The sequence below is a fragment of the Lytechinus pictus genome, chromosome 14, assembly GCF_037042905.1.
Source record: "Lytechinus pictus isolate F3 Inbred chromosome 14, Lp3.0, whole genome shotgun sequence".
NCBI classification, from domain to species: domain Eukaryota; kingdom Metazoa; phylum Echinodermata; class Echinoidea; order Temnopleuroida; family Toxopneustidae; genus Lytechinus; species Lytechinus pictus.
This window is the reverse complement of record NC_087258.1, coordinates 22,029,066-22,101,154: the sequence shown is the minus strand read 5'-3', so window position 1 is coordinate 22,101,154 and position 72,089 is coordinate 22,029,066. Positions and strand designations below refer to the sequence as shown.

Sequence of the window (72,089 nt, the reverse complement as noted above, 5' to 3'; positions counted from 1 at the left end):
AAAGTGTATGCTGAATGCAGCCTCCTTCGGCACAGCAAAACGTCCGTTGCATGTACGCCCGTATTACGCAGACATATGTATTATTTACAGTAAAACGACCCCTTGATCTAAGAAAACAGTGTAACTATAACCACTAAAACCATAATCTGACCGATCGAAGTCATGTCAAGAATAAATGTGACAAGACTCTATTTCGTGTTTTCTAAATTCGTTGGCATTTGATATTTAGAAAAGTCAATTGGCCATTGGCCATTGGCTTGTCTTACCGCAAGCTTTCGATGCGGTGGGACCCCCTCCCCCGGCAGTTTTTTTTTTGCAATTTGTTTAAACTAGAATCGCGTTCATTTTATTTGGTAACTTGCTTTCTCCCTCTAGCTATATATGTTGAATACATTCAGAAAAGGAGACGTACATCCACGAGTTCTCGGAATCTATTTCTATTCTGTTATTTTCCCCAATACTGCTTTTTATATTTCTTTTTAGTTTATTTCTGATTTCAAATTATTTTGATTCTTTCTCCACTTTCTTTCTCCTGTATTTCTTTCGCTCTTTCTTTATTATTTCTCGATTCTCTCTTTTCCCAGATGTTCCTTTAAAAGACGATTGCTATCTTTAACGGATATTAACTGAGCGTGCCCACTCTCTCCTCTCTTTCCCCTTCCCCCTCTTCATCCCACTCCCTTTACCTTGCACTTTCTCTTACTTTTCTCCTCTCTTCTCTTTATCTCCCTTTCTCTCTCACTTTACCACGTTCTCCTTCTAGGCGGCTGTTATCTTTGGTAGATATTAACTTAGCGTGACCCCCCTCTCTCTCTATCTATACCTCCTCCCCCTTCTCTCTAACTCTCTTTCTCTCTATTCTACAACCTTTACCTTGCACTTGCCCTTTCTCTTTCTCTTCCCCTCCCTTTCTATCCTATTTCTACCCCCTTCTCTTTCTCTCTCTTCCTTTTTTTAAAGTCGATTCTCCTTCATGATGGCTGTTATCTTCGGTAGATATAAACTCAACGGAAATCTAAAAAGACTGACTCATGTGGGGGGGGGGGGATTTCATGTAAAGACTATTTTTTTAATTGTTTTATTTGACAGATACCATTAGAACTGTGCTTCGGGGCCCGTCAAAGTCAAGGGAAGTTGCCAAATATGAACAACTTGTCGGATGAAAAATTATAATGCTCCAAAGGTTGAATTTACCCGCAATTCTCTCTTTCCCTTCCGACCTATATATGTATATATATCTTTCTCCCCCCCCCCTTTCTCTTTTACTTTCGTTCTTTTCTGTTCCTGTCTCTCTACCCCATTCTTTTAGAATGATTCTCGTCTTCATTAGATATTAACTTAGCGGGGCCAATTACCCTCTCCTATCGCCCATCTTCTCCAGTTTATCTCTCGTTCTTCCTTCCCCTCTTCTATCTGCATCCACCATTCTCTCTCTCTCCCTCTTCTTTATTCCGTTTAGTATTCCATGGTCCCTTGCATTGTCATTATCATCTTAAGTAGATATGAAGTAAGCGACCCTTGCTCTCTCTCTCTGTCTTTATCTCTATTTACTCTCCTCCTTATCTATCCCTTTCACTCTCTCTCTCTCTCCCTTTCCACAGCTCTTTCAAATTCGCATATCTTTCCCTCTTTTACCCGATTCCTACTCCTTACTCCCTGTACGACGATTGTTATCTTAAGTAGATATTAACTTACAGGAAATGTGAATGGACTGACTTTTGCACTAATGACATCCTTTCATTTGTATGTCCGAGTGTGTTCGTCTTTACAAAGTATAAGTCCCCGCCCCCTCCCCTCTCTCTCTCTCTCTCGGTCTCACTTTATCACACACGCACCCTCACATCTCAAACACACACACAGGCCTACCCCTTCTCACTCTATCTACACAGTAAAAAATAATTATACAACGCTGTTTACTATATGAACCTTACAGTAATTGTTTAAACAGTTTAAACAACTGTTTAAATCTTAAGCAACAAAGTTTAATTTCGATATCTAATTTTCAATAAATTAAACATGATTGTTTAAACGGTTAAACAAATACTGTAAGGTTCATATAGTAAACAGCGTTGTATAAAATCTTAAACAGCGTTTTTACTGTGTATACCAATATCTGACTTTGAGAGGATTTCAACTGTAGATATTTCCTCTCATATGCTTTTTGTTATTTATGTTATTATATTCCATTAAAATACATTGTGTAATCGTCTTATTATCATATTATAAACATAAATACATATGACCGTCTCTAAGCCTCGGAAAACCAAATGGAAACAACAAAGTATTAACCATAAACAGTCCCTCAAAATGGAGTTAGCAAACATCGGCTTACCCTTTAATCTTTCTCCACCTAGCGTACCATCGCGTCACCGAGTATTTCCTTTACTACTAATTTTCAAGCCTGTTTTTTCGTAAAACGTCCGAGTCCGGTATCTATCCCATCCATCTTTCATCATTCTTGATCTTTAAACATTGACATTCTGGTATCGTATCAAACCCATGGATCTCCGTTGTCCAGACGTCCTTGTCCTTGGAAGGCCATGTTACGTATGTTGTTGAACTCCCTAACGTGATGCAAATGCCACAGTCACATCAACGAAACTGATTTCAAACCGACCGATGATATGCCATTGGAAGTAATGTAAAAGCTTTGATCGGTCTGGGGTTGGCTTCACCGGTGTGACCTGTGCCATAATACGTTATGTTGAACAATCACTAGAGATGTTCATGCGGACTGAACATAATGCTTACAATTAGTCAACAGACTTGCAAAGAATATTACAGTTAGCTCGAGGGGGTAATGGCAGTTATACTTTTAGTTATTCGATTCTATCAAAATTAATATTTGCCTATTTGACCTATATGAATAGAATATTGTTATTTTGAAACTTAAACTCCGGCAAGTGTGTCCAAAGAGGGAAACGTCTTAACAATGGTTGCATATTAAAAACGTACTATAGATTCGAATACTGAGTAGTCTAATTCACACCAATAATCGAGTAATCATACCTAAGTAATTAATTACAACACAACCGTGACAACCTAAAGCAATATCAGCTCTTTTGTTTGAGTGTCCGCTGGTTTTGAGTTACATTTGTGCCGAATCAAAATTGCTGAATCTCTTAAAGTGACGTCTGTGACGCTGTCACTCTTCCCCGCCCATCGATATGTCCCTTCTTGCTGATATCCGCTGCACGCCTCATGAGTTCAGACGTCTTCAGAGTAAGTTGGGATTAATTGACCCTTTCCGGAAAACGGATCACAAACTGTCCATCCCAACATAATTATCCCTTGGTCCACTAACAAAGGTAAGTTTTTACGGACATATCAAGATCATTTGTCGGTATATTAGGACAAGCCAGATCTGGTGCCGGGTGAGTGATTCGGAGACGTCGTCATTTCCGTTTCATTAAGTCAGATTAAATTCTGGTTTGAGTTTGCACCGACCGAAGGAATGAAGCAAGACTTGAGGAAAGGAGCTACTAGGTTAGCTCGTGTGATTACTTAGAGCTATTTAGATTAAATCAGCGATGAAATTGATTGCTGACCAAAAAACACGTTTCAGCAGTCGGCATGAAAGGAATTTAAATACACACCAATTGATTAGAAACGCCCACTGGTATTATTGTGCTTAGCAAGCAACCGTCTCCAGGGCGTCAAGGTCAGAATTCATTCTCCAATCTGAGTACAGTTGTGATCCGTTAGAAATGTCTAAACTAAGGACCAGCTGTCACCACACAAGCCATGAGTGTTTATACCAAACAATACAACAAATGATGTATAAAGAATGTCTTACTCTGATGCTTAATTTAACTTTAAAAAGAGAAAAAAATAAGGTATAAAAACATGAGAGGTCACCGTAGATGTTGATCTTGTTTGAACCCAGTTTTACCATGGTCGATGGTTTTGCCACGGAGCATATAGATATTTATTTACATGTACTCGCAGATTAGAGGTGATAAACAGTGCCAATAACATAATATCATAATGGTACAAGTGAAGTAGCACTATTTTTGTTTCTTTTCTATCTTTGCTCAAAATTAAAGAATTTCAATACCATTAAATGCCATAGGAAAGAAACCTCTTTGAGTGCCTTTGGTAGAAATCAGATGAAACCGGTATCAAATATCGAGGTGTTCTCGAATCATTGCTTTTTTATTTTTATTTGAGAGAAATTCCTTTAAATTGTCAAACCAGGGGGAGAAAATAGATATTTGTCGCAGGAGAAAGCATCTTGCTTCGAGTAATGGCTGATTTGCTTTGTATAGTAACAAAACAAGAAAATCAATCAGGAAAATATCTCCCAGCGAGGAATTCATCTGATACGCGGATGAAACACGTTGGTTTGCTTTTGTATTATAGGACTGACGTGAACCGTTAAGGCGATAAAAAAGCTGTGTTAGATTTGCGTCAACAGTAAAACTCTTCATCGCCTTTTTGTAATAGAAGGTTGAGATAATATTATTAATGGTAGGTTAACTATCTTTGCATTCATCGTTTCTCAGAGGCTGATTATTAATTCTTGATTGCTCTTGTACGATTCTCGACGGTATCATTCTTTACAACATCATTCACGGATACCTTGGAATCTACAAATGAGATGTGATTTCCTCAATGATTGTTATCATCGCAACATCACTCGTCTACTTCTTCTATATAAAGTAATGGCCATACTAGATGAAATATCTTTCTCTCCCTCTCTCTCCCTTTCTCTCTCTCTCTCCCTGTCTGTCTGTCTTTCCCACTCCCTCCCTCAAGTTCCCTTGATTGAATCGTGCTTCTTCTTCTTGTTATGTCGTCCATCGCTCGTGTTCGCGTGATGATCAGACATTCACGCGCTCAATGTCAAATCATACTTCACAGCCTGTGTCTACTGCAGACAATTTTCTCAAGGAAAGAAAAATCATATTTTGTCATGATCATTCAATTCTGAAGATGAATCCAGGGTATTTTATATTCCAAGGTGCAGACACAGACTGAGCCTTGCGAAAGCAAAAAGAGAAATTGGAAAAAGGTTGTGGAATGGAAGACAGCTCTTGCTGTTGAAAAGATGTGAACGCTTTCAAGAATCGCTTCAAGAATTACCTCACCTGGAATGGAAACAAAAATACATACGTTAAATTTCCCCCTCCTGGCATTTTTTTTCAAGTAATTATACACCAACACGTGGAACATGGAACATGGAAGCATGCAAGCTCTGTATCATGTTTAAGTTGCCCAATGCGTAAATCTCTCTATAAAAAAAAATGTCCGTGTCTCGACTAAAAAACAAAACATTCCGCCTCCAGTATGTGTTAAAACATCATCGGTTTGATTCTTAATTGGTGTTAATTTAGCACTTCTGTTGCTTACAAGTCATCTGGCTTGTGTTATTATAGTAAACACCGGCGTTTTTCCAGTGTTGATGACATGGTGGGTATAAATTTTACAAAGGGCTAGCTATAAAGACCAATGATTTTTTTTTTCATTGTGAGGAGCTGGCAATTTCTGATCAGAATTAATGTCACGACTGGAGTGTATCAATTCACGAATAATTGATCTCCTTTACGGGGTATTGGGTGTCACGACCCCATCTGAGAATACGAGGATGAATCGTATACGTGGTAGGCCTATCATCGTTAAGTAAACAAACGTCATTATCTAACAGATCACGTTTCTGTCCCCTTGAACTGACCAGCGAAAGTTTATTTTCTGTAAACACTTCTTGTACTTCTTAAACGCAAGAGTATTTGATTTGCAACAATGTAATAAACAGCCAGCTCTGAATGGTTGATTTCCTTCGCAGGGGGTAAGCGCAAACTAAAGGAACGCATGCGTAGGCCCAAATCTCTCGGTATGCATGCGAAATACGCTCTTGGAACATCGAGTTGAACCGAAGTGAAGTTCATTGTGGGAAAGTTGGATGAACTATTGACGGGTGAAGGGTATAGCGTTAGCTGACATTCCAGACCATTTCAAAATGGCGAATAGATTATCTTACTCGATGATTACATATCGAAATGGCCATGAGAATTGCCACGCTCGTACGGTGCAAAAATAACCGGGCGATCCCAGGCAATGGAAGTTCAAGATAGCCTATGTATAAATTCGTCACTCTGGATAAATTGGAGGAAAGGATTGATAGTTTTGTGGTGTCTGTTTCTGCCATCATTACAATGAGCATACCATATAGATGTATTAGCTGTCCAATGAAGGCCGTCCCATGGTGCGAGGGTAACGTGTCAACCTCGCTCCCAGGAGAACGCGCGAGTTGCGTGATACGCACACCTCCGAACACCCGAGAGAATCGCCGCCATATAGACCGGCCATCGCAGTTCTATTGATTCCACACGGTCTTCCGGGGACGAGGTTGAAATTAAAAGAAATTAAAGTATTTAAATTGCTTTTCCTCCTCGCACCGGCAAGGGAATTTGATTGGGTCCTGGTGATATTATGTTTGGGAATGTCAAATTATATAGGAAGAATTTTCACACAGGGGGCTATAGGCGAGAGAAAAGTGAAAAAAGAGTGTAAATTGATGGAGGGATAGAGAGGCAGAGAGAGAGAGGGGGGGGGGGGGGAAGAGCGATGGAGAGATAGGCAGACAGGCAAACAAGCAGATAAATGAATGGGGTAAAAAATCATGTGGTTTTTTTTTTACCGCCAATGCACAAAATCAAAATCAACCAAAATGCATATCTTACTTTTACAATATTTACCATAATAACATACGAAGTTAACGGTTGATCTTTGAGGGTTGAAAAGCTTCTTTAAAAATACATGCAGCAATAATTATCAGAAATTGAACATAGCTTTTTAAAGTTTCAACAATTTTTTAAAAATCTAACAATACATGATGAATTCACTAAATTGCAAACCAATTTTTATAAAGCGTGTCTATCGTGCAGTGACTTAATAAATGGTTGTTAATTTGGGGGCAAACTCATTGTTTTTACCATTTACTTCGTGATAATCGAAATTTGTTTTTCGAAGTTAATTCCCAGTGTTGATTATTAACAGGCATGATTGTATGGGCCATTAGGAGGAATATTACCAACCGTATGTCTGTGTAGTTATAGAAAAATTAGTGAATAAATCACATGACATATGGTCAATAGTCGTATTCGAATGAGATTGCTATTGAATTACAGACTCAAGGATACAGCCGGGCGTCAGGAAGATTACTAAATTATTTTATGCTGCCTGATTGCTCAACTTGAAATGAATGCGAAAAATAAAATAATTATATTTTTCTGGTTATGTTTTGGAATGCAATTTTTTATTTCAAATATCTGACTTCATTTTGTTTATTATCGTTTTTGCTTATTTATGTTCCTATTTCCCCTTCTCTTTCTAATGTTTATTTACACATTTACTTTTCTTTTCTCCCCTATTTTAGTATCATCATTTAGCCTTCATCTTCTAGCATCTTCTCTTCATTTTCTTAATTCATATTTGCTTCTATGTTTGAACTTGGTTGCGCAACAACCTACAATCATCTTGAAACTGCGTGCAACGCCAGTCATGGTGTTCTATAAATATTGTCATCTCCAAATTGCTTTTTTAATTAAAACATATATATATATATTCTTTCCTCTTGTTTTCTTTCACACCTGCAGCAAAAACAAGACTTGGCCGCGATCCTAGACCAACTCCACAACACATACACAATGGCCAGGAAGCGAAACTTCTGCAACGATGCCTTCCTCGACAGCCTGGCCCAGGACTTCTGCATGAGGAAGAGGAGCAGCCTCCCCGACGACCTTGCCGAACTTGTCTCCCGAAACAGGAGGGAAACTGCTGAAGAAATGACCGACATGGAGTAGACTCATCTATGAACCACCACCCCCACCCAACACAAAAACTCACCAGTGTGACAATGGGATGACTTACCAATCAACGCCAAAACCAATACGTGGGACTGACGATTTTTCTAAAGTTTTTTAATCGTTAGAAGTAACATTCAAAATCTTTTTAAAAACGTAATCATAGCTGTTGGTAATGACATGATTATCATAAGGTGGTTATATGCAGACATTCTATTTTTTCTTCATAAAAATATGTTTGATTTCAAAGGTAATCAGAATTATTTGCCCTAAACGGAATACAATGGGGGGTTATGTTAACATTAGTATTTGAATCCATGAATTTTCAAACATATGGGTTGTATCCAAACCATTGATTAGCGATAACATTGTTATGATTTATTTCCTCCTTCAATTCAAATAGACATTATTCCCTTTTTCTTCTTCATGATCTTTAACCTTCCTACTTCTCTTATTAGATTATTGTGGTTACTTGCTGCCATGTTGTGTTCCTGTTTGTGAATAGCTGTAAATATGAAATACCAGTTAAACTGACTTGCAACAATTATTGAAGAAAACTTAAAAGGTGCAATATGTAAATACAAATGCAATGTTACGCATTGTAGGACATTTATTTAGTTTTAATGACAATCAAAATCATTCCTACTTCTTTTAATTCTGTTGTCCAGATAAAATACATTAGAGAGCTTGAATGGGAGTAAAATGCTTGCCCCATAGTAGAACTGAAGAAAGAGGACAAAATGATTAAAACTAGTCGTATCCATGTTATCGTATGGAAGAACTCGGATGAATAGGGGGCTTCGGTTCTGGGGAATGTGCCATAAAGATTTAAATGCGACTCTAAGTCACACCTAAATCTTTGTGAAACACCGCCATGATCTACTCAAGGATAGTAGTAAGTGTTGTTTAATCAATCAAATAAGTATCTTTGAGTTTACAATTGGGACCATATTTATAGCTTCTAGAAAGACACTTGGTAGCTTTCAACTGCAAACATTGTCAGTGTGATACAATGTTATAATGTTAACACGGAAAGAAGGTTTTTTTTTGGAAAAGATATAGATATGAATATATACTCATTAGCAGTAAATAACGCTATATGATGTTTTCTGGTTTCCAGTAGTTGTGTCTTTATTCACTTTCATTTGATTAAACTACTCACTCTGTTTCTCGTAATGTATCCCTATAGTAGTTGTATTCTTAAGAATCATTCATTCCATTCGGTATTGTAATTTCAGTATAATCATAACCATTTTAAACTTTGGAAACATGTTCTGTATCAATACAAATTATCAACATAGTTCTATTAATGTAATTTTTGACTGAGCATTTTGGATTTGATCATCATTCTAAAACGTATGTACCATTTTTGGACCCTTTTTTTCGGATTACAATATAAAACAACCATTATGCACTTGAAAACATGTATAGTTGATTTACGATATTTTCGGCGTGACTATTATAGACAAATTTCCTTTTGGTCTAAATTAAATATATTCCATTAAATCCATGCGTTTGGTTGTGTTTTATTGTGTGGCAACTGTGGATATTCTTACGAGTGCTTCTCGTGCATGTGGCGTGACGGAGTGACAGAAAGAGACGATCGAGGGGCTTGTTCATTTTTTTAATGGGATATACACCTTTTGAGAGTGCATTATATTCCCTTCTGATATGAAGAAGGAGCTATAATTCACTCTCAATAGATAAAAATCCTACTCCAAACCGACTGTTCCCTCATCTCACTCTGAGAGGAGTGTAGTTAGGGTGCTGGGCCCCATTTCATAAACAGTTACCAACTGTTGCTGGAGTGTCAACTACCATGGCAACAGTGAAAATTCTGCTTACCGATTGGCTATCCTAATGAAATTTGATATTCCAGCAAGAGTTGCTATCATTGCAACTGTTTAATTAAATTGGCCCCAGGTCAGCTCTTTTTGCATTCAGAGTGATAACAATCACTTCAATGAGTGTTCCTCTCAAGGGGAGGGGTGGCTCAGGGTGGTTGCATATTCAAATACCCGCGAAATATAAAAACTTAAACGAATGATTTTTGCAACCTGAACAATGAATAAGTGACGTGAGCATAGCCTAGTGCAAAATACACCTATGTCTATGAAAAAAAAAATGACCGAGGCAAAAAAGGGGGTTCATGGGCCTATAGACATGTGACGTCATGCTATTTAACAGGGGGGGGGGGTCGAAATCCCCCCCATTCGAATTGTCCGTTGCTCGAATGCACTGTCGATGAAGAGATACCCAACATGATAACATGATATATTAATTTGCAGGAAAAAATTACGATGGACATTTGAGTGGATATGTTAGGAGATGTTAATATTTGTATGCAAATACATGGGGAACTACTCATTTCGATGTCATAGTAACCTCCCATCAATGGAACGATTGATTGAATGATTGATTAATGTATTGACTGATTGGTTGTTTGATGGATGGATTGATTGATAGGTTGGTTGGTTGGTTAATTGACTTATTGATTGGGTATTTGCTGGTTTTTTTATTGATTGATTGATTGATGATTGATTAATTGATGAATTGATGAATTGATTGGTTGGTTGGTTTACATATTGATTGGGTGTTTGAATGTTTGATTAATTCATTGACTGATCGATTAATGTCTGTATTGATTGATTGATTGATTGGTTTAGTTGACTGACTGATTGATTACAGTATTAATTGATTGATTGGTTAATTGGATGAGTGATTGGTTGATTGATTGATCGATTAATGTCTGTATTGATTGATTGGTTAGTTGACTGACTGATTGATTACAATATTCATTGATTGATTGGTTGGTTAATTGGATGAGTGATTGGTTGATTGATTGATCGATTAATATCTGTATTGATTGGTTGATTGATTAATGTATTGTTGGCTGGTTGGATGTTTGATTGACTTGTTAGATAGTTTCTTAATACGCAAGTGTTTTTTCCGTATTCGTACCCTGGAGAAAGGGGGTTCTTGACGGATTTTTACGTATTCAAGAACCTTAAATGGATATATAGAGAACCAACAAAAAAAAGGTTCCAAAAAGGCTGTTTGAGGTAATCAAAAACCTTTTTGGGAACATTTAAATGTTCCAATTACCCGCCGGACAAATATTGAACAGTCAGAACCTTCTTTTTCCCCCAATATGTCTAGTGATTGGTTTTCCAACTTCTCTACAGTTGGTAGATTAATTAGTAAAATTATTGTTTGGTGGATTCAGGCACGCCGGAACACTTTCAGTTTTGGGGGGCAAAATCCCGAAGGGGGCACAATATTTTTGACAGCGTGAGATACAGAAGCGATCGAGCGGGAGAGGGTGTGGGACCTCCCACGGTAAGGACTTTATGTAAAAATGGAGTATAAAAGTTGCGTTTCTTAGAGCATTCAAAAATATATTTCTTGAGAATTATACATAGAATTCACTACGAAAGACTATACTCATAATTTATGAGAACCTATGAAATCTACGCGCAAAACGATCGCTTCGGAATGTGGTTTTCATGTCTGATCAATTAACTTACGTATTACGCTTATATTGACTCAAAATACCAGAAATTACATTTTTCATGCAATATCATTTCAGAAACATTTATTTATGTACATTTACATACACGGACGACGCGAGAGAGCACAATCATCATAAGTTTCAAGTAATTCTTGTCAGAACAAGGAGTAAGCAGAAGAAGCGTAACAGAAACAAAATAAATTCTAATGAATGTCTTTTCAAATTCAAAATGTCATACTGTTCTGACGTGGCAGACGTCGATAAGCACTTAAATCCCCATTCTATGCAAATCATTTCTGACATCAGCATTGGAGATAGTCCCTGATTATCCATGCATAGGCAATACGTTTCATATTTTGTAACTTGAGGAAAAAGAAATATGACAAGCTTAATTGTCTATTTAAAACTTTTCTGAAAATCATTAAAGTTTAAAACATTACTCGATTTATGTGTTTCCTTTTGCATGTTTTGTATGGTTGGGAAGCACTTTTGGATGACTCCTTCAAAATCTTCTTTTTTCTTTACATATTTTCTGGGGAAAATGTGACCATAACTAGTTTTGTTTCCTCCCTATTGACCCAGACTGGTGTTTCTTCATGATCAGGGTCGCAGTTCCAGCAAATGACGAGCCTGGCAAACAAAATTGTTTCAAACCAAAGTAATATAGGTCTTTTAAAGACTTTGAGATGGCAATCATGATCGTACGCAGCCGGGGGCCGCCGATCGAGAGAGCAAAAATTCACCAAAAGTGTGCACGAAATCCTTTAATTTTATTCTAGAAAATGCAAAAGCTCCCCCATCACAAACCCCTCGCTCTTAAGTATCTTTGAAAATTTAGGTCTTGCAGCCCCACCCCCGGATTTTTTTAGATTTTTGCATACATCCATGAATAACAAAAGATGGGATAAACCAGAGAACATAGCTGCCTCTCGATCTGATTAGTAACAGGTAATGGGAAGGAGTCTTGGAATCTAAAATACAAAAGTGCTATATCATATGAGCTGAAATAGTATCAGACAAAACGCCTGCCAATCATGCCAATGAAAAGGAATCGAGGAAAATACGGGGCTATGAAAATAGTAGAGCAGTACTGTAACGCTTATTTTTCTTTTATATTCTTTATTTACATTTTTATTCATATCTCGGATAATATGATTCGGATCAAGGAAACACTTTCACAGATGATTTTATTAAACATTATCTCTAAGTTGCTTTCGAGTGGCATTCACCATTTTCACAAATTATAAATTATAATCTTCTTCACATAATTATTCTGAGTGTAATTTTCTGATAACGTGTCTATATTGAGTTGAAATGACCTTGGTATTTTCTTTAGGGCACTAACTTGTTCTCATTGTATTAACTCAATTTATATTTAGTTGAAAATGAAATAAGTTTTCATAATTTAAATCTATATCTTTATTAATCTATACTTACAATTTCAGGGATGACTTACATAGGCAACAAGTATATGAGATATTGACGACCTCGAGATGTTATGCATGGTTTCTTGGCTTGACAGCTATGACATAGATTCCATAATAGTTGCTCGAGTGACTAGCGTTCGAGTAAACGCGCGTTAGTGATATCGGGTCCGGTCTGAGCGTTTCTGGGCGACCGCGCGTTTGTTAGCCGACACAGCCAGCATGCATTGGTGTACAACTTTCAATTTGCCATTCGGTTTTAGTCTGAAATGTATTCATTAAAAGGTTAAACGTTATCACGCTGTAATAAGATGGAAAAGGGGCTTATGAAAGGTATGTTTCACAGAGGGACATGTTCGTCAAAAGACGCGAGGCTTAGTACCATGATATGTAATTGCGAATTTTTTTCATTTTGACAATGGAAATGACAATTTTTAGGCAGAAATTAATTTTAATGTTGTCCTTAAATAATTTATCAGTTTTCTACTTTTGGGGGGCACATTGGGGGGGGGGGCAAAATCTCGTTTTGCCCCCCAAAAATTTTATTTGGGGGGGGGGCAAGTGCCCCCCTGCCCCCCGCTTCCGGCGCCCTTGCACTGGATTGGTCTTGTAATTGTACAATTGTACAAGCGATATGCTGATAATTTCATCAACAACCTAATGTGTATTTCTATTATCAATTGTAAATGTTTTTTTTTTTATAATGTTGACAATAAGGATTCCCTTTATAATTGGCATCAATATTTTTTAAACATTATAAAGAGGAAAACATACAATGTTTTATATTTCATATCATCAAACACAAAATAAATGCAAAATAGTAAGTTAGGTCTTCTGATCAGCCATCAGTGAAACTAAGCAAAATTTAAAAAAAGGAAATAAATAAGATAGATGTTACAAGGCCTTTCCGACTTCATGGTAGAAGTTTGAACGTCTTACGATGAAAAAAGAGAGTATACTCCTAAACGTATGTGTACATTAATGATGTAAACGATAAGTATATAGATAAAGCATGTAGAGAGATGTGGAGTCGGTGAAAGGAGGGAGGACGAGGACGCGATGTTGGAAATCGGCGTTTTTAAAACAAAATGTCAATCACTGGTCTGCTAAAATACATTCAAAGTAATGAGTCACCCAGCCGACGGTTTACGGCCAATTTAAACAGATGTTCACCGGAGATAAACATAGGGCCTGTCATCAGATACATTAGGAAGAGGGAGGGGGTATCTTTACCTTAAAAATCAAAGCATCGGCAGAGTCAATACGATGGTTGGTTGACTGCTTCTGGACGGACCATCCATTTTGTACGTAGACGATCATGTTGAAATCAAGCCTATATAGTTTACCTAACATCATTGGCGTTTTTTTTTTTTTTTTTTTTTTTGGGGGGGGCAGTGGATCCGTCAATAGTTCCACGAACGCCAGAAAAAAGGAGAAAGGGGAGGAAAATGCGATACAATATGATGGAACCCTTGATGTTATGTGCAAATCTGTCACAGCATTTGATTTCATTTTTGAAAGGTCATTTTTTTTTCGGTCGCTCGCGACTTCTTTGAAATGTTATCCCACACCTATGTTTGAATAACCCTTATTGTTAGGCCGGGGCCTATTTCGCCACTGACGTCCATATAAATAGTGGTGACTCAGTTTAAATGGCTTAGGGGCGCGGCAAAATCTTCCAATGCGAACAAAAAAATAGATTAGAGAAAAGGGAGATAATGGGCACAATGGGGGCCATGATTCACCCACACACCTTGGCATTTGTAGTCCAAAATCATAATCGTGTGGAAAAGGGGGGGTCTAGGTTTTTTATGTATAAGATCACCAACAATATCAACACGCGGAGTTCAAATTCATTTGGCTGCGTGCACGCATGTCCTCCACGAGAACATTTGATCAATTCTGTATTCGATATGGCGACTTTGTGGTTGACTGGTAAGATCTATTACAGTGTTTTCCCCTAATAATGGCGACAAAAAGTAGGAAGGACTATCCATCTGCTGAATAATATGGTTGTTAAAAAAAAATCAAATAAAAGTTGTTAATATATTGGGTTTTGATGAATTCTCATGAGATGAATCCGGATCGAATTAAAGGCTTAAGTCTGAAGACCGTTTAATGAACAGTAAGCGTAGAGGCGGTACATGATGATTATGATGACAATTACGACTATTGCTGCGATTATTATCATATACCTGTAGTCATATTAACATGCATCTATGGCTCCATCCCTCCTCATCCATCTCTGTCTCGATACAGGATATATACAGCCATGTGGTCACAGTCCCACCGGCAATGCCTACGTCAAACCGACCAAAGATATTGCATTATTTCCAATGACCACTGTAAAAAATGAAGTGCTAATTTAGCACTTAAGAGTGCTTGTATAGTGACTGCACTACGAGTCCTGATTCTCAAGTTCAAATTTAAACTAGAAAAGCAGCACTCGTAGTGCAGTCACTATACAAGCACTGTAAGTGCTAAATTAGCACATCATTTTTACAGTGTACAATCTGTCTGTTTGTCAAAGTCCGTTACGGCTGTTTGACTGTAAAGCATTGTGATACAGTTGCACCGACGAAACCGACTCCAAAACCGACCAAAGCTATTACGTTATTTGCACTGATATACTATCGGTCGGTTTGGAGTCGGTTTCGGTTTCAGTCACACCAAAGAAACGGACTCCAGACAGACCAAAGTTATTACGTTATTAACAATGACATATCGGTCGGTTTGGAATCGGTTTCGGTTGCAGTTACACCAAAGAAACAGACTCCAGACAAACCAAAGTTATTACGTTATTAACAATGACATATCGGTCGGTTTGGAATCGGTTTCGGTTGCAGTTACACCAAAGAAACAGACTCTAGACAAACCAAAGTTATTACGTTATTAACAATGACATATCGGTCGGTTTGGAATCGGTTTCGGCTGCAGTTACACCAAAGAAACCGACTCCAGACAAACCAAAGTTACTACGTTATTTACAATGACATATCGGCCGGTTTGGAATCGGTTTCGGTTGCAGTCACACCAAAGAAACGGACTCCAGACAGACCAAAGTTATTACGTTATTAACAATGACATATCGGTCGGTTTGGAATCGGTTTCGGTTGCAGTTACATCAAAGAAACCGACTCCAGACAAACCTAATGTTATTACATTATTACCAATGACATACTATCGGTCGGTTTAGAATCGGTTTCGTCGGTGTGACGGTAGCAAAAACAGGCAATGACGCGAATACCGATTCAATTATCGTTTCCTTTATTTTAGAAAGAAATGGAATCCACCATTAGTAGGATCTCTCCAGTGGCGGTTAGGACACAGACAGACAAGGCGGGCTGGTCCCTGTTTTGACCGGCAAATAAAGCGTTTTGATCCGCTCCAAATTAGAATCCTATCACTGCAAATTACAGGAGGTTGTTTAGCAACGATTCCAATCGAATAAGGTCAATGCTAACGACAGAAATCAAGATTAAAGGGACTGTTCTAATACCTTAAAATATTTACACAAGAATAGTTTGTTAAATATGTTTAAAAAAAACAGAATTTCCCTGAGTTTTCAGGGTTATATACAGAACGAGGGGCAAAAGTGGAACATTGGGGCTTCAATGAAAACAGTGTGTGCTATGAAAGGAAATGCAATTTTTGTCAGATGATACCACAGCTTTTCATCTTTATTTATGCTGGAAATGGTAACAGTTAGCAATAAATTGCGTTTATCTGGCCAAAAATAATGCTATGGGGCTGGGAAAAACCAGCTGGAATAATTTTTCTGCGCAAGCGCATTTTGCAAAATATTCAAGTTACAGCAGTTGTGAGGAGGAGGAGAACGACGAGGAGGGTTTGTTTTAACAACAATTTTATATCAGTTATTCTCATCGGGATATCTTGTTTACTTTTTTTCATTTTCAAGATTTCATGTCCTTACCCTTATGTGATTTAAAAAAAAGAATACACATTCCTCAGAATCATCGCAAAATAATAAGAATAAAACGGTTACTCATTTTGTTTCAACAGCGTTGTCTAATCGCTGGTGGCGCTGCAAGTCAAACATTATGCAGCCGCCAACCATAGCATGACACCGCCAGCTGAACCCGCCAACATCGTGCTCCAATTTACACAGTTTAAGGTCAATCAAAGAGTTCCAATCGCCCTGGAAAGATCCAAAACCTGAAGAAAGTCACGAATCCTTGATCCCTCAGGACGACGGAGGATCAGAAATAGATCCCCCGCATGGTGGTTCACCAGTATGTCGCCAAGAAGAGGATAGGTATTGGGGTTAGCAGCCGTAAGGGGGCTTCAACTTAAAATGATTAATATATTTTTTTAATGTCTTGCGCATGTTGAAGAAAACCACGTGAACAATACTTGATTTTAAAAAATGCATACTCGTTTATTATGTTATTTTGTCGGGAGTGGTGTGAAGCGCATGGAACCATTTTTTTTCGGTCGTAATACAAAAAATAAAGACAGGAAGGGTGCATGTGTGTGTGAGTGAGGGGGGGGGGTGGGTGAACTTTGTTTCCGTTTTTGTCTGTTTGTTTGATTTCACCATATAAACTATACTACTCGCATTGACAACAAGTTATATTGGCAGATAGGAATACATTGCAAGGAAAAAATGACTAATAAAGCTTAAAAAAAGATGTTTGAAACGCAGAGTCCCTTAAATAAGATAGTGTATAAGAAATTATAGTTGAAGTAAAGCATGGCTTGAAATGAAGTTATTACTATTAGACGATAAAATCTATCAAGGATCAACCCTAACCCTAACCCTAAATTCAGCCGCCAGCTACCTAACTACAGAACTGTATGTGCCATTGACCGCTATATGCAAAAGTAACCTATCCATATTTAAAAAAAATGCGTTGTAATGATGCGTTTGCATAATTATGTTCTATTGAGTAGACTTTTCTACTCAAGTATACACTCTACCGATTATAAAATAATTTGATTCAATTATATATACATACGTTATGCAATTACTTAAAAAAAACAATAGCTACCATTTTGAAATATCAGTATAGTGTTGTGAGAAGAAAAAATAAAATCTTTATCAAATTGGTTTCGTTTCTTCATCCATGTTGCGCATGTGATTTATTTGTAGACATCTGAACGATTTTTACCTTTATCATTTATATTCCAGTCCTATCGTATCTTATCGTGATTAAAAGACATCACTAAGATTGAAAAAAAAAAACAATCAACTGAGAAACAAATACTCGACAAAACTAAGATCATATGACCAGTTGACTGTATTAATCTTTTGTTTTACGAAACTATAGTTGGCACTCTTTGTCATGTCTTTAAAACTCTCTACATATCTCTCATTTGAAGAATATAGGTCACAGTAAAAGAACATAAAGAAGAAAAAATACCCCCTTCGTGGTGTGGATTGAAATGTTCTCTTATATATATTTCAAGAAATTCACGGCTTAATACTAGACACCTAATCCAGCCCATGTGTTCATACAGGGGACTTTACAAGGAACATGTTCTTTAGTAGGTGAAATGAAGAAAACCAAATCTATACATGATTAGTGATGATCAACGGTAATGTATATCGCAGGAAATACTAACTCCTCTTGAGTACATAATTAGTATATATATATATAAACATTTATATGACTTGGTATTCTTTGGTTCATGGAAAAATGGGGAATTCTATATAAAGCTTAACCATAAATATCTATACTAAGACGTGATATAATTGAAGTTTATCTTCAATTATCTTGCGTCACGGTTCGATACTGTTGCCCAAGGAGATAAATCCATCTGTTGTCATCTTCCCGTTTGTGGAGGTCCCGTGGCTGAGGGGTCTGAGACGCCTGACTATACAAAGATAGTCCGGGGTTCGATCCCTGGCCGCGGCAGTGAGCGAGGCATTTAAGGGACAATTAGTTTTTTTCCTGCATTCAAATAAATGGAAATGATATATGCATTCTTGGTAACTAGGTGTGCACTTTTTTTTGTAATTCCCTAATTTTCTTTTAATCCCTACATAATATATTCGAATGTCTTCTCATATGTTAAAAAAAGAAGTGCTTATAAAATAATAAAGGGCTAAACTGCATTAGAAGGTTGCTAAATTACAGACGCGAATAAACACGATAAAAGAGTGTCGGTAATGATGTTTCTTGGGACCCCCCCCCTCTTATGGTGCAAATGTGATGTAGAGCTACAACACCGACAATATATTCATTACATCTCTCTATCGTATCCTTCGTGGAAAACTTAAACTGGTCGAAATTTAGGGTCCCTAGATTAAATAGTCACCATAGCGAAATGTTAAAGACATTTGACACATACTACTACTACTACTACTACTACTACTACTACTACTACTACTACTACTAATACTCCTACTACTACTACTACTACTACTACTGCTACTACTGCTACTACTACTACTACTACTACTACTACTACTACTACTACTACTACTACTACTACTACTGCTACTACTGCTACTACTACTACTACTACTACTACTACTACTACTACTACTACTAATAATAATAATTATAATAATGATAGATGGTTTGTGTATAGCGCTTTTACCTGGGGATACAAAGCGCTGTCTTTTATTACCCCGGCTTTAGCTCCAAACACACTGCTTTGACACATGTTTGAAGAAGCAGACAATCATAATGCAGTTGTCATAATCAGGTGGTTGGCCATTTTGACAAATATAAGCACGCCAGACTGTGACTAAATCATTATGAAATAACATAAAACACATATTCACATATTCTCCTAGACGAGTAGAAAAAATACCACGCATTCCTACAAATTAAAACGATTCAACGATCGTTATTAGTTTCTGGTAATCCTTGGGTCAAATAACCAACGAAATACCCCCCCCCCCAATAACGGTATTCTATGAAATGGTTGGGCCAGCAGTTAATGCATCGCGCATGCGCATTACAGCCACCGGCGTAAATCCACTCTGAAGAGTGGGGGATGATTGACTTGTTTGACGATTTTTTTTCTGTCGATCTCACACTTAGGTATAAGCACACACTCTCACTGACCCCCACAGACCCCCTTACACACATTTTAATATTTATTTTGCGAGCGAGCGAAGCGAGTGAGCCAAAAATAACAATGTTTTTTTCTAGTCTTTAATCGAATTTTTCTAACAGAAATTCTAAAATATGAGCGAGCAAAGCGAGCAAGCCAAAAATAACCACTTTTTTGGTTTTTCAATCGCATTTTCAAATAGAAATTCTAAAATAATATGATGGTTGTTTATGACAGATATTCAAAGATTTTACTAACGGATTAATTAAAATATATTTTCTTTCTTAAAAAGTGGGCGGGATATTTGTACACGCCATCCCCCCCCCCTCTCCAAAAAGTGGGGGGATATATCCCCCACCTCCCCCCCCCCCGGGATTTACGCCAATGATTACAGCATCTTTAGTTCGATCAACATAAAATCAGGTCGGCAAATCCGAAGCTGGTTATAATTCGTTGCACACGCTATGAAATGTTGCAATCATTTACTCCGTACCTCAGAAAAAAAAATACCCCGAGGAAACATGTACCATAATCACTAAGTAGTTTCAGCCGCAATCGAAATCGTCCAAAATGTCTTTGAGATGATTCTTTAATATTTAGGTCACTCGGTTTAACAGTTTAAGAAACATATCGAGATCCTAAAATTGATATCGCAGGGGAAATATACAGTTCATTTGGCGATCAGTTTCTCATTTCCGGTTTGCATACTACATGTATCTTGGCGGGTAATTATTCCACAGATTTAAAGCTTTACTGGGCCCTAAATTATATTTCTCAGTTTTCTTTTTCTTTCATTGAGAAAATGATCAGAAAATAATAATAAAAAATTCGAGTACGGACCACTCAAAATATAATCCTGAAATTGACATTTTGGCTAAATTCGGATAGGAGGAGTGCAGCATTTTGTGGGCGTAGTGTATTAAAAGAGCATACATCAACTAGTTGAGACCTATGATTATGAATATAAGGGGGGTGTAGAACCGGGCTATATAACAAATATACATTTTACTGTTAATATATCTTTAGTTTTGAAGTGAGCTATCCGGAAAATATATGGAAGTCAGTGGCGGATCCGGGGGGGGGGGGGGGCACAACCGGCCCGTGCCCCCCTCCCTTTTGAGAGCCATAATCAAAGTTTGTAATGTAAATATACCGTTTTTACCCAAGTGTGCCCCCCCCCCCTTTTGAAAGTAATGACCTTTTTGGGTTTTTTTTTTTTTTTGCTTGTCAAATTTTCATCGGGAAAATGTTCCCTCCCCCTTTTGAAACATCCTGGATCCGCCCCTGATGGAAGTTACTTTGGAAGGTTTTCAATCATTGTGGTAAGGATCTCCCTCTATTATTAACACACCTACACCCTCACCCACCCTCACACACACACACCCTCCCACACACACCTATATATATATGTATACACACATTTGCATATATACATATTTATTTACTTATTCAATTATTCATTTATTTATTTATTCATTTAGTCATTCATTCTCATTCATACAAGATAAAAAAAAATGATCAGCAGCTAGTCTGCTGTTCAAACCCTTCACTCGAGTTAAGGGCCTGAATTGCAGCCTACTCATGCTTTGTGTACTGAAGGCCCTCTCGCCCTGAATAGAAACAGCAAGTTTTGTATGTGCTAGTCTTTGCATGGAGACACACTTGTTGATCAAAGTTTCAATCCTGTTCTGTGCCTGCAGACTATTCAACAGCAGCTATTTTATATAATGGTCCTGATAAAAAAGTCGCCTGTTTTATCACGTTTTTTACTTCAATTCCCGAAAAATAAATAACATTTCATGTTTGTTAGAGTAGAAAGTTATTTTTAAACATACTATTTACAGTTGATACCGGAGTGTGGATTGCAAATTCAATATCAACCGGAAGTTTCTTTTATTTTCTTGATGGTGCATTCCGCGGGCAGAGCTCTATCTTGATACGGATTTCATAGCAATAGACTTTAATTTGAAATTGTAAACTTAGCTCTACTGATTATTAGAAATTCAGATATTTTTAATGTACGAATCAACAAAACGAGGATGAACTACTAGATAGCGGTCGCTTAATGATGATCGAAGAAAATTGAAATGCAGTAACGATATTTCGTGGTTAAAAGGTGCAAATGGGAGATAATGCATGTTGTCGCAAAATTAAAAATTCGGGCTTGGGTTATGAAAAAAGAATTAAGAATTATTTGGTAATCAGGTATAAACTCAGGATTTATCAAGGAGGCGAGGTAAAGGAGGGGGTGGGGCAGTCAAGTCATATTAATGGGAGGAGGGGTGTTTTCACCACTCAGGGTGAGCGTTCTCCCGAAAATGTTGTTTGAAATGTTGTTTACAAGGTATTAACCGCTCATGAGGGACACTTTCCCGTTATTCGATTACTTTCTACCAGGATCACTGCATTTCTTAAGTCCTGGACGTCAAAATAAAATTGAATGGGGCTTGTCCGGGAGTCGAACCCGGGACCTCTCGCACCCTAAGCGAGAATCATGCCACTAGACCAACAAGCCATTCTTGAATTAGGTTGAGTATATAATTCATATAGGCAAACTGTTAGAAAAATGGTGAACGTGATCTTATCAGAAAGCTAGAGGAAGGAAACGATGTAGAAATTGGTCCTATTTTGGGGGTTTGAATGAATTGTTTGTTAAAATTTGTTTCACATTGAATTAAAAAATGATTTGCATGGCTAGAGGATTGAAAATTTTGATAGTTTGAAAAACATCAACCACAAATAAGGCGCTCAAAATCTTAAAAAGCGCAGTTGATTATTTCGGAGACTACACAGGTATATAAAGATGCAATGAATAATATAAATTTATAATGATCATTCTATACTGGTTTAATCATGGACCTAAAATGGGGCCACGGTTAAATTGGGTTCCAATTTGATTAGGAGAGCAAAAAAGGGTCGGTGATGATTTGCTGTCAGATTGGAAAACAAACCAATCTCCATCTCGGGGGGGGGGGGGGGGGATATTGACATCTTTTATAGAACAATGAACAATAAAAGTATAGTGGCAGCACAGAAGGTTGGGGCTTGTCCGGGAGTCGATCCCGGGACCTCTCGCTCCCTATAAGCGAGAATCATACCACTAGACCACTGTGCACGCCGTTTTATGAAATACTAAGAACTTTTACTGTTGACATATTGAGGCTACCACCATTTCCACTTGATGCATATTCCGATGTCAAACTGTAATTTCGTGCACCCTTCCCCTAAAAAAAAGAGAGTAAAAATTGTTTCTCCTCATTGACACACTGAATAAGAAAATATGAATGCAAAAATAAAATCTTGAGATGTTGGTTTCAATCATAAACAAAATAAATTTATGAAAAATAAAGATCCTCCCCTTGCTCACTCTTAACCGATCAAGCTCTTCGGTTTCTTCATATCTAAATTCGAAAAAAATAGATCATGGGGCTTGTCCGGGAGTCGAACCCGGGACCTCTCGCACCCTAAGCGAGAATCATACCACTAGACCAACAAGCCGCTACACCTGTCACCATCAACTTCACAGTTTTTCATCTTGTTTTGCTTATGATGATAGAAAGAGAATAGCAACTGAATGCAAAATAATTATTATCCTATTTGTTAAGTACAAATTTTCATATTTTTTTAAACGCAGGATTAATGCTATTTTTCGAGAAAAAAATAAGAGAAGTGAGAGAAGGAGTTGTTTGAAATTAAGATGATTGTATTATTCTATTGATTTTTTGGCACATATAAGTACATGTAGGCCTACTAGGACTGGACTGAAATATTCAATAAAAATGGGCTTATCCGGGAGTCGAACCCGGGACCTCTCGCACACTAAGCGAGAATCATACATCTATTCCAACTGCCGTTGTTCGAAATAATGTCATTTTTTTTACAATGTAGGTTCATGATGCTACTGTACACATCACCATTTCCACTTGGTGTCTATGTGTGTGTCCGACTGTGATTTTGTGCACCCCTTCCGCCTTGAAAAATTGAATCGAAATTGTTTGTCCTCATTTTTACACTGAAGACAAAAAAAACTGTTGTAAAAATGAGACGATGGTTGTAATCTTAAAAAGAAAGAAAAAAATCACAAAAATGAACATCTTCCCCTAATGCTCACTCTTAACTGATCAAGCTCTTCGGTTTTCTTCAGATTTAAATTTGAAATAAAAAAAAATAGATCCGGGGCTTGTCCGGGAGTCGAACCCGGGACCTCTCGCACCCTAAGCGTGAATCATGCCACTAGACCAACAAGCCACAAGATGAACCAAATGTACCTTCAAAGCTATTTATTTTGTTAGGGTATTATGATAGAGAGAAATTGACAACTGAATGCATTTGTTTTCTATTTTTCAAGTAAAGAAACTTTTTGTACTCTAAAGACAAAATTAATGTTATTCATCGAAAAAAAATGACGAGTGAGAGAAGGTGTGTGCATTATTATAAAAGTAAATGTAGTATGTCTGCACAAAAGTATTTCATAAAAAGGGGCTTGTCCGGGAGTCGAACCCGGGACCTCTCGCACCCGAAGCGAGAATCATACCACTAGACCAACAAGCCAGACGTTGTCAGCGGATTACTATGATTACTCGTAAACCTTGATTCGAATCACATCTCAACTTCAAAGTATTCCAATATGTTTCGCTTATGACGATACGAAGAGATTGGCAACTGAATGCAGACCCTTTTCCTATTTGTCAAGCAAATGTTTTGTTTTTTTCAAGGCAAGTTTGAATGATAATACACTACTCAAAAAAAGTTAAGGACCACTTTTTAAAACGTACATAAAGATTTTATACAAGGTGTTTTATTTCTGGAAATACCTCAGTACAACTGTCCTAAATGTCCTTAAACACGCTGTAATCAATTTCACGCATGGGTGGTTTCAGTTGTTGCACAATGTCTCTCGCATCACTGCACATCCTGAAAAGTGGGCCCCGAGGGGTATCAGCTACCGACATGAAGTGGTAAAAACGAATGTCTGAGTGTCTTTCAGGCAGTTCAGTAACGAGTGTGACCACCTCCTGCAGCAATAACGGCTTCACAGCGCTGTCTCATGGAGCTGATGAGGCGATTGATGTCTCTGACGTCCAGTGCATCCCATGCAGCCTCCAGAGCCACACCCAGCTGCTGCAGTCCAAGTGGATGGGCTTCGAGCTGCTCGAGACTCCTCCCCATCATGTCCCAGACGTGCTCTATCGGGTTTAAGTCCGGGGACCTCGCTGGCCACTCCATACGCTCAATCCCCTGGCCCTCAAGGAACTCGGTCACCACCCTAGCTCGGTGGGCACGGGCATTGTCATCCATGAAAATGATGTTTTGTCCCACATTTTCTGCAAATGGCACCACTATAGGTTCAAGGACCTCATCCCTGTACCTCACTCCTGTCATTGCTCCCCCTGGGACCACATAGAGACGAGTACGGTTGGCGTAGGTGATGCCTCCCCACACCATGACGCTGCCTCCCCCATAACGGTCATGTTCTGCAATACAGGGGTCTGCAAATCTCTCTCCTGGTCGCCTCCAGACTCTCGAACGTCCATCATTGTGGTCAAGGGAAAATCTGCTCTCATCTGTGAACAGAACTCTACGCCATTGCTGTCTGGTCCATCTGACATGCTCCCGGGCCCAGTTGAGACGAATTCTTCTGTGAGCAGGGGTGAGTGGGACACACTGAGCTGGCCGTCTGGCATGCATATTGGCTCTGTGAAGTCGGTTACGGATTGTTTGAGTGGAAACAATCACTCCAGTTGCTGCAGCGAAGTCATTGTTGAGGCGGCGTGCACTGTGAAAGCGGTTGCGGAGGCTGAGATTCGTCAAGTAGCGATCATCTCTAGGGGTTGTCGAAACTGGTCGGCCACTGCGGGGTCTCTCGGAGTATAGCCCTGTCTCTCGGTGTCTTTGATTTGCTCTGCTAATGACACTGTGTGACACGCCCATCATTCTGGCTACTCTTCGCTGACTGAGGCCAGCTTCCAGAATCCCTAGGGCTCTGGCTACATCTGTTTCACTTAGGTGGTGTCTTGGCATTGCTGTTGTAGGCAAGTTGTTGATTGTACAGACTAAAGACGGAAAATGCTTTGGAAGACACTTGTCTTATGGCCCACTGCAATGATGCCAGAGACATCATGAAAGAACTGCATGTGTGAAATTGATGTCATTGTGTTTGATGGCATTCTGGACAGCTGTATCTTGGCATTGCTATTGTCAGCAAGTTGGTGACCGAGTTCCTTGAGGGCCAGGGGATTGAGCGTATGGAGTGGCCAGCGAGGTCCCCGGACTTAAACCCGATAGAGCACGTCTGGGACATGATGGGGAGGAGTCTCGAGCAGCTCGAAGCCCATCCACTTGGACTGCAGCAGCTGGGTGTGGCTCTGGAGGCTGCATGGGATGCACTGGACGTCAGAGACATCAATCGCCTCATCAGCTCCATGAGACAGCGCTGTGAAGCCGTTATTGCTGCAGGAGGTGGTCACACTCGTTACTGAACTGCCTGAAAGACACTCAGACATTCGTTTTTACCACTTCATGTCGGTAGCTGATACCCCTCGGGGCCCACTTTTCAGGATGTGCAGTGATGCGAGAGACATTGTGCAACAACTGAAACCACCCATGCGTGAAATTGATTACAGCGTGTTTAAGGACATTTAGGACAGTTGTACTGAGGTATTTCCAGAAATAAAACACCTTGTATAAAATCTTTATGTACGTTTTAAAAAGTGGTCCTTAACTTTTTTTGAGTAGTGTATATAAACAAGAGTTACATTTATATAGATCTAAAGCCTCATACAATAAGTTTCTTAGCGCTTTGTACATGTATTGCTCTCCCGGTCTTCGGATCCTGGCATGCCCGCGCTCAATGTATGCACTTCCTCCACTCCCTGGGAAACATTTAAATAAGAGTTCCAAGATTCATTTGCTACGGATACTTCATAGGCTTTCGCATTCTACAGGGTATCGATTTAACATCTGGGTGCAGAGTGGCCAAAAGTGGATTGACGCCTTGCCAAATGATGCGAGGCCGCGGTGGGATTCGAACGCACGACCCTCTGATTAGAAGGCGAGAAGCTTAAAAAACAAATGTTTCTTTATAGACAAAAAAAATGAAAGGAGCTCCTTGATTATATAGCTGTGGTGATTGCATTCATGTTGTTTTATTGATGGTTACGTATACGTAATGCTAAGTTCACACCAACGGCGAATGTCGCGCTTTAAATCGGCGATCAATCCGGCGTCATTTTTGTTTTCTTTTCAAAAAATTTCACGATCTCCTCAGATATGTTATGCTCTGATAAGCTCTGATACGCTCTGATACGAAGTTCGTTCCCGCTTTGGGCGACAAATTAGTTCCCGAATCGCTACGGCTTCTCACGCTTTGATGCCGATTGATCAGGATTTATTACGCTTTAAATCACGCTTTGATATGCTTTATTGCTCTTTGATAAGCTTTGATGCGCTTATCACGCTTTAAATAACGCTCTGATACGATTATCAAGCTATCTTGTGCTTTGATGGGCTCTGTTAAGGTCTGTTACGCAATTACAAAATTCGAGATTCTGATTGCATCCCGCCTCTGATCCAGAGTATATATACAGATGCAGCAGATACACGAAATCATTGCATCTTTGGCAAAAGAACAAGATATGGAAGATCAATATGTACCAGAGTATGAACCATATTATGATGTAGACATGACCTTTGTCTCCCTGCTATATAACTACATCCTAGCCCTCGAGGCAGAGGAGAGAGAGGAAGAGCAGCAAAGACAAGAGGAGTTTGAACTACCAGCAGGAGGGAGAAGACCATTCATCAGGTGCTGCTGGACCAGGACATGGCTCACAGAAGAAAGAAGACAGCAGTATATGGCCAGTACACTATCCTCTTGGACACACAACTGAGGTTAGAGGACCCTGTTGCCTTCACAAACTTCACTAGAGTGAACCCTGATGTGTCCGATGAGATCCTTGCGAGAGTGGCACCAGTCATCCAGAAGCAAGAGACTAACTACAGGCACCCTTTGTCAGCTGGCCTCAAACTGGCAATCACCTTGAGACATCTGGCCACTGGGGACAATTACAGATCACTGGCATATGGTTTCAGATGTGGTATCTCAACCATATCAGAGTTGATTCCAGGAGTGTGCAGGGCCATTGTAGAGGCGTATAAAGATGAAGTCTTCAACATACCAACCACTCCTGAAGCATGGAGCACCCTTGCCCAGCAGGTATCCCTCATGCAATTGGTGCCTTGGATGGAAAGCACATAGCCATTAAGAAGCCAGCAAACAGGCAGCCAGGCAGTCTTTACCACAACTACAAGGGGTTCTTCTCTGTACCACTGCTGGCATTGGTAGATGCAGAGTACAAGTTTATCTGGATTGAGCTGGGAGGTAAAGGACACATGTCTGACTCCCAGATATTCACAGACTCTGAGCTCTTCGAATGCCTAGAAGATGGGTCCATAGGGCTGCCCCCACCATGCCCTCTCCCTGGAGAAAATCAGCCTGATATTCCCTACTTCATCCTGGGTGACGATGCTTTTGCCCTGAAGAGCTACATGATGAAGCCATACATTAGAAGAGGGATGACAGATGAACAGAGGATCTGCAACTACATGATCTCAAGGGGGAAATGAGTGGTGGAGAATGCCTTTGGCATCATGGCCAACAAGTTCCATTGCCTGTTGGGAACACTGGAACAGAAGGTAGATAACGTCAGAGATTTGGTGGACCACGAAGATGAGGAGCACAACTTCGCAACAGGGACCTGGAGAGATGGACCTCACTGAGAAGATGTTCCGCAACCACATGCAAGGGGAAACCTCGCCACTGTGGATGCCAGACATCAGAGAGATCATCTCAGAGAATACTTCGTCTCTCCAGTTGGTGCTGTTGACTGGCAATAAAGACTCGCTGGGGTGGTACTTCCTGATTGAGTTAAGAAAGGAGTGGCTCAGATATCGTCAGAAGCAGATGATGAAGATAAAGACTTTTGTGTCTGGAAATAAGAACATTCTCCCATATGCACACTGTTTATTTTCAATATAAGTTTGAAATAATTTTTGTATTATGTGTACTTGTGAAGATGTTATTATTATTATTGATATTATTGTAGTTGTTGTGTATTTCATCTGCTTGTAAAAATATAAATACAGACTTTATTGATTTTTTTTACCCATGAAAATCAGATAATACTACTATTGTAAATCAGGAGTAAAAATGTAAAGGAATCAAGTGGCAGAATTTGAAATTTAGATATGTGCGATAAAAGATCTTTAAAATACGCAATTTTTGTTAAATTGATTATTACAAATTATTACAAATTGATTTTCTTACTAATTAAAAAATTAGTAATAAAATCAATTTTATATGTGGGAGCGTACAAAGTGTCACCGCTTTGAACCAAGCTCTCTTAAACTCTTTTAAGCTTTCCTACGACTTTGTTAAGTTTTGTGACGCTTTGATAAGCTTTAATACGCTCTCCCCGCTTTACGCAATCCGTGACAGATCGCTTCAAATTTGTAAACAGTTTAAAATGTTTTGGCGCTCTTGCCGAATGTCCCGAATTGCTCAAAGCTTTCTCATGCTCGATTACGGTCTTTACGCTTTAATTAAGCTTTGTTACGCTTTGCCGCCGCTTTGCACGCCGCTTTAAAGCGCCATCAAAGCGCTGTTGGTGTAAACTTTGCATAAATATTGTACGACTAAAAACGAAATAGGCCATAAAAAAGGGGCTTGTCCGGGAGTCGAACCCGGGACCTCTCGCACCCTAAGCGAGAATCATGCCACTAGACCAACAAGCCACGAGATGAACCAAGTATACCTTCAAAGCTATTTATTTTGTTAGGGTATTATGATAGAGAGAAATTGACACCTGAATGCATTTGTTTTCTATTTTCAAGTAAAGATACTTTTTATACTCTAAAGACAAAATTAATGTTATTTATCGAAAAAAAATGACAAGTGAGAGAAGGTGTGTGCATAATTATAAAAGTAAATGTAGTACGACTGCACAAAAGTATTTCATAAAAAGGGGCTTCACCGGGAATCGAACCCGGGACCTCTCGCACCCGAAGCGAGAATCATACCACTAGACCAACAAGCCAGACGTTGTCAGCGGATTACTATGATTACTCGTTAACATTGATTCGAATCATATTATCTAAACTTCAAAGTATTCAATTTGTTTCGCTTATGACGATACGAAGAGATTGGCAACTGAATGCAGACCCTTTTCCTATTTGTCAAGCACATGTTTTTTTTTTTTCAAGGCAAGTTTGAATAATAATATATTAACAATAGTCACATTTATATAGATCTAAAGCTTTATACAATAAGTTTCTTAGCGCTTTGTACATGTATTGCTATCCCGATATTCGGATCCTGGCATGTCCGCGCTCAATGTATGCACTTTCTCCACTCCCTGGGAAACATTTCAATAAGAGTTCCAAAATTCATTTGCTACAAATACTTCATAGGCTTTCGCATTCTACAGGGTGTCGATTTAACTTCTGGGTGCAGAGTGGCAAAAAGTGGATTGACGCCTTGCCAAATGATGCGAGGCCGCGGTGGGATTCGAACGCACGACCCTCTGATTAGAAGGCGAGAGGCTTAACTGCTACACCACGACGCTTCCAAAATAAATGTTTCTTTATAGACAAAAAAAATGAAAGGAGCTGCTTGATTATATAGCTGTGGTGATTGCATTCATTTTCTTTTCGTTGAGGGTTGCATATACGAAAATTATGTATGACTAAAAACAAAATAGGCCATAAAAAAGGGGCTTGTCCGGGAGTCGAACCCGGGACCTCTCGCACCCGAAGCGAGAATCATACCACTAGACCAACAAGCCAGTTGGTGCATAGACGTATTACGATATATTTTGTAAACCTTGATTACAAGTTCACAGAGATTTTTCAGGGCGGAGCCAGGTTCGGACAGGGGTGACCACCAAGCAGTTTTTCAACTGATTAGGAAATAAGGGGAAAGTCAGAGAAGGGGGAGCGGAAAATAAGAATAAGAGAAAGAAACACGAAAGAGGAAAATACTGAAATGGCATAGTTTATAACTATTGAATTAATCATATGAATGCATGTTTCTTCTTCCTTTAAAAAAAAATACAAATCTAGATTATTCCTCCCCAATCAAAGTGCGCTGGTGCAAACCCTTGTATATTTCACTTGGAAGCAAACTCGGGTACCGTTTCATAAAGCTGTTCGTAAGTTAAGAGCGACTTTAAGAACGACTGGTGAACCATTCTTACGCGCTAAACCATTGCCGCCAATGAACATTTACCACAAGAAAGGATCACCAGTCGTTCTTAAAGTCGCTCAACTTACGCACAGCTTTATGAAACACCCACCAGCTAAAAATTAGCCGTGTACATACCGTGCAGAGGCGTAAAATTAGCCAAAAATTATGAAGGGGCAGATATGGCGTATCGGGCAAAATTTCAACATTTTTATTACAAAAATCACATTTTGTGATAGATTTTGACAAAATGTTCAAAAAACATATCATATTTCACCATTTTCTCTTCCTTTTCTTTCATTTTCTCTCTTTTGTTCTTGGTCGTGATTTTTTTTTTCGCGGATAACTCTAACCTTTTTTTTGTCACACCGTAACCCTAATTCACTACTTACCATTTTAAATAGGGAATTGCAGTCTGTTCAGACATGGATTCAAGCAAACAAGTTGTCACTCAATGTAAACAAAACAAATGTTATGCTTTTCAGCAACTCTTTGAATTCTTTGCCGGACCGTGTAATTATAAACAATGTTAATTTGCAACAAGTTGATTCTACCAAATTTCTCGGTCTTTACATTGATCATGAATTATCATGGAAATGCCAAATTGATTATATATGTAAGATATCTTCTCGAAACACTGGCATTCTGAATAAACTAAAATATTTTTTCCCTGATCACATTTTAAAAACATTATATTGCACACTTGTTTTATCCCATATGAATTATGGAATACTGACCTGGGGTAATTGCAATACAGCCTTAATTGATAAAATATTCACGATACAAAAAACGAGCAATTAGGGTGGTTAATCAAGTTGGTTTTTATTCCCATACAATCCATTATTTTTCCAAAATAAAGTACTCAAAATTTCTGATATATATGCATTTCAAGTTGGTATATTTATTTTTCAGCTTTAAAAAAAATGAATTGCCCGATATATTTGCTTCTATTTTTCAAAGGAACAATCTAATCCACGCATATCCCATCCGGCTAAGTGACTCCTATCACCTTCCGCGTACTCGCACTCTCTTTGCTCAACGAACAATTGCATTTGAAGGGCCCAGGTTTTGGAACGATCTTCCCCATGATACGGTACAAAGTGCCTCACTTAATATATTCAAACGTAAATTGAAAGCGATGCTTATCAATTCTTATAATTTCCCTGTGTAAACTTGTATATACAAGTACTTTGTTAATACGCTCTGGCTGAGTAATGAGTAATAAATAATAGTCATAGAGTGGCAGACTCTTTTTGTGTATTCCTTACATATCCACAATTGTCACATTTTGGCATTACTTTATTATAATCAATTTACTTACCTGTCCTCTCCTACTCATTAAGACTGATATTTTTTCTGGATCCTGCAGACTTAACAAGCTTTGCTTTTTATGCAGGTTCCCTCATATTTCACTCTTTTAAATTGTCTCTAATTCCAAATCGCTATTTTCTTTAATTTGAATTAATTGTTATGCCTTGTCTGATTTGTATTCTCGTGAGTTTTCTGATATTGTTGTCATATTGTTTTTTTTACTTGTGAAATATGTAAAATAAAGTCAAATCCAATCAAATAAAAAAAAAACCCAAGCCCCCTCACAAGATCCGTATTCAGATAATAGTTCCGTTTAATAGTAAGTGGTTCCGGTATTATCATGTTGTTTCCTGAGGGATTAGGAACAAGTATATAGTAGTACTTTGAATTCAGTTTGAGCCCAGCACTCGCTCTTACATCCGACAAACGTTCAACAGTGTTCAATGTGTAATATTAAAATATACCGAAATTTAAAAAGTATACATAAACCAGTTGAATGTCATTAGTAAACAGTTAACCTCTTTACAAGTGATATTCAAGTGTCATCCTTATGGAGAAAGCGGTTATGAAACGGGGATAGTGCATTTCATGTTACCTTTCCCCATGAGCACAATTTTTGTTATTATACTGTCATTTCCAACCTTGATCACTCTATGCAAGTGCAGAGGTTATTAATAATGATAATAATAATGATATACAAAATGTATAAAGCGTTTATACGAAAGTTGCAAAGCGCTAAGAAAGAAGGGCAAAAAAAAAAGAATACAAGATATCTCAGTAAAAGAACAACAAAGAAACTGATAGTGAAAACACCATTACGAAACAATAATTATGCGTACAATTAAAGAAATAATCGTTATATATACATATATATATATACAACTTATTGGTGTTAAAATGCTCTATACATGAATATTTTGAATTAAAAGAGCTTCTAGCACATTAATACCTTGATTATGTTTATTTAAATGATTCATCATGAAGATTTGTATGTACAAATTACAGGATTTCACAAGGAATTTTACATATTGGAAACTCACATTCAATAAAAATCTGCCGCTTACAAACAGTCCAAGTGAATGCCAATAGGAGCACTTTATACGTTAATGAGGTTTGTATATTTTTTAAGCGAACTCGATTAATATACCATATTTCTTTCTTTATGACATAAACTATGATAATAAACCATATTTAGCCACTTTATCTAATCATTCGTCAAGGACTAGGGCAAGTAGACGCAGATGTATTGCTTGTTTTTTTTTTTTTAAGCAATACCATCTGAGAGATGATATTCATAATGAGGCCGATTCTTTTGAAAATGAATTTGCCCCTACGAATTATTAGAACGTCATTCCACGGTACTCCATATATTTATAGTAGATACCCTTTTTCTTTCTGCTTGTAATGCCGTTAATTTATCTTTTGAAAATGACGATTTTGACCTTTATTCTGAATATGATAAGTGAGCTTATTCCCAAATGTTGATTCCTCATTTCTGCACGAACAATGTAATTGACCCTCTCGATGAATTATATTGTATGCCCACTTAATGATTGAGCGGTTGTCCGTTTTTTATTCATTTACGTAGTTTTTTTCCTCTTTGATAGATGCCCCTTTTAAAATCCGACAACTGTCTCCTCTTCACTTTCATTCATGATAATAGGGGGTTTTCACATCGCGATGCAGAACGGGTTCAATAACGCAACAAATATATTGAAAATACCCGTCGAGTGACAACAGACAGCTGGGAGTTCTTTGTCGAAAATTGGTGAATAAAAACAGCAGCTTTGCCCTGGACTCTGGACAAACAACATATTTGAGATTTTTCGTCAGCCCCGAAAGTTAGGATGAAACTGCTCTTCCAGTTGACCAATTTTCGACAAAGACTTCACAGCTGTTCTTTGCCATTTGACAGGCATTTTCCAATACATTTCGTGTGTTCTTGAATCCGTCGTATTATGTAATATATATATATATATATCTTTCATTTAAATATTATGTGAAAGAAATGGATGAAGAGAACAATGGTAGGCGTAGCTTAAATCAAGGTTCCCCAGAGCTATCTACCCTTTGGAAAAATTGGTGATGCCGAAAAAATGTCTCTGCCTGGAATCGAACCCGGGCCCCCAGCTTTGAACGCCGGTGCCTCAGATTTATAAATATATATATATATATATTTATATTTTTACACACACACACACACATATATATATATATTGTCACGCCGACGAAACCGACTTCAGAATGGCCGATGGTATGTCGTTGGTAATAACGTAATAACCACTGATAACCCTTGTCGGCTTGTCGGTCTGGAGTCCTTTTTGCACGTGTGACTGTTGCGTTAGAAACTGAGAAATAGCATGCCTGTTGTAGCATATATACATGTAGTTCCAAATGATAACAAGGCTTCCAAATACACATGTAGTATATTCATTTAAAATCAATCCGTAATGAAAGAAGACAGCGCCCAATATACTCTGAAAACCACAGGCGGATCCAGGGGGCACACCCGTCCTGTGCCCCCTTTTGAGAGGCACAAAAATTTGTAATGTAAAAATGCCGTTAAAAGTGTGCACCCCCCCCCCCTCTTTAGAAAGTGAAGACCTTTTTTTGCTTGTCATTTGTTTTCGTGGACGAAATCGCCTATGGGTTACAATCCCCCCTTTTTTTTGGGGTTGTTAGATTTTTCCTCTGGAAAATATGCCCCCCCCCCCCTTTCGAAAAATCCTGGATCCGCCCCTGTCTGAAACCCAAGATCATTGAAGGAAAATTTGTGTTATTTCATTCTCGATTTTTTTTCAAATATAGGATGGCGTATAGCATTCATTTCTGTGATGATAAGTTCTTATCATTATGAGGGAGTTACTACAACGCCATACCACACAGTAGGCATATTAAGGAGGATGGGCGGCATTTTCGTTCTCTCGCTATACAGTAGGCATGAATTGTCAGAGAGTTTTTAATTTTCATTATATATCCAGAACTTAGGCACGTTGAAATATTGTTGCAAATATAAAAGAACCCATAGGCCTTTCGATGCCACACAGTGCTGTTTGTGCCCTTCTTTTTTTATACCCCGAACGTCCCTTTTTTTTTTTCCAGAAAGGTGACAATTTTTTCTTGATGCCCCTTCAATTCTAAAGACCATCACCAACCCCAGCCGATAGATCACAATGTACCACACTTCTTTACATAACCATCCAGTAGCTTTATATGCATTTAAGTGGTTCTATGCCGATATCACTCGAACTTTCACGTCCAATATGTCATTCGATTATGGCATCGGTTTACTGAACATAAATATAATTAGATGGCTGTAATCTACTCAATGTGTACAGCTAATGAAATTATAGGAGCCTTTCTCATTCGATGCTCTAGGTCCGTTGCGTCATCTCTGAACACTGTTTATCTTGGCCGACTTGGCAAATTAAACTCTCTCTGCAATATGGTTTCTCATTTTCACTTGCACATACCCCAAGAAGCTAAAGCGATTTTCATTTATATTTGTAAAGCCTAAAATAATCCAACCACGCTCAGTCGATTAATGATTTTATAAGGCATGTTAACCAAACTTAAGGTTGTCATCATTAGGTCGTTAGGATCATTTTAAACATTGAAAGGTAACTTTCTCGATTTCCAATCTTTCCTGGAATGCCATTCTTTAAAAATTAAAGGAGAAGGTAATCATAATGTCATCTACAACTACGTAATACACTACAAATGAAGGGGTTGGGGACTTAGGGTTGTATTTCCCCCATTCAAAATAGACTAATCTTTCCTTTATCCCTCCCCAAAAAGCACCGCTACCCAAACAATAAAGAGAAACGGAAGGGAAACAAAGGAATATTTACAAAAAATACATTTCTTTTTTGTGTGTGTGTTTGGAGGAGGCCAATTATTCCCCATAGACCTTGCTCCTTGCTATGCCCCCTTAATCATTGGACTAATTACGTCCTTATCACTTTTCACAACTTGTCAAATCTACAGTGCAGTTAATTAGGTTTTAATCCAGGATTCTCACGAATTGATATATTGATATATTCATATTCCACAAATCCTCAAAGTACATTTCATAATAAATCATTTTTACAATGAAAAGATGCATCAACTTAGGAGTTTTGATAGATGAAGAACTGAAATGGTCAAAACAAATTGAAAATGTATGTAAACTTACTCAGAAAAGTATTGGCATAATAAAGAGAGCGAAAAGTTATTTGCCTGTGCAGTCCTTAAAGTTGCTTTATAACAGTTTAGTGTTGCCAAGATTTGATTACTGTTCTGCTGTATGGTCGAATAGATTTCAATCCCATACAATTAAGCTGCAAAAAATTCAGAAGAGGGCTGCAAGAATAATATTGAGCAAGACATACGACACACCGTCGGCTGATTTGTTCGCAAGTCTTAGACAACGATTTGAGCTCAGTCGCGTTTTGATGATATAAAAATGTGTTCATAATTTAGCACCTTCTTACCTTCAGGTAAACTTAACCAATCCAAATGATGTACATGAACATCATACCAGACAGAGAGACAGTGGATATTTACGCGTGCCCAAGTTTCGCACTGATTGTTATAAGTGTAGTCCAATTGTTTCTTAAATATTTAAATGGAATAAGCTTGATAATTCAATTAGAACAGCTCCTTCTGTCATTTCATTTAAGAGAATGTTTAGAAGAACTTGTAATTTATTAATAACTTGCGGTACATCCATTGTTGTGCGTATTTTGTGTTAGCATAACATTGATGATTTGGTGTATATTATCAGTATTTTCAAGATGTCGTTCTTAGTTAATTTGATATATTGATATTTGATTCTACGTCAAACGAGTGCCCGTCTGCGTTTTGTTTGCTGCTAAGTTTGTTAGTGTTTCGTTTTACATTCAAATCGTAATGTGAATCTTAATGCCGTAACATTCTGTACATACGTTATGCATTTTTTGAATATGTTTATGGTTATTCAGGGCCCCATGGAAGACCACTACTTATTGGTGAATGGGCTACCCTGTCAAAATATCAGAAATAAATAAATAAAAAAAACTGCATAACATATGCAGGGTTGAAAAGTATGAAAAAAGTGGATGGGTCTACTGAAAAGCAAAGCGTGTAAGATGTATCACTTTGTTATTAGTATTTATGATTTGCTAGATATAAAATAACTTATAAAAACCAATCTGGTTAGGCGGAAGCCAACAAATTTAGGGTGGAGGTTGTTCACATATAGAGTAGAAATCGAAATATCTATATCTGTGTAAAAAGATTTGTAACCATAGTGAGACTGTTCCTGGGATTGATTGGCTGACGTCACAATGAAGTAACCATGTGGACTAATGTATGCTAAACCGATGCAATATGTTGTTTGATGCTGAGAATAGATGAAGACATGATTATTTGCCGAGATATCTATCAAACTTCACTTTTGTTGAGTCTTTTTCTGAATTGGTAAAGAAGTGACGCATAACATTACCCCATTCGCATGGGTTATATCATTTTGCTGTGTTCTAGCAGTTGGTCTAATTCTGCACAGGCTAATCCCCTGGCATATACAGATGGGGGAGGGGATCCGGGGGCCGTGCCCCCAAAAGTTTTATAAGCAAGAGAATAAAAAGAGAAACGGAAAGAAAAGGAAAGGAAAGAAGATGAAATACGACACTAATTTCTGAATAGTTTATTTTCTGAATAGTATTTTTATTTTTAAAACATCTATCACGAAAATTGAATTTTCGTATTGAAAATTACAGTTTCTTTTTCTTGTTCGCACGCCGTTTTATTTACTACCCCCGTCCCCCCCCCCATATGGAAATCGCTGGGGCCCTCATTATTTCCAAGTCATTAGGTCTACTATCAGTTTAATCTATTCGTGGTTTTGTGCACAATACATTTGGTCTAATTTAGTCTACCATTTTAGTTTTTTAAATATGAAATTGTTTCATAAACATTTTAATTTTCATCGTACCATACTAGTCTAAATGGTTTTAGATCAAGTGTATGTCAGACGAAATAGGAGTAGCGTAAGTGGAATTAGACGAAATGATAGAGTAGACAACGTAACGTTTAGAACAAAGGGTTATTAGACGAAGTGGTTGTTGACAGAATGGAATTAGACCGTATGGAATTAGACCAAATGGGCGGTAGACAAAGTGCTTGGAGACCACTCGATAATGCACCATTCACATACGCCAAATTTCCACAAAAAAGCCGCAAAATCCTGAGGTCTTTTGACGGATGGAATCCTTTTTTTTTTGCGTGTGAACGGGAACTTTGGGAAGTGCTTACCGAATAATCGATTCCTTCAAACAGACGTAGTTTTCCAATGTGTCACATGGTAACATTGCTTTCAAGTGGTTGGTATATTACTTCATCCCATAATCCGTCAAAATACATTGGCCCGTATTCTGAAGTCAGGTTTAACTTAGACCATGGTCTACTGTACTAAAATTATGGGAAGCCAAAAATTCAAAAATTATGTTCATATTGTACATTTCTTATGTTTACTATTTTGTTTCCTTTTACTTTCATAATGAAGAAAAATACCTCTGTAATCATTCCCAAACAATTATGAACAATTTGAAAGTCAAATGAATTAATAAATTGGATGTGTACTGTTAAGGATTTGTGCCCCAATTGGCTCTCCATACTTAAACCACAACTTAAAACCAGGGTTTAATTTAAACCTGAGTTCAGAATACGGGCTATTGGGTGATTTCAAGAGCGGTGTTGAAATCTGGTGTTGGTGTTGTGACAACACCGAACGTGAAATCACCCATTCACCAGCTGCCTTTCGAGAAGATCGCGTGACTATAAAGTATTATGCATTGTTACGTAATAGCGGTGCGCGCATATATAAACCAAGTTAGAGAATTAGAAAGAAGACTGTAAACAAACGAAAACTATATTTTCATTTTTTTATTAGGATTTTTGAAACAAAATCTCACGACTGGACGCTCTATAAGGGCTAAAACCTGAAACGAGGTAAGTTTACCTCTATTTGTAAATATTTGTAAATATGGATAATCCTATTCAATTTGTTTTTTTTTCCCCAAAAAACATAAACAAGTTATTCATTCAAATTCGTAAATGCACCTGCAAACGTTAAAAACCGCATCAAAACACTCGAATGATGACTGCATGAATACATGTCCTGTTGATCGTTGTTTAGGTGTTAATAGAAATCTCGTTGAAATTTGAGTTAGACCAATTTCTTCAACTTTTTTTATTACTAAATGATGACTAAGACTAAGAATTTTGTCATTTTAAAACTTCAACATAGCATCCAATCATGAGAAAGTCACAAGAGATGAACGGGAGCGAGAGAAAGAGAGAGAGAGAGAGAGAGAGAGGGGGGGCAGAGAGGATGGGATGGGAAAGATATAAAGTGAAAATAGGGGGAGGGGAGAAAAGAGAGAGAGAGAGAAAAATAGAGTGGTACACAGCAAAAACTGCGGTGTTAACCGGTGTACATAGAGGACCACACCAGTTATTTTACACCGGTGTTAAATTGACAGTGTTAGTTTAGCACATATAGGTGTTATTGCAACACCTTTGGTTGTTACATGTACACTCTTTGGTGTTATATTCAATCTCTAGGGTGTAATTTTAACACCAGAGGGTGTGGTCCTCTATTAACACCCACTGGTGTCAGTATTAACACCACAGTTTTTACAGAGTAGATAGAAATTAAGAGAGAGAGAGAGAGAATTTTGAAGTTGACTACCTGGCAATTGCTTCATATCTACGATTGAAAGCAAAATAATTATGCTCATGTTTATTTCATCGAGTATTAAAGAGCTTCTTTTTTATTTCTATGAGGCAATCGTACTATGGTAAGCCTATTAATACGGACTGCAATATACTATAATCATGATAATACGGAATTTAATCGGATTACTGCTAACCAATAGGTAAAAGGAAAAAAAAATCAGAAATAATACTTCTGACATCTTATTGCGATCTACTTCTTTTGTGTCCAACGCTTCCTGATCATAGTGCTACTACAATAATTATGAATTATTTTTCAATAATGCTGTATTTGTCGTGGCAAGCTTCGTGAAGGATCACATTCTAGAGGAACTCTTCCCATAACGCTTTTGAAATTTGTTGATAGGAAACGGTGTTATAGAACGAAATATAAATATCGTTATATTGATGAAATTTCACCCCAAAATAACACCCCCCCCCCCTAACAAAAAAGAAAATGATCAACTGACTAGGTATGGTGACCAAGGATATTTTTGCCTTGTCTTCATCCATAAAATGCTGATCTGAAAAAAAATACTTCAATAATAATTATGAAGTGCCAAGTATTCTTGGTTTTCACTGCGTTCAGATGGGGGGGGGGGGGGGTGGCCTTACGACCAAGAGGGGGGGGGGGGCAGAAAAAAAAGGAGGAAAAGAAAAGGATTTTTTTTTGCTCGTTAAGATAGCATCTTTTTAGAAATATCCACCATACCAGGCCCCTCATTTATTTTATCATTTTTTTATCTTTTACGCATTACGTTACTATTGGTAAGCTTCGGATTACATTTACTGGGCAGTCTATCATTCAACGCTAAACTTAACACTCTAAAGGGGTGAAATGAGGTCGTTATTCTGGTTCTGAAGGCAATCATTTTAACCAGGTTTATCGGTGAAACGACAAGGGTTGAAATGAGGTCATTATTTCGATCAATCCCGCCCAACTACCCGACTTTATTTCATAATCTTCATCCCTTGATGTTAAACCCTATTTCGTGGATGTAGGCTCTTTCATTAGACTCGTGACTGACGTATTTTCGTTGCATTTGGGTCAGGGATCTGCGTCGAGGATCAAGGGAGCCCGGTGTCCAAACAATACTTCATCTTATCCCTAGACAAACCGATTTCCGATGTCCCTTGATGAGCTGATTTTTAGAAAAATTTGTTGATTTGCATGACTGATGACAACTACCCCCCCCCCCACACAGACACACCCGCACCTCCCCCTCCCCCTCCCTCTCCTCCTGTCTAACGGTTCCAAGACATGTGCTCCGGCGACAAATGCTCCACTGCAAATTCCCGGCACACATTATAATGGAATGACCAACTTTAACCCTGGATCCTGGATTTAAAACCTTATACCCTACCCTAAACCTAACACAAAACCATATTGTAACCCTAACCCTGGCCCCTTATCTTACACGAAGTAAAGCTCTGAGCAATTGTCGTCGGAGCAAATGTCGTGTCGCCGTCTACGAAGCATGATTCACCCTGTTGAATCGATTACACCCCTTCAGCTGTACTATTGGTCAAGTGTCTTCCCACTTCTGTTCTTCCTAGTTCTTCTCATCCCTTGATTGATTGCCTTCAAAGTACCCTTCGATGTGAGACACACGTCATCCCCTCCCATCCCCTCTTTGTCATGTTCATGTTGAGTCTCTTCCAACAATTCTATCTTCTGCATCAGTCACACCGATGGAACTCGCTCCAGACCGATCAAAGTAAATTTGTTATTTCGAATGGTTTATGTATCAGTCGGTATGGAGCCGGTTTCGTTGATGTAACTGTACCATTATCTTTTGTGTTCTGACTTTTACCATGCCAACCAATAGAAGCCAACACATGTCTGAGTGAATGTCTGTATCTTTTTTTGGTCCCCATTTTCCTTATTCGTTCTGTTTACCAGCGTCTGTTTTAGTGTCAGTTTGAATATCCCGCTTCATACCTTTCTTCCTCCCCCTCTACTCTCTCTCTCTCTCTCTCTCTGGGGTTCTTTTACCACCATCATCATCATCACCACCACCACCATCGTCATCACCATCATCCTCAAAACCACTACCACCACCATTATTGTCATCATGACCAGTATGGCCATCATCATCGTTATTAGCATCATCATCATCAGCGGCATCACCACAATCATCACCATCATCATCAACATCATTATCATCATCATTATCAGCAGCATTATTTTTATCATCATCATCATTATCAGCAGCAGCATTATTATTATCATCATCATCACCATCATCATCATCATAACTATCATCGTAACCCCCTCCTCATCCTTATCATCATCACCACCCCGCCACCTCCACCACCACCACCACCACCACCACCACCACCATCATCATCATCATCATCATTATCAGCAGCAGCATTATTATTATTATCATCATCATCATAACTATCATCGTAACCCCCTCCTCATCCTTATCATCATCACCACCCCGCCACCTCCACCACCACCACCATCATCATCACCATCATCATCATCATTATCATCATCATCATCACCATCATCATTATAACTATCATCATAACCCCCTCCTCATCCTTATCATCATCACCACCCCGCCACCTCCACCACCACCACCATCATCATCACCATCATCATCATCATTATCATCATCATCATCACCATCATCATCATAACTATCATCATAACCCCCTCCTCATCCTTATCATCATCACCACCCCGCCACCTCCACCACCACCATCATCATCATCACCATCATCATCATCATCATCATCATCACCATCATCATCATAACTATCATCATAACCCCCTCCTCATCCTTATCATCATCACCACCCCGCCACCTCCACCACCACCACCATCATCATCACCATCATCATCATCATTATCATCATCATCATCACCATCATCATCATAACTATCATCATAACCCCCTCTTCATCCCTATCATCATCACCACCCCGCCACCTCCACCACCACCACCACCACCACCACCACCATCATCATCATCAACATCAAGCCGATCTTTATCTTTTTCTCAGTCATTCCTCCTTGATAGTATTATATGGATGCATTTCTTTTCTTCAATGTACTCTTTCGTTATCCTCTAGTTCCTATTCTCATCATGCGTTTCCCTCCTTCATTCCATCCTCCACCTCTTCCTCAATAAACTCCTTCTCTTGACAGTGAGATTCCTATCGAATTAACTCGTTGTGTTCTTTATCCCTCCAACCCACTCCTTCAAAGTCCCTGACATGTCAAGCAGCACGTTACGCAGAGAAGGAAAAAAAATGGCGCTGAGCTTTCACGACGTAATTAACGTCATAATCCCGGGTGTCTGAAATTGCTTGAGACGGTTCGTGATAGGGGCTCTATAACCATGTAAACTCAATTAAGCCACTCGTTTGTTTTCTCTAAACGCGAGACAAGTCGTGCGTGTATATGATTTTTAAGGGGTCGGACTGAGAAGAAAGACCCACTGATATTGCCCATTATTAATGTTCGGCGACCAAGCGCATTAAACACTGCTGTTTTACCATCTCATCAGACCAGTCGTGACATCTTCGTCCCAAACGCCCATGCATTCATATTGTGTTTAAGGGCGGCATGTTTCATGGTCATACCGTTTTTTTTTTAAATCTTTCTTAGAGGTATAATAGACATGAGAGCCCGTATTCTGAAATCAGGTTTAACTTAGACCATGGTCTAACTCTTTGCTAAAATTATGGGAAGCCAAAAGTGTCATAATTTTTATTAAGTTGTATGTTTCTTATATTTACTGCATGTGCTCTTTCCTGATTCTTCAATGGTGAAGACAATCATCTATTTATACTTCCTAGACAATTATGAATGATATCAGAGCCAAATGAGCTAAAATATAATATCTCTACTGTTAGTGATGTATGTAACAATTGGCTATCCATACTTAAACCACAACTTTAAATCTGAGTTTAAGTTAAACCCGACTTTAGAATACAGGCCGTAGGATCTAGGATGAATACAACATCTTTCTTTAATGCATCATCTTTCTCGGAATTTATGTATGAGCTCGTTTCATAAAAAATATGTTTATCGATGATAACTTTTTGAATAAATGGGGGCATTCAACTTTATTTTTGTAAATGTTCACAGGGTTTCAAACACATTCCCAAACAATTTTATTTTTAAATTGTCAATATATGCCTACATATATGTCTACATAATTATTTTCTTGTAGTCAGTAGGGTGTAAGGCTTTATGAAAATACATCTAATTTAATGATTTTTTTTTAATTATATTTTTTTTTAAGGGGAAGGGGTATACCCTAAACCAGTAAACAAGATGTGGAAAACTCAGAAATATTTTTCACTCGCATCCCTCTATAATCATAAACACAGCCTTTTCTGGTTTTGGCGTTTTTTTGAAAACCCCTATTGCTTATAAAGAGCGGTCACGCGCCCATAACCCACGATCCCACTTCGACCAGCAATATCTTCCGTAATTAGGCGCTCCTCTCCATGGTCTTGCGAATGTATGATGACTTGAGTTAAGTCCCTCCTGCTAGTCCTTTATCAGAAATCTATGACAAATCTATTATTGACCAATCAAACAACAATGTACAACGGCAGTCTATCACCCAACTGACAAGAGATTTATGAAGGCGCTGGATTATTTGAAATCCGAGTCCCGTTTCATAAAGGCTTATTATAATTACAAATGCACTATTGCTATTACAACTTTTGTTGTATCAGCCAATCAAATCGAAGGATTGCAGTAGCTTTAAACTGTTATTGCAAATTTGTTACTAAAACAGGTTTTATGAAACGGGCCCCTGAACGAACCGTTTCTCCTAGGAGGATTCTCGAAGCATCGTTCGTGCTAAAAGCCCTTACAACCAACTTCCCTCGACCAACATGACCAAGCTACTTCTTTTGTCTCGAATGTTGGATTTTTCTGAAGGTCGTTTTGGCTTGATAATTTTATATAAACAACATCGTACTTTAATTTCCTCGCGAGTTTTACCGGAAGGCGCTGTTGATCTTAAAGAGGATTGTGTAATAGACTGTGAACCTGAGGGGGTTGGTGTGAAATTGTGAAGGTCATATGAGGGACACTCTCCCGGTTTTTTTTTCCGGATTATCCGAAACATTGTATGAACGTGAGGTTTCGATCAATAATAGCGTACTTACACATCCACCTCGCAGACGCCTTTTGGAACGTTGAGAATCTATTAAAAATGTCCGTCAAATAAAAATGGATAGATTAGAGGTCATTGTCAAAAGCTGGTGAACCGGGAGAGCACATCCCCGATGCACATCGTCCTATATAAGCTTCGGACCGGACGAAAGACTGCATATATGTCGTCTGTTCAGAGTACATGACGACATTGCTGTTTTGAATCACCGATTTTCGATAACGGCTGCTTTGTTATGACGGTATTTTGACAAAAGATTCTCTGCGTTATATAAAGCGTCAGCGAAGTGATAGCTAAAATGCTTTAATATCGAGCCTGTGGTTGAATTATGTGGTTGATTTTTATTTGTATAGCGAGGGGTCCATGATATAAAAGCACAGCTTCTCAGTGGACCACTCAATTTCCAGCAGAACATTATTGATTCACCGTGATAGTTTTTTTTTAGAATTGCAATGAGTATTCATTATCTTGGTTTAAAAATTATGACAAAATATTATATTGCATGCATTATACTCTAATTTCATGACATGTGAATATTTTATACTTTCCTATGTAGGAAATGAGAAATGATAAAAACTGATACTGATAATGCTTTAAAAAATAGATAATTATTTACAGGTAGGGTGATTTTTGACATGATAGATAAAACGGAAATGAATTTAAATTTCTTCCCTCTGCAATCCAAGAAAGCTCATATGCCGTAATCCCATTTTAAAGTTTGTTGCATTATATGCATATATTTTAGGCATTCCATGATTATACATACGCCAATTGGTCATAATAGGGAACGAGAATGATCATCAAGCCATATGTGTTTTTTGGTAGCTTCGGAATGATTTCGTTTTCTCGATCGGTGTGAAAATTGGGCTTTTTCATTAAATCGCCGTTTTGCGATCAGCTCTCTGAGAATGAAAGACCATTTAAGATGACAGGTCTGTCTGTTATCATTATGATCACGTGACCCTCTGATTGATGGCCAATATTGAACGAGTGATCCATTTTGATTGATGATGTCAATCGCAGCTTGCATTAATTCCTCATTTTTCATTCTTTCACGCACCTCACCATCACAATTAAAAAGTTTTCCATTGACAGAGTCCGTGAAAGTATGAAGCATTGTTGACGTGTGACTTTATTCATTCATTCCACGCTAAATCCTTTGGCATATCCTATATGACTTGTGTACCATTAGAAATCAGTAAAAATATTCAAGGAGAAATCTAAGTGCAATTGCTATGCGATCTAACCTATGGTGTCCGAAAAGGGGAATGTATGAAGAATAATACTTGTTGATATATGTTGATAATTTGATATGTTGCTTTATTATATATTCCACGCTAAACCCCGTGGCATTATTACGTGGCATAAGAAGTCATCCCCAACATCCAAGGAGAAATCTAAGTGCCACTTTTATGCGATTCAACTCTGAGATTAAAGGAGAATGAAACTCTTGGAGCAAGTTAGCTTTTGTGAAAGCAGAAAAATCAAAGAATAAGATCAACAAAAGTTTGAGTAAAATAGGACTAGCAAAAGAAGAGTTATGAGCATTTGAATGTCTAGATCACTAATGCTATGGAGATCCTCCCATTGGCAATGCGACCAAGATCTATGATGTCACAGATGAACAACTCTCCCCTTTTGGACACTGAAAATATACCCCAAAACATCTCTTTTTGCTCATTCTAATCATATGACAAACGATTCATCAATGATATAATGTTGTGAAACCTCTGTACTTGTCCTCTCATAAAGAGAACACCTCACCTTGTGATAGACTCTATAAAAGTGAGAATATAAGTGAAATAAGTACTAAAGTAATGAGGGAGTTGTACGTGTGTGGCATCACAGATCTTGGTCGCATTGCCAATTGGAGGATCTACATGGCATTAATGATCTCAATATTCAAATGCTCATAACTTTCTTATTATTCATTCAATCTTCCTCAAACTTTCAACAATATGTTTGTTTGATTTTTCTCTTTGATATGGATTCAGCTGGTTTCAAGGGTTTCATTCTCCTTTAAGTTTGATTTCCAAAGCAATATGCTAATGTCATCAGCAGCACAATTAAAAGATTCCCATTCCGTGTCCATAATAGGAAAAAATAATACTTCTACATAATACGTGAGACTGGGTCATTTACTTCATCAATTCTGCACTTAGATCCTCGGCATATTAGCACAAAAATTCTATCGCAATTACTCAAAGGGAAAAGGGGGAAATCCACTTTAATGCAATTCAAGTTTAAACTAGTTTAGAATTAAAAGCTGTATATTAATTGTACATGTATAGTGCGCCACCACATATAAATGTTTCCTATTCATTGTGTCCGAGAATGAGGGAATATAATTATAAAATGTGACTTTTGCATAATAGTAGACAAATATAACCTGATTCATTCTACCCTATTACCCCTATGCCATATCACCAGAAAATATTTCTCAATATATTATTCAAGGGGAAAATAAATCCACTTTAATGCGATTTCATTTTTACTATTACGTTTGAATCGAAATTAATATGCTTCCCATGCATATTATAGTGTGTGAGAAAAAGTGAGCTTTTGAGAATAATACTCTTGCATTGTAACCGGTATAATATCCGAACTGTTTATTCATTTCTGCACTAAATCTAGTCGCATGTCAGTATCAACACCAAATATATTTCTAACTTATTCCAAGCGAGTGAGGGGGGGGGGGGGGGACCATCCACTTTAGTGCAATTCAACTCTAAGATTTGTAGTTTTAATTAAGAACAATAAAACAAATGTTATCACTGTCATATCTGAATTTGTCCCCCCCCCCCATAGCACCCCAGAAAAGAACAAGGCAAACGCCAAGCGTTGTCTCGCCTGCATATTGCAGTAATTAAGAGACTGCATGTCAAAACTATGCTATATGACTTAGATGGACCTCTGTTACGAGTTTGGCGATCCCACCTCGAAGCTATAGAAAGTTATTGTGTGTACAACACAGTACAGTGCCAGTCATGGAAAGTGCATTGACCTTTGACCTTAATCAAATTCAACTCAAATTCGAACTTGACCTGCACCTTCAAGAGATGGACCTCTTGTATGACTTTGGCAATCCTACCTCGAAGATATAAAAAGTTATTATGTGTACAACACAGCACAGTGCCTGTCATGGAAAGTTCATTGACCTTTGACCTTAATCAAATTCAACTCACATTCGAACTTGACCTGCACCTTCAAGAGATGGACCTCTTGTATGAATTTGGCAATCCTACCTCGAAGATATAGAAACTTAGTGTGTGTACAACACAGCAGTGCCAGTCATGGAAAGTTCATTGACCTTTGACCTTTGACCTTAATCAAATTCAACTCACATTCGAACTTGACCTGCACCTTCAAAAGATGGACCTCTGTTATGAATTTGGCAATCCTACCTCGAAGATATAGAAACTTAGTGTGTGTACAACACAGCAGTGCCAGTCATGGAAAGTTCATTGACCTTTGAGCTTATTCAAATTCGACTCATATTCGAACTTGACCTGTACCTTTAAGAGATGGACCTCTGTTATGAATTTGGTGATCTCACCTCGAAGCTATAGAAAGTTATTGTGTGTACAACACAGCACAGTGCCAGTCATGGAAAGTTCATTGACCTTTGACCTTATTCAAATTCGACTCATATTCGAACTTGACCTGTACCTTCAAGAGATGGACCTCTGTTATGAATTTGGCGATCTCACCTCGAAGCTATAAAAATTTATTGTGTGTACAACACAGCACAGTGCCAGTCATGGAAAGTTCATTGACCTTTGACCTTATTCCAATTCGGCTCACATTTGAACTTGAACTGCACCCTCAAGAGATGGACCTCTGTTATGAATTTGGCGATCTCACCTCGAAGATATAGAAAGTTATTATGTGTACAACACAGCACAGTGCCAGTCATGGAAAGTTCATTGACCTTTGACCTTTGACCTTATTCAAATTCGAATCATATTCGAACTTGACCTGTACCTTCAAGAGATGGACCTCTGTTATGAATTTGGCGATCCCACCTCGAAGCTATAAAAAGTTATTGTGTGTACAACACAGCACAGTGCCAGTCATGGAAAGTTCATTGACCTTTGACCTTATTCAAATTCGACTCATATTCGAACTTGACCTGTACCTTCAAGAGATGGACCTCTGTTATGAATTTGGCGATCTCACCTCGAAGCTACAAAAATTTATTGTGTGTACAACACAGCACAGTGCCAGTCATGGAAAGTTCATTGAACTTTGACCTTATTCCAATTCGGCTCACATTTGAACTTGAACTGCACCCTCAAGAGATGGACCTCTGTTATGAATTTGGCGATCTCACCTCGAAGATATAGAAAGTTATTATGTGTACAACACAGCACAGTGCCAGTCATGGAAAGTTCATTGACCTTTGACCTTTGACCTTATTCAAATTCGACTCATATTCGAACTTGACCTGTACCTTCAAGAGATGGACCTCTGTTATGAATTTGGCGATCCCACCTTGAAGCTATAAAAAGTTATTGTGTGTACAACACAGCACAGTGCCAGTCATGGAAAGTTCATTGACCTTTGACCTTATTCAAATTCGACTCATATTCGAACTTGACCTGTGCCTTCAGGAGATGGACCTCTGGTATGAATTTGGTGATCCCACCTCGAAGCTATAGAAAGTTATTGGGTGTACAACACAATTGTTGACGACGACGACGACGACGCCGACGACGCCGGAAATAGTGATACCTATGTCTCGCTCCGCTACGCAGGCGAAACAAAAATGAAATAAACTATAAGACACTTGCTTTGTAACCGATAATCAGCCTGATGCCTCATTCTATACAAAATCCTCTTGAATATTATATATCACAAACGAACAATATCAAAGGGTGACCTCGATCATTGGAATTCAACTCTAAGATAAAGTTCGATTAACAGATCTCGTAAAATATTCGAAAGTCAACCACGACTGATACTTCCATCATAAAAATTGATAATGGATATTGTTAATTAATGGAACAGGAATTGCTACAGGGGAAATGACAAAAACTGCAAGTTACATTTTGTAGAGTGTTTCAAGTCAAAACTGGACTTTCCAATTCGATTCCATTTCAACTTGCTTGTTTTAAAGATAAGCTGGAGAGAGATGGGGAGGGGAGGGAGCAAAATAGAAAGAGGAGAGAGAGGGGGGGGGGGGAGAATTGGAATGTTAACTTTATTACATCTTGAAAAGATATGAATTTTTTGTCTACTAAGCTCATGACGCTTGAACCAAATTATATATAAAAAAAACAGATCATCACAATAAGAGCTAATCGGTAAACTCTTGGCGAATCAGACATCTTCTGATCGCAGATATCTCTCAAGGCATTTATTTAATTCCCTTGTCTGTAAATCATAATATCTTGAAATGGAAGGTGATTTGAATTGCTTATAATATGAAGTCTTGTTAAAACAGTTACGCAACATGATGATTTTTTACCTGTTTTTCCGAAAGAAAAACATGTTTTTAAATAACATGGATATCATTAATTCTTTTAATGATTATTTTGGAGCCCAAGTCTTAGAGTGGATTTGCATGTATTTGGTTTTTTTCTGCATTGTTCATAGATATTTGATCTGTTCTTAAAATCACTAGAAAAAAAAGCGTCCCTACATACATTCTCCAACGACATATTCATATTTCCTGTTGGACTTTCATGCAGATAGAGCATCATAATAATACTGCCAATAAATCGATCGGACTATTATGCTACTTCATACATTACTGCCCCCCCCCCTCCCTTTAATTAAGATTTATAGCACGTACTTCCTTTTAATATTTAAACATCCATCTATTTGAAAATAGCTGAAAAGCGTTTCATCCATATTTTTGTCCGACAAGTTGTCAGATCTGACAACTCTCCTTGATTCTGATTGGCTGAGAAGCACTGTTAATATTACTATGGTAAATGTCGGATAAAACGGGTCGTTCTTTAGAAAAGCATCAGAATACCCATGAACAGTTTACACCTTAAGCTAAGACTTTACAGCAATATTTTAGATTAGTCACCCGCTTTAACCTATGACGTTAAAAAAATACAAAATTCTCGTCATGAGTATGCCATTATGGATATTGTATTTGGGTTCTTTTATTAAGGAGACTTATTTTGTCTCGAAAGTTCTAAGAATACTACAAATAGTTGGGAGAGAGAGAGGGAGAGAGTAAAAGAGAAACTGATTATCTATGCAAGCATCGCTGGCAAGAGTGTCGCCATGGGAGGGGGGGGGGGTCAGAGATATGACAATCCCCTATGGTTTTAAACTAATGATGAAAACAGGAGCAGAAACAGAAAAGAAAAATAAAGGACACAAAGATGGCGCAGAAATAGAAAAATCTGGGTCGTCTAACTCTTTATTACTCAAGTCATTTATGCACCAAAAAAATAATAAAAATCAAAGTACCCAGATATCGCCTAAATTATGGTAGCTGAGATATTTCGTGCAAAGACGATTGTGCTGCACCAGAGAAATAAAATCATTCCCCTTTTCTTTAAGAACATGGGGGATTTATGTTCAGAGAACCGGCTATGGACTAACCATCCAGGGAAATCAAAAACATTACTTTGATTGCACGCCAAAGTAATATTAAAATAAATAAATGTTTTATGAACAGTGTATATGTCAAAAGCCAACATAATCTCATGAATAATTTGCCCTAGTTGTATTCATTTTGATGTTTTATTACAACATGTCTGCATGCATTATTCGATTCGATAGTCAGTTTATTTCTCAGGGATTTCTGGAAACCACACGTCTCGAGAGAAAAAAATGAACTATAATGTTTTCCTGAAAGAATTGTTTGAAATTGATTGAAAAATACCTTTAAAAGGGTTAATTGATTTGATTTCTATACGGTACACTTTCGTTTTATATAACAGTTCTTTTTTATTCGAAATCACGTTTGAGATAACATTTTTTTTTTCTTTTTCTTTTCCTGATGCATTTCTAAAAATGCTCGATACTGGCCTTCGAAAAAGTTCATAAATTGAACATGGTAAGTGCGCGCGCGCGTGTGTGTGTGTGTGTGGGGGGGGGGGGTCCATACCCACTCTAGCAAAACAATGTACATGCACATACTGCAATTTAAAGAGTTTGTGTCACAGGTCAACTTGATAGAATCTAACTTACGAATTATCGGTGAAATTAAGATAAAGAAGTCGTGTCAAAATCATGCCAATTGATAAGAAAAAATACATTCCCTTTGATAAGAATATGATCCTTTCAAAATAAATTATATTAAGTGCACCTCTAGCTCTGTAAAGGCACCTCTTAAAATTTAACTAGATATTTTTCAAGCCAAAGAAAGACATTAAATTAAATGAAAAAAAAAATCCACAAGCAAGCAAGCCCCCCCCCCAACAAAAAAAAATCATTACTATTGCAATATGCCAAGTCCCCCCCCCCCCTCATGTTTATTACTAATAGGGGGTATGCCCGCTTCCTTTTGTCGATAGATAAACATTTGCGGATCATCGCAATGGTTCCTGGGGGCTCAGTTCCCCAGAGCTATACTCCCCATGTTAAAAAAAATATATATATACACGATTTTGCCTTGCATCTATGTTTATTTGAGAAAAAATGCATTATATTTACATCAACATCATCACATAATACGTGTATACTCTTGTGTAATCAATTAGACTCCGGGTGGGTGTTTCATAAAGCTATTCGTAAGTTAAGAGCGACTTTAAGAACGAATGGTGAACCTTTCTTACGCGCTAGATAATCACCAATGAACATAATAATGGTGAACATCATTTCCCACAAGAAACGATCACCAGTCGTTCTTAGAGTCGCTCTTAACTTACGAACAGCTTTATGAAGCGGCCCCCTGGTTGCATGATGACTATAGTGTAGGCTTATATAACCATGGTAATCCTAGGTTCGCATCGGCCCCATGGTATCGCCTGATGGCTGGTCGCAATATTAGTTTCTCATCGACGTCCCCGGTATCTCCTGACGGGACGCTGCCCCGTGCAAGGTCTCTCAAAGCATGGCTGGACCTCTCTGTGGCTTCCTTCACACCGTTGTATGTCCGCATCATGGCCGCTGGTCTTCGCCTTGCAGGTGCGTCTCCGGTACCGCCGACCTTCCCCGCAGGTCAGGGAGCAATAGGACCAGTGGTTCCACTCGTTCCACATACTCCATCGACTCCATTCCGGACTAGTAACTGGAGCATGAAAATGAAATACAGGGAATTTGAAAAAACAGGTTTTTATAGCCAAGCGCACACTATGCGACCCGATGCGAAGAGGGCAAGCTGCCCCCCCCCCCAAAAAAAAAAACCCAGAAAAAGCCAAATGATCAAAATTGAATCGAAGGCAGACCTGGGGTCCGTTTCATAAAGAGTTACAACTATTGTAACCTTTCCATTAAGGCAACTACCATGGCAAGAGGGCTCAGCAGCCAATCATAATCAAGGTTACCATGGTAGTTGCCATAATGGCAAAGTTACAATAGTTGTAACTCTTTAGGAAACGGGCCCCAGAAGACTGGGATAAAGCAGTAAAGAAAAGGACGATGTTGATTGCTAGGTGAGTGAAATCAACAGGCCTAGATAATACTCAGTCTTCAAATGCATTTGGCGCGTTTTCGTTACTCTGCATTCAAAGTTATCATTTAAAGTGGTAACTCATCCTGAACGGATAAAACAAATAATCATGGAGAGGTTTCAATTCTTCTTCATTTTTAAAGGAGAATGAAACTCTTGGAGCAAGTTAGCTTTTGCGAAAGCCGAAAAATCAAAGAATAAGATCAACAAAAGTTTGAGTAAAATAGGACTAGCAATAGAAGAGTTATGAGCATTTGAATGTCGAGATCACTAATGCTATGGAGATCCTCCCATTGGCAATGCGACCAAGATCTATGATGTCACAGATGAACAACTCTTCCCTTTTGGACACTGAAAATATACCCCAAAACATCTCTTTTTGCTCATTCTAATCATATGACAAACTATTCATCAATGATATAATGTTGTGAAACCTCTGTACTTGTCCTCTCATAAAGAGAACATCTCACCTTGTGATAGACTCTATAAAAGTGAGAATATAAGTGAAATAAGTACTAAAGTAATGAGGGAGTTGTACGTGTATGACATCACAGATCTTTGTCGCATTGCCAATGGGAGGATCTACATGTACATGGCATTAGTGATCTCAATATTCAAATGCTCATAACTTTCTTATTATGCATTCATTCTTCCTCAAACTTTCAACAATATGTTTCTTTGATTTTTCTCTTTAATATGGATTCAGCTGGTTTCAAGGGTTTCATTCTCCTTTAAATGTATAGTTGACACCTCATTTATTTCATGCAATGAATTTCAAGTTCCCCAGGCATGCCAACACCGGCATCGGACGTGTGCAACCCGTGTAACCGTATAACCGGCGATCTCCCTAAGATGTGAACTTATTATAATTGAAGAGATCTTCCTGCTGCAAAAATATGCGATGCTGGTAATAAGAAACAGTGTGAATTGGTTCATCTATACGTACATTTTTGCGTAGATATTTTTTGATATACTTTTGTGAATAAATTAAGTGCAGTAAAAAATGCAAAGGTATGCCAATAAACAGGGGCAAGGCCAATATAATCTGATGTGGAGGGGGGGGGGGCTATTTTCTTGTTCCCGATTAATTTACAGAGGTAACATAGAATTAAACGTCTTAGATATATATGCTTTGTTTCTTCAATCTTCATTTTTCTTTCTCCTTTCTTCTCGCTTCAGTCTACTATTGGGTCACTATTTAAGGCGTGGTCTGCCCCCAGCCTGGTTCGCCATCCTTGCTAGTTTAGTGTTCCTTCTATTGATTTACATAAGTAAAAGAGATTTAGACATCTTAGATACACATGTTTTTTCCCCTTTTCTTTTAATTTGTATTTTTGCCTTTTTGCCTTTCTTTCCCCTTCTACTTTTTTTCTATTTAAGGGGTGGTGTGCCTCAGCCTGTAGCGCCATCCCTGATAATTAATAACCAGCCAATGTTTTTTATTTTTCAAAACATAGGAAAGCGTCAAGGTTTTTTTTTTCTTCGTTTTTGTTTTGTCACTTTCAAATACAATCACAAGACGTAACATTAGGGTAGGCGAGCGGGGGCAATGACCCTTCCCTACGTTCCCCTTCAAAATAGATCTAGTTTATAAAGAGCGTGTATTACTTTTGTTCAAGGGTGGTTAGAAGGGTTAAAACAACGAATCGATCACGTTGTAAGTCAAGTCACTGCCCTCGGGGTGTTTAAGCATTCATGGGCGCAAATCGGGTGTTTACGTGTAGTTACTCGTGTTTAACTTCCATTAAACCTGGCGTGGGCTAGAGTGGGGAAGCGGGAAGGGTGTACGTTTACCTTTGCACTTTGGGCATGCAAATCCTAAATTGTCCATTGTTGATCAGATGTGCAAAAATGTAATCCACGTTACCTCAGTTTATCAGGAATTATGAATAGTAAGCTCATGTCAACCCCTCTTCCCGCGTACAACTTTGCTCTATTATCTGACCTTTCAAGTTATGAAGTAAAAACTATGTTCATAAAATATGTGGGTCAAACTACCACCCCCTCCTTTCATCCCTCTTCTCCTCAATCTCTCTCCCCTCCCCTTTCTCCTCCCCCACCTCCCCCTTTCTCTTTGTTAGTTGTTGTCAATTTATATATTGTTTCGGTTGCATTCGTGACTTTCCTCAAACATCATGTAAATTGTTAATTGTAAACATACACATTATAGCCCTGCATGCATCATTACCGTATAGGATTTTTTTTTTAAATAAGTACACCTTGGATATGAATATAACCCCTTCCTGTAATGCTCGTTTATTTTGAATGTGGTTGCCTGGCTTTATTAGGGAGGGCGGTCGTTAGCAATCATTGTTTTTTCTAATCCCGTTATCAATCATCGTCGAATTCAATCGAATCCTCCCTTGGCTATGAATGTAATGAAATAAAACCCACCTATTATTGTACCACATAAGTCAACTCCGTAGGGGTATTTGAACAAAAGTATAAACAAACAGACACTCCGAATTCAAGCCTTTGAATTGTTACAGTAACCGCACAAGTGCATTGCCATATCACAGTTACGTGGTTTCGACAGTTCGAAAAACGTGGGCTCCGAATCATTGATGAGTTCAACTCGAAATACTCGTATTCAGGGGGCTTTGCATATCCGCCTAACCACCCCAAAACCACAAGGAATCACTTTATGTGTGATTATTGTAGGTGGGCATTTTTTTTTATGAACGCTCCATTTCACAATATCCTACTGTCCCCCCCCCCCGATAAGTTCCTTTTGCTCGCGTGTCCTAAAATCAACAGTAGTTAGTGTGTTTGAAGGAAGCATGAGTTTGTTGTTTAAAAGAATAAATGTTTTGTTTATTTAACAGATGCATGTCTATTTAGGATTCTTTGGATGAAGATTGCTTGAAGGCTTTCAAGCGCAACAAAACAAAGAATTATGTTCTGTACTATCCACGACGTTCGCGTTTTATCACGATATCCCCCAAAGAATATCTTTCTTTCCTACCCCCCCCCCCCTCTCTCTCCCTTTCCCTCTCACTTAGTGGCGTAATGAGACAAAACATTTGAGGGGGCCCAGATATGGACTATCGGGCAAATTTTATTTAAAAAAAAAGTTGCGAGCGAGCGAAGCGTGAGACCAAAAATTTCGACATTTGTATTAATAAAATCCAATTTTGTGATAGATTTTGACATAATATAAAAAAGAATATTTCACCATAATTCTTTCTTTCCTAAATATGTCTCATTACTCTACCTATTGTCATTCCGTTCATTTAAATTATTTTAATAACGATTGTATTTATCTTGATTTTATTAATCTATTTAAAATCCATAATTCTTCGATTTTTTATTTACGATTAATTCACTTTGCATTGATCATCGTTGTTTATGTCTACATAGAGTTATTCGGATATTCCTCGTTCTCATCCTCTACAGCTGTATATTTCTCGACCCTGTGTAAGCAATACTATCTCTTCGCTGCTTTCCCCGGGTAAACTTGTCTCATTCTGATACAATGTCCTAAGTTCAATTTATCAAACTTGTAAAGTGCTTCTTTTTTTTCACTTTCCCGTCTCTTGTTGGCATTGCCAATTATCTGGAATGTCCCCATATCAATTTGCCAAATTAGCTGACAAGCTGCTCTATTTTTCCATCGCTCCCTCGCGAATCGACTGAACATCATTTTTTTATTGCGACATTTTCGAATACGCACGCGATGGGGAACCCGGCCGTCCCTCGGCGAGGCAAAGAAGGCAGAAGTCTATCTCAATTTGGAAAGACCTTAACCATTTTCTATCAGACCAAGAAAACAACAATAGAATTGAACTTACAGCCATAACGACAGGGAAAGGACAATTTGACAGATTTGGCCGACAAAGTCAGTTAAATAAGCATGGGCTGTATAAATACGTTGCCATGGAGATTCCCGAGTAGGCTTATACACTATAGATTCTGGGTACACTTGGGATTCTGTCGATCTCAGATCAACCCTCAGTGATGTCTTTATACCGCGTTCACACCAAGGCACGGTCGCAGAGACCGTACCCAGCGACCGATCGGATGTGCTTTCACACCGCCGTGCCGTCAAAATATGGTCAGACCCAGCGCGATCGGTCGCTGTATAGCTGACCTAGCCGGAAGCGGAAGTAGAAATAGCGCGTGGGCATGTATGGGGGGGGGGGGGTGGGGGGTCATCGCATTTCGATCGGTCGCTGAGTGCGATGTTCTTTCCCCGTGTTCTTTCACATCAAGCTTGCATCGGTCGCGATCGGTGGCTGAAGTCGGACTCAGGACCGATCGCTTTTGTCCAAAACGATCGGTCGCTGAGTACGATGAAATGCTTTTACACCATGGTTTTCATCGGTCTCTGGGTACGGTATTTGCGATCGTACCTTGGTGTGAGAGGCTGAGCAGTATAAGACATTTAAGCAATCCTCTCAAAAATTTTGAAGAAAGATGAAAAGTGTCTCTTTTTACCCTTTAATGTGCAGGATAGGTTTTTTTTTCGTTCTAGTTTGCGACTTCTTACATGTCTTATGCACCATTTCACGATACAAACCGTTGTTAACATCGGCAAGTTTCATTATTTTCATTAATTTCGCATAATTTTATTTTAATAAATTTCGTTTATTTCACTATTGTGAACGACCTTTACTCTACACGTTTCTAATAACCTCAATCAGACACCTCGCTACTTTGTTAGCTCCAATATTGTCGAATACGTTACCCAAATTATGCTCCGATGAGAAAAAATAATTAAACATCAGTGAGATTTTAAAATAAATTCCATTCAATTCAAATTCAAATCAATTCATATCAATAAAATGAGTCAAGTTTGTTGTTAATTAATTTTGTGAGGTATAGTGATACAATACCACATTTACTTCTTTAAGGATCGATGATACAGGAAAATTTACATTCATCAAAGTTTTCGCAGAATTGGGCCTTCGTTTGTAAAGATGGCTGACGATTCCACTCGATTTTGTACAAACCATGGCCATGAAGGAAGGAGAAGGGGGTGAAATTTCCCCCGCTCCCGGAATTTGAAAACTTGTTCCCTTTCGCTGAATTTGTCACACAATTCACCCAAAGTATGAACGAAATCCCACAATTTCACTTAAGAAAATGCAAAGAACTCCCCCCGTGACAAGCTCGGGCGCTTTGCTTCCTCGATTTTGAGTTCTTCAAACAAAATGTATGCGTCTTGCCCCCCCCCCCCAACCCGGAAAGTTTTTTTTCTGCGTACGGCCATGTTACAAACTAAAACTAACCTGGACATCAGACAAGATAGAGATAAAATAGGCTAACGGTTGCCATGGTTACTTACAGCAGACTCTGACAGACACGCTTTCTTACCAAGTTTCTTTGTGTATCCATGGTTACAGTACACAGGGTCCTCTTCCAGCGAGCAGGTGCGGGTCTCCCTCTCGTTCCCCGTCGGACACAGTCCCTCGGCATCGGGTCGGCCCAAACTCCGGCGGGGCTCGCAGCTACGGTACCGCCTCTGCGTTCCATCGCACGCGTGCGAGCATTCGGTCCACTCTTCCCAGGCTCCCCAGTCACCCGGTACTGCATAATTCATGAAGTAATACAAGTAAAAAAAAAAAAAAGTTATTCAAGCTTAGGAAGAACCTAGTAAACTATACCGTATATAGGATGAATTTCGGGGATCATACGGTTAAATCTTTCTAATAGCTGGATACAATTCATTTATATACATGTAGAGAGAGCAGTGCCACCCTCCAAATCATGGCGAAATCCTGACACCCCCTGCCCCTTCCCCCCTTCAATTTGATTTGTTTTATTCTACCGGTATAATATCAATAAAAGAAAACACATGATAGATACTATATTGTTGTGCAAATTGCAATACCACAGTACGCTACAGCAAATCACACCAAATTTTATAAAAATAATTAAAGATAAAGCCCACTGCAAAAAACGCCGCAGTAATCTAACACCAGAAAACCGTTGAAACAACACCAGTTAAGAATGAATATTTGTTAATTGGTTTTAGCCTTACGCCAAACCGGTGTTGTTTCAACACCTCTCTGTTGTGGACCGATATAGATACCAGGCTTGTGTTAAACGACGGCGTTTTTGCTTGGTCATTTGGAAGTAAATTTGACCAATAAAAAGCAAAGAAAGCAGAATGTGGTTCCCCCTAATAATTGCGAAAAAAAAACAGATTAAAAAAAAATGCAATATCAGTTAAAAAGGCAAAATGGCAAAATATTTTTTTACTTAAATTAACATCTAGGGGATTAACACTTTATATTGATCATACAAAGTCACTGTAGCCGTAACACAAGTTATCGTTATATCGTACACGTTTAGTTTACAATGTGACAACAGTGGAAATTAGATCACGATTTGTGGCACCTCAATGAAGCAATGAAATGTTAGGTCGTTCAAAAATTAATGATTGTATTTATTAAATAACCATCATCTCCCGGCAAGCCGAACACAATACTTTTTAAAGCTTTACCTGGGCATAATAAATCACCGCACATGTCGATGGTATACATTTCGCCATCGCAGAAAAGACCATCGAACTCGGGCGTTGGGTTGTCACACGTACGAACTCGTTGTCGCTGACCGTCACACGACGCAGTGCACGAGGACCATACCGACCACTCTGACCAACCGCCATGAACTAGGAGGAGGAGGAGAGAGGGGAGAAGAAAAGAAAAACGGGAGATGATTAGAAGGAAGACGAAGACGATAATGATGATGATGATTATAATGATCATGATGATTATAATGATCATGATGATGATGATAATGATGATTAGGATGATGATGATTAGGATGATGATGAGAATGATGATGATGAAGATGATGATGATGAAGACGGTTTTGATAACGATGATGTTAATGAAGATGATGAAGATGATGATGACGATGATGGAGAAGATGATGACGATGATAGTGAGAACAGTTTTCGGAACTGAAGTGGCTACCCTGGGTAAAATATGACATTATTAATATTATTATTATTATAATGACGAAACTGAAAAAAAAATGAAGAAAAAGAAGAAGAAGAATTGAGAAGATAAAAGGAAATGAAAAAGGAAGAAAAAGAATAACAACAACTGCAATAAAATAAGAACAACAAGAAATCATATTCCATTCTGCTTGGATCGGAACCAAAAGGTCACCGCACTTATACTTTGCCTTGATCTATTTGGATCTGTTTTCGGATGCAATCGATGTAAAAAGTGACATTGTGATATATCGTTTTTATTTTCCGAAGTAGACCATGGAAAATAATATAGATTGATCGAGATAACCCAAGGTCGAGGAAGACATTTAAGACCATGGGGGTCAATTCTTCCGAAAGTGATTTTCATAGCAACTAAATAACTAATGGAAAACATTAATCATCCCCGCTCATTTTTGAAGACAAGAATATTATATGATTTATCATCGAGTCTATACACAATACCAAATATAGATGTTTTTTAGGCTAGAGTGCAAATTTGATGTATCATGTAATTGTGATAATGTGTGTCGGCATGCTCAGTTGAAGATCGCCACAAGGCCATGACATGGTTTTAAAAGTGGATAGAACTTAATATTGCCAAACTCTTAATCTTTGAAATAGTTCACTAACACTCACCTTTTGAACAGATCGAAATGTATTTTCTGTGAAAATTCCTTGAACCTATATCCGAACTGTATATTGCTCTTTATTTATTTATTTATTTATTTGCTTATTTATTTATTTATTTATTTATTTATTTAATTATTTATTCATTTATTTATTTATTTATTTATTATTATCATTATTGTATATTTGGGGGGGGGATACTGTCTTTCTGAGTATGTCGAGCACGTTATCAAACTTGGAATTACAATATTTACCATTTATGAAATTTGCCTGGGTCTATACGGTAACATGTAATAATCTATGTACTAATCATCAGCCTTATAGTTATACTCTACCTCTCCTTCTTTAATATCACTATGTAATCTGCAGGTTATTTCTATTTCTTCCGCATTCGGAATGAAATGAACCGCGGCGTAAAGTTTGTTTAGATACATTAAACATTTATGTAGCGCATTTTTTCCATTATCGTGCTCAAAGCGCTTAAAAACAATATGAGAAGTGATTGAGAGAAGCTGGTGGAATATGGATATGAATAATCTAGACTTAACTAGACATATTAACATTTTAAAGAGAGCACACAAAGTTTTCAAGCATATGCATGTAGCATTTCCAATTATTTGAATGTATAGGGAAAAGGAGCACTGTCGATAAATACCTTGCCCACAGGCACAGGTGACGTGAGCGGGGGATCGAACCCCAGACTTTCATGTGTCTTAGACAGGCGCCTTAGACCACTCGACCACGGTACCTCCACAATGGAACAATTTTCCGACAGGGCCATATGTAGGCCTTTATTTAGAGAAATAAAAAAGGGCAATATGGGGGTAGCGAATGGAGGGGTGGGGCAAAGGACATGTCCCACACCCTTCTCCCCGACAATCGCCGTTGCAACGCCGTTAACAGGGATCCGACAGATCACTATAAACAAGGGAGGGGCACTGAAGCTAAGGGACACACCCCCTCCCCCCAGCTCTCTCCTTAAGCTTCCACCCTTATAACAAGCCATGGACCTACAACAAACACAGGTCTCATCATGCTGGCCGACACGACAACGTCATAATATTGTCAGCGACGAACACGAAGAAGGAACCCATCCCCTTCCTCCTCAAAGTATCGTCAATACAAACACATCGCACCCACATTCGTAATCTTTGGATAGAGAGTCGGTGACTTGATGGGGTCTCCACTGCCCCCCTCCTTTCAAGAACAACTGCCACCACCATTACCAACAGTGACAAGACTCTTCATCAATGATGAGAGGGTCAGCAAGGAAGATGACGGAGAACCTCCATAACCCCGCTTAGGTCGAGTTGCCACTTTATCCACTTTCCCTATCACTTCGTTCCCCCTCTTTTATAATCAATCATTGCTTTGTGGTGAATCAACCCGGACCTATTAATCTTCAAACCTGTCTACTAACGGTGATCCACGTGTATTTCGCCCGGTTCCGCTGAAAGCTAATGGAATCAAAATGTCCTATAAATGTAGGTGAAGGAAAAGTCAGCGATTCATCACGCTCGAAAACCCAGCGGTCTCTCTCTCTCAAAGAAGAGTTGCAATCGATCTCAACAACAAAAGATCGAATGCAACTTGATTTTCGACCAATTAGAAAAGCGCGTTTTGGACTTGCGTTCGATCATTTACATTTGTGTTAAAATGCAACTGTTTTTTTACCGACGCTCCTGGATGGTGTCTTAAGTAGCGCAATAGCGTATTTTATTTTTATTCTATTGAAACTGCCCGTCACATCACAATCATGACAATGGACGGATTAGAGGTCATTATCGAAAGTTGGAGGACGGGGGCAGCACATCGTCTTAAGATTCGGACCGGACGAACAATTGCAAATATGGTCCAGAGTCAAAGAGAGCGTTTCATCAAAATTTTTTGTCTAAACACTTGTCAGATCGGGAGCGTTTCATGAAAGGAATTTTTAAATGTTTTATCCGACTAGTCTTGTTTTCTCCGACAGTTACCATAGTAACAAAGCCTCTTAGCCAATCAGAATCAATGGAAGATATCAGAGGCCCGTTTCATAAAGGCCTTGCACCAGTTGTAACTTTGCCATTACGGCAACTACCGTGCTAACGTTGATTATGATTGGCTGCTGAGCCCTGTTACCATGGTAGTTGCCATTATGAGAAAGTTACAACAGTTGCAAGTTCTTCATGAAACGGGCCCCTGATATCTTTCCTTGATTCTGATTGGCTGAAAGGCTTTGTTACTATGGTAACTGTCGGAGAAAAAAGGACTAGCCGGATAAACACATTTAAAAATTCCTTTCAAGAAATGCTCCCCGGGACGACACTGCTGTTTTGGTTCATCGATTTTCGACAAAGGCTGCTTTGTTATGAAGGGCTTTTGACAAAAGATTATCAGCGTAAGAAAAAGCGTCTGCGTAGTGATTGCTAAAATACCCTGATAATATTCTCATCGACCGATTACTCACGGGGGCCGTTTCATAAAGCTGTTCGTAAGATAAGAGCGACTTTAAGAACGACTGGTGAACAGTTCTTACGCGCTAAACCATCACCAATGAATATACCATTTACCACAAGAAAGGATCACCAGTCGTTCTTAAAGTCGCTCTTAACTTACGAACAGCTTTATGAAACATCCACCAGGACACTCGTGGTGGCACAAGTTTATGGCTTTTGCTCGATAACATTTTCTTAAGAGCCAAATGCCAAGCAACTAGGAACATTGCCCATGTTGAAGCTTTTATGGAGGTACAGCTCAAATTACTGTAGTCGGAAAGCGCAAGAAGCACAGTTTGTGACCGTCTTTAGACAGCAGCTAGGCCTATCATTCTGTTGATATAGTCCTTAGGAAAGAAGGTTAATGGTTTTTGTGGTTTCAGAAGTATGAGATGTATAACTTCATGTTTCGGAGAATGTAACACATATTTTAAAATAGTAGCCCAATATTGCCAAGTAAAGGAAAATTACATTGATTTGACGCCAGAATGGAATGCCAGTAGCGTCTAAATTTCCTGTTTTAATTGTCAATGAAGTAAGCTTCAAGCTGCCTTTCCAATGGGAAGATCCTCTAAGGAGTATCATGGGCCATAGAACAGCCATATCCGGAGAAAATAATGGCGCCGAAAAATATATGAAGGGAGCTAAAACGTAGTATCGTCTATTGCAAATTTGTCTGAGAATTCGGACTAATATTGACGATACTAGTACACGTACAAGATGTAGGTCCATGAATAAATCGATCACTCGAATTATCAATCAATCGCTCGCATTTAAGTAGCTAATTTGTGTCTAGAACGTTACACATAAAGAACTCGACCGTTTTTTCACCCTTCGCATCATCACTATGTTCATTGAATCCCTGCCCCACCCTTCCCCCTCTCCTCTCCTCCCCTTCTCTCTCGCTCTCTATCTCTCTCTCTCTCTCTTCGTCCCTCCCCCTTCATTCCCTTCCCAGCCCTTCTTTATCTCTGTTTATACATTCCTTACTTATTCCATCCCCTTTTTGTCTCTAAATAGAATCAAAGATCACGTAGGAGGATAGAATAGACAGAAAAGTTTATCCAGTATGAATCAAAATCGCATCCCTTTTCCCAACATGTCCTCGACATCTTCGCTGGACGCATACATCAAAGACGCTAAAAAGCAACTAAAAGGCCAGTGTCTGATGTATTTACCCACGCAGACAATAATTGAAATAAATCGCGCTCACTTTCTTTCTTTCTCCTGTAAGCGCTATTGCCAGATCGTGTTCAGAAGTAGTGCTTTAAAAGATACTACTCAAAATCGGCAAATCCTGGCGCGGTAACTATCTTGGTTTAAAATAAAGGTTTGTATTTGAACATTGACGGAAGATTAAGGCCAAGGTGATGTCGTACACTATACGAGGAAATAAATGGATTATTATTTTATCTGAAAGTATCATATCTAATATCGTTTATTTGTTTTTTCAGGGCTGGGATGTATAGTTGCTGACATCCGGAAGGATGTTGACAAATTTCCTAAGCGAAGACGCCTATTTATTTTGTATATTTAAGGTTGACTTTTGTAAGCGATTTCTGGAGTGAAATTTATTGATCATGGGACTGCCATTGAAAAGTATCAAAGTCCACGATGCTATGTAAGATATACCTCTCTGAATATCCATGTACACGAAATCATCAACGGTAGAACTGGGCCCCGTCTTACAAAGAGTTGCGATTGGTCTGATCAATCGCAACTATGGACGGCCAGCAACGTCAACATCTATTATGCATGTTTGTTCAAAATATTTCCTAACTATGATGTATATTCATGCATTCATTGTTTTCATGAAAATTCACTGTGCTTCTTTTTGTTTACAAAGGACATTGTGTAAATTTCCTGGATAAAAAAATATGACACTGATGGATTTCCATAGAGTTACGATTAATTGGATCAATCGTAACGCTTTGTAAGACAGGGCCCGGATCATCATGATAGCGAGTATATACACATAATAAATGGTTCAAGTTTTATTTGACGAAATTATTTCATTTATAATACTAATTTATAATAGCCGCTTAATTAGCGTCACCCCCCCCCCCCTCCCCCTCCGCCTTCGTCTTCAAATTACACAGTTGAAGTACAATGGGTAACATCTCGCATAATTATAATCTGAGGATACTAATACATATTTTCCAACATTGTACAGGGCACAACGCATGGCAAAACATAATTTGCACGTACATGTATGTTATATCGGCAAGCATATGGCACGGTTGAGTTCATTACATGAAACGAGGTATATTTAAAAGAATTTGAACTGTGATTGTAAATATGTTCACTGAAAATGATCGAAATAATGAGTAAAATTAGTACTGAATTTGATGTACAATATTGAGATTTAGTTACACTTATTGTTTAAACTATGATAATGACATTATTTGGGGCTAACCTCGATTAGCATCTTGCTATTATGTTAGCTCCAATTACCAAATGTTTTGTTTATATGTGATGTACTATTCCTTGTAATTGTACCTGACAGTGCTATTTGGTAATAAATTCAATTCAATTCAACTGTGATTATAAACAATTACAACAAAACTCTTAATTTTTTAAAAACTGTAAGATGAATCACCCAGATCAAAAGAGAGCTTAAGATATAAAATAGCAAATTGGGCTTGGTAGGTTGGGAAGACTTCTTGAAAATTAAAAATTATTCTTGCAATAAAGTAGGCCTAATGTAGAATCTATACTGCCTCTATATTTACTTGAACATAAAGTTTCAGAGGAGATTGTATGTTATTCTTGTTTTTGCTTTTGTCATCTTAACCTGTCATTAGCATGCAGGACTACTTCTAATTGTCTCACAACGCTAGAACCCTCCACGCACGATGAATTCGTTAATTCGTTGTGACTTCTCAAGAAGCCTCGCAATCAGTGGCGTACCTAGGATTTTTCACAGGGGGGGGGGGCAAAACCGTCCGCCAAAAAATTTGACAAGCAAAAAAAAAAAAGAGCTTCAAGCTCGTCAGGGGGGGGGGGGGGCAGGGATACGTCCTTTGCATGGGTTGTGGCTCGTCAGGGGGGGGGGCAGACTGCCCCCTCTGCCCCCCCCCCCCCCGTAGGTACGCTAGTGCTCGCAATCCATTCACAGAATGTCTCCAGACATGTACGAATGATTTCATAAATATTCAAGAATATTTGGAAAAGTATGTTTTCTTTTCATTCTCAAATGTCAGTCATACGTGAGGAGGCACCACAGGAGAGTCAATGGAGGAAGTGCCTCGAGCCAGATCATGTCACCTTACTTATCTCAATCACCGCTTGTATAGTTCTTTATCCTTTTATACAAAAATACGTATCTACTGTGGGTAGAAACATACGTTTCTAGATCATCCAGGGGCAATGTTACTGTCAGAGTCCTGTCAACTGAATGTCCTTCGGGGCAAAACGACTACGATGGAAACATACCCCCCTCACGCAACAACAATGATGAATAATATCAATTAGCTGTAGTGTAGCCCTTTCAAAAGTTTCAAAAATTGATGATGATGGTGGTGGTGATGATGGCGATGATGAAGAAGATCATCATGACGATGATGATGACGGTGATGATGATATGATGACGACGATGAAGACAATGTTGGTAGATACATGTATCTATACAAAAATATATTCCTCCAGTTTCTTTTATGCAGTCTAGAGGGGAAGCTGAAGCTGCGGCCACTGTTCGTAGTCTTCCAAACCGAACGCATCGCTTATGTTAAGCGATATAGGACACACATAGCTGCAACTTCCACCTAGATTATAGGCCCGGGGGGGGGGGGGGACGGTCAAATGTATTGCCGTACACACGCGTGGCCAAATTATTTCCGATTACCCCATAAACTAGTTTTTCTCTGTGTGCAAAATAACCCCTTAAACAAGTTCATTTTCGCGGGCTTTATTTAAACATTTTGGCCCCTGAACAAGTTGTCGCCAGAATATGACCCCGGGAAAAAAGCTTGGGGAAAAAACATACCCTAAACACGTTTGGCTAGTCTAAAAAAAAAAATTTGGAAAAAAACATACCCTAAATACGTTTGACCCTGCGACTGACCATTGACCAGTCTTTCAAAACTAACCCTTTTTTAAAAAAAATCGGTGTTTTTGATACCCTTAACGAGTGCACGCGCGGCCCGCTTCCAAAACTGAAAAAATACCCCTTTAAACGCGTTTTTGGGGGTCACGCGTGTGTACAGCAATATATTTGACTGCCCCCCCCCCCCCCCCGGATTATAGGCTACCATGTTCCCGATTTCTTTTTTTTATAAAGATTTGTAGAAAAGAAATCTGATCTTGATAGGTTTGCGTCATTCCATCACGTTCTTGTCTTTGAATATGATTCACGACTTTGTTACTATCCCAACAACCAATGTCATTCTCAAGATTCTACTCTATATATAAAGCATTTGTGGTAATAGAAAAGAGAATCCAGAAAAATCGAGAATTATTTGGCGTCTGTAGCTGCAGATGGCGGCCTTAATTTTTTCGCAGGGACTTCGTGTTTGAACTTCGCTCAATGAGATTATGATGATATATCGCCGTGATATGAGCCAACCAAGGAACGGTTCTTGTTAATGCAAAGTAGCAATTGATCTAGAAACTAGCAATACCCATATTATCCTCATCTTTCTGATTATTAATGCTACAATTCATTATATTTTGATGCCCATTGTTCTACTGTAACACCCAATATGGTAATATCATGTTCTAAATATTGGCAATATTCCATCATTCGATTAAAACAACAACCTTGTCCAGTGGACTCATGGCACCTTCGTGAAACCTTTCATGACATGTTTACCAATGACCAGATAAGGGCGGGAGCGGAACAACAGGACTGTTGCGGCATAGTAATCCTATCTCTATCGAAAGCGCAATCAAGAAATAAAAGTTATAACACCCGTCTAATTCTGGACCCATACGGTACACTTTATATTGGTGAGTTCATTTTCTATAACTTCGTCAGCCCCCAAAATCAACATATAGACCTATTACAATGTAGCATGCGCAATCATGTGCCCCTTAGTCACTTCTGATCATCAAACAGTTCTGTATGCCGCAGATCGTAGGGGAATTTTGATTGAATAGGCTCCCTCTCTTTCATTCCTCGTCATTCTGACCGGTTATTGGCAAGAAGCCGTGCCCGCCGAGTCTTGCAATCTTGTTAGAAGAAAACCACGACCGCCTCTATTTGCCCAATGTCAGCACTTTATTAGCAGATTAGTATCGAACGTGTGCTATGAATAGGGTGAATTCCAATTCATCAAGAGGAAGAGAGCGAAAGAGAGAGGGAGAGAATGGGGGGGGGGGGTAGTAGAAGGGTTGGGGATGAAGTGATTTTAAGATCGAGCAGTGGAAGAAGAGGGTAAAGGAAGGCGAAGCAAGCAGACTTAGAAATTCGGGGGGGGGGGGGAGGGAGGTTGAGTAAAGGATAATCTCGCAACAAAAATTAAAAATAAATACTGGTCGGGGAAGAATGACAGAATGTAATTTCCTCCTCGTTCAAGATCGGTCCAATGGTGATGAACATGGCGGTGTCACCTTTCTGGCTTCGGGCAAGTGACAGTATACGAAGAAAAGATTATTGGCATTTTCCATGTTGTTTTAATCAAACAAACCAATTGGTTCCAATCTGTTTTCACACAGTACCTGTTGGCATGTTCTTGGTTTTGTATTGTTTTCTACGTTGCGCACATGAAACAAAGAAATGTATATTATTTTATGGGCCTATAGACCCAATGGCTAAAAAACCCAGCGGGATTTAAATTGATTAATCGCCCTTGATATAGTAAGCGAATCATGCATACCTTTACAGTTAGTTTGAAAGAACATACGAATACGTTGATTGTTTCGCATTTTGTTTTATTTATTAATGATAGTCACGGTTTCAGGGAAGCAATTCATGAAAGGACTTGTCAGACCCTTTTTCCGGAAAATACTGTTATATCCGTCAGTTACTACGGTAACAGTGCCTCTCAGCCCATCATAATCACAGAAAGTTGTCCGACCTGACCCCTTGTCGGACGAAAATGTTGATGAAGTGCACCGCTGAACAGTATTACTAAGCAACGCTAATATTTCTGAGGGTCTGTAAATAAATATTAACGCATTGTCGCCGACAGTGTTGCGTTGATGCCTTGTTTGCATCCGATTATAATATGTCGAGTCGTCAATATTGGCTACCGGGCGCTGGAACGTTCTTATGAAGGAATTGGAGGGGCGATTTACTGAACGTTTACATCAGACAGTCGACTGGAGTGGCCAATCATCGAACGTTTTGATCGGGGAGTGTTTCATGAAAGGACATGTCGGACGTTTTATCCGACAAGTCCCATTTTATCCGACAGTTACCATAGTTGCAGTGCTTGTCAGCCAATCAGAATAAAGGAAAGATGTCAGATCTGACAACTTGTCAGACAAAAATGTTGATGAAACGCTCCCCAGACACAGGATTGGAGGGCCAACTACCTAACGTGCTGATCAGACAGAGAATTAGAGGGTCGAACCATCGAACGCTCTGAACAGACAGAGGATTGGAGGGAAGAACTATCGAACGTTCTGATCAGATAGAGGACTGGAGGGACGAATCATCGAACGTTCTGATCAGGCCGAGGATTGGAGAGACGATTTATCGAACGTTCTGATCAGAGGATTGAAAGGACGAACCATCGAATGTTCTGATCTAACAGAGGATTGGAGGGCGGACCATTGAAGGTTCCGAATAGACAGAGGATTGGAGGGGCGAACAATCGAACGCTCTGAACGCACCAAGGATTGAAGGGACAAACCATCGAACGTTCTGATCAGACAAAGGACTGGAGGGACGAACAATCGAACGTTCTGATCAGACAAAGGATTGGAAGGACGAACCATCGAACGTTCTGATCTGAGGACTGGAGGGACGAACAATCGAGCGTTCTGATCAGACAGAGTATTGAAGGGACGAACCATCGAACGTTCTGATCAGACAGAGGATTAGAGGGACGAACGTTCCGATTAGACCGAGGATTGGAGGGCGAACCATCGAACGTTCTGATAAGAGGATTGGACAACAAACCATCGATCGTTCTGATCAGACAGAGGATTGGAGAGACGAACCATCGAACGTTCTGATCAGACAGAGCGTTGGAGAGACGAACCATCGAAAGGATCTGATCAGACCGAGGATTGGAGGGCGGACCATCGAACGTTCTGATCAGCCAAGGAATTGGAGGGCCAGCCATCGAACGTACTGATCAGAGGATTGGAGGGCGAACCATCGAACGTTCTGACCAGAGGATTGGAGAGCGAACCATCGATCGTTCTGATCAGACATAGGATTGGAGAGACGAACCATCGAACGTTCAGATCAGACTGAGGATTAGAGGGGCGAACCATCGAACGTTCTGATCAGACATAGGATTGGAGAGACGAACCATCGAACGTTCTGATCAGACAGATGATAAGAGGGACGAACCATCTAACGTTCTGATCAACAAAGGATTAAAGGGGCCAATCATCGAACGTTCTGATCAGACAGAGGATTAGAGGGGCCAATCATCGAACGTTCTGATCAGACAGAGTATTAGAGGGTGAACCATCGAACGTTCTGATCAGACCGAGGATTAGAGGGGCAAACCATCGAACGTCCTGATCAGACTGAGGATTAGAGGGGCAAACCATCGAACGCTCTGATCAGACCAATGATTAGAGGGACGAACCATCGAACGTTCTGATCAGACAGAGGATTAAAGGGGCCAATCATCGAACGTTCTGATCAGACAGAGGATTAGAGGGGCCAATCATCGAACGTTCTGATTAGACAAAGGATTAGAGGGTGAATCATCGAACGTCCTGATCAGACTGAGGATTAGAGGGGCAAACCATCGAACGCTCTGATCAGACCAATGATTAGAGGGACGAACCATCGAACGTTCTGATCAGACAGAGGATTAGAGGGTGAACCATCGAACGTTCTGATCAGACTGAGGATTAGAGGGGCAAACCATCGAACGCTCTGATCAGACCAATGATTAGAGGGACGAACCATCGAACGTTCTGATCAGACAGAGGATTAAAGGGGCCAATCATCGAACGTTCTGATCAGACAGAGGATTAGAGGGGCCAATCATCGAACGTTCTGATTAGACAGAGGATTAGAGGGTGAATCATCGAACGTTCTGATCAAACAGTGGTTTAGAAGGGCAAACCATCGAACGTTCTGATCAGACCGAGGATTAGAGGGGCAAACCATCGAACGTCCTGAT

At 38.8% G+C, this 72,089-nt stretch overlaps 7 non-coding genes across 7 annotated transcripts; all 7 read right to left on the bottom strand.

Moving 5' to 3' along the window:
- Positions 1 to 22,212: 22,212 nt before the first annotated feature.
- On the bottom strand, positions 22,213 to 22,284 carry TRNAP-AGG (transfer RNA proline (anticodon AGG)). The gene has a single exon. It is a non-coding gene; the product is annotated as a tRNA-Pro (tRNA).
- A 911-nt stretch (positions 22,285 to 23,195) lies between these two features.
- On the bottom strand, positions 23,196 to 23,267 carry TRNAP-AGG (transfer RNA proline (anticodon AGG)). Its single transcript has one exon. It is a non-coding gene; the product is annotated as a tRNA-Pro (tRNA).
- Positions 23,268 to 23,945: 678 nt separating this feature from the next.
- Positions 23,946 to 24,017, bottom strand: TRNAP-AGG (transfer RNA proline (anticodon AGG)). The gene has a single exon. It is a non-coding gene; the product is annotated as a tRNA-Pro (tRNA).
- Positions 24,018 to 24,248: 231 nt separating this feature from the next.
- On the bottom strand, positions 24,249 to 24,320 carry TRNAP-CGG (transfer RNA proline (anticodon CGG)). The gene has a single exon. It is a non-coding gene; the product is annotated as a tRNA-Pro (tRNA).
- Positions 24,321 to 29,489: 5,169 nt separating this feature from the next.
- TRNAP-AGG (transfer RNA proline (anticodon AGG)) lies at positions 29,490 to 29,561 on the bottom strand. The gene has a single exon. It is a non-coding gene; the product is annotated as a tRNA-Pro (tRNA).
- Positions 29,562 to 29,791: 230 nt separating this feature from the next.
- On the bottom strand, positions 29,792 to 29,863 carry TRNAP-CGG (transfer RNA proline (anticodon CGG)). Its single transcript has one exon. It is a non-coding gene; the product is annotated as a tRNA-Pro (tRNA).
- A 675-nt stretch (positions 29,864 to 30,538) lies between these two features.
- Positions 30,539 to 30,610, bottom strand: TRNAP-CGG (transfer RNA proline (anticodon CGG)). The gene has a single exon. It is a non-coding gene; the product is annotated as a tRNA-Pro (tRNA).
- Positions 30,611 to 72,089: the final 41,479 nt, after the last annotated feature.